Source organism: Nyctereutes procyonoides, unplaced genomic scaffold, assembly GCF_905146905.1.
Source record: "Nyctereutes procyonoides isolate TBG_1078 unplaced genomic scaffold, NYPRO_anot_genome, whole genome shotgun sequence".
Classification (NCBI taxonomy): domain Eukaryota; kingdom Metazoa; phylum Chordata; class Mammalia; order Carnivora; family Canidae; genus Nyctereutes; species Nyctereutes procyonoides.
Window position 1 is genome coordinate 16,512,590 of NW_026575048.1, and position 72,089 is coordinate 16,584,678.

Here is a 72,089-nt window from a genome sequence, read left to right on the forward strand (position 1 = left end):
ACTACAGAGCCAATCTTTCCTAATCTGAGAATTTACATATATTATGTTATTTAAATCTCAACCCTGCAACCCTAGAGGGCATTTGTTGTGTCTTCAAACTATTGTTTACCTCCTGCCTCAAGTATGACTCAGAGAAAATACAATTTTGTGTACCCCAGAGTTTAGGGATTCTCTGGATTTTAGGAAAGATATGGCAAATCATGACTGCTGGAAATGGACGTGGCTGCAGGCTATCCCCATTACTTAAGAATTCAGCCCTCTGGGGGCCAAAAGGAAAGTTATAATTCTGGAGAAAATGTGCTTGAATAGAGTAGGAGAAAGGATTTGGAGGATACTGCGAAGAAGAAAGCAATATAGTTGGGGAAGAGGGGGACGTGCAACCCAAATAAAAAGTACCAGATGACAAATCCTAGTAATTTTATGAAAACACAATTTTTCCAGAATGAATAATAAATTGTATGTTTCTCCTCCCACATGCAGATGGTATAAATGTTTTAATTACTGAGAAGGTGATGTAGCAATATTAAAGATAATGTTTGAATTAATAAATTACCTGTCATTTCATCATCCCAGTAAAGCAATTACTTTCATTTTTATGTGTATTATAGTCTATGTTAAAGAAACATGTCATTGTCTGCTTCTATTAAAACAGGGACATAAGCATTTTGATGTGGCAAAATAGTATGATTTTAATGAGTCTATCATATCCCATCAAGTAAATGTAAGTTAAATATTAGGTGTTTTGGCTATTCCTTCTTCTATTTTTAAACTATTATAACTTACTCTTCAACAGACCTGTTGATTTATAAAACAATTTGCTTCTGTTGAATGATTTCTTTAAGATAAATTCTCATTAAAACAGTGATTAGGTTAGAGGGAATAAATACCTTTATGGTTTTGTTATAGACTAGGCATTAATGTTTAATTTTTATTCAGTGTATTTTAAGTATTTTTCCTATTTTATTTTCTCTAACACAGATACTACATGTTCCTCACACCATTTCCAAGAAATGGCATTTCAAAGGCAAATGTGTTGTTGTCACAAAGAACTTGAGACTGAGCAGATACAAAGAAGAATCCAGAGAAGGTAGCACCTTTTAATATGTCTCTATTCTTGCTCCCACCACATTGTGTTCCTCTACTTATCGTTTTCCCTTCCCAACACACTGTTCCAGTATCCTGCACACTCTTGGGTATGAGGGTGATTGCAGAGGCTCAAAGTCAGCTCTGAGGATGTGAAAAAGACCAACTGGACAAAGTATATGTCACTGGCTGACTGAAGGAATGGATGCATGGGGCATAACCTTTTGTTCTTTGAATTTTCTTTTTTGAAGCTGTAATTTACCTAGAGGATTTTTTTATTATTTTTTATTTTATTTTATTTTATTTTATTTTATTTTATTTTATTTTATTTTTTTAACTTTATTTTATTTGAGAGACAGAAAGAGAAAGAGGGAAGAGGAAGAGGGAGAGGGAGAAACAGGCTTCCCACGGAGAAGGGAGCCCAACAGGGATTCCAGCACCCCAGGATCATGACCTGAGCTGAAGGTAGGTGCTTAATTAACTGAGCCATCTAGGCACCCCTACCTACAGGATTTTGTCACTTGTTCTATCATTCTCATGTTCTCCTTTGAAATTCTTCCTTTTGAATTTAAACGCAAATTAAGCAGTTTATGCAGCAGAGACTGTATTATCAATCTGTTTTCTCTTGTCCCTTATTTTCCGTACTTAGTCTTTTTACTAGTTGGCTGAGTGAATGTAAATAATTCAGTGAAGGAGTGAGAAAAGGTCCTCAAATATGATGGTGACACAAGTTGAAAAGAACCACGTCTCGCCTGGCAAAAGCAAAGGGACTGAGATGAGTGGGGATATGCTTCTATTGTGTTAAATTGCAGTTTCTGCAGCTGAGTGTTCACTCTCCTAATACACTTTATACAATGAGAATAAATCCGTAGGTCTTTGCTAAATACCATGTGATGCTCATCACTATACTAGATAGTTGAGTGAAATCTGTAAAGAGCTTTCTGCGATTGAGGCTTTAACTTTGTTACTTAAGTGCAGAGGGCATAGGATTGTAAGCTTCTGAGCCTAATGAGGTTGTCATTTATTTCCAAACTACCTGAAGAATCAGGGCTATGGTGCTCTGAATATAAGCTGTAATTCCTTCTTAGGTATAAAGCCTTGGCAGCCTTACCTTCCAGAAATAAGTCTCATTCTAGGAGGTTTTCTGGGTTTTTATGTTTTTGTTTTTTTGTTTTTTGTTTTTAAATATCAGTACTCTTCCACCCTGGCCAAAGTGATTAGGCACTGAGATTGTGGACATGGCCTCCAGATCATTAAACTACTAGTTTTGCAACATAAATAATCTGAATTCAATATATGTAATACCACAAGAGATAAACCACTGTGAAATCCCGTGCGTATGGTTGTTCAGATGCGACTCTGGGGGCAAGACACATCACATGGAAAGATATCTGCCTGAGGTGATTAGGCTGGAATTTAATTTTACTTATATGTGTGAACACTTTTAATAAGGCTCTGGAGGTATTATGAAGTTTGCAGAATCTTTATATTTGAAAAATGTTTTATTTTGCTTGATAACACGTAGAAAAGCCCTTATTGTGATTAGCATTTGAATAGGAGGATCATGTTAATACTCTTGTTATTAATATGACAGATTTTATTTTCCAAAGGTGACAACTGAACCCAGTTCTCAGATCAGTTAATCCATGTATTTATGTGAATTGAACTTTTCTACCTTGTAATTTGGTTCTGGAGTACATTGGATTTCCTCCTGCCCTGTGGGGTTCATGCATCAATTTAAATACCTAAGTTATTGGCCTACTTTTTTTTTTTTTTTTTTGCTAAATATGAAAACAGGGTTTTTTTTTTTCCCTCTCAGTTTTGATGTTTGTCTACATGTTTTATGCTGTTAACAGTCTGTATTGTCATTTGTGGGATCTTGAACTTCTGTGAAGTTGCATCTGCTTCTGAGACGCATGTTTCATTTGGGTCCCCATCCACTTTAAAGGTATTTGTAATGAGTGATGGTACTTGAGCACGCGCTGATGTCTTTTACATGGAAGTGGGAAGTAGAGGCATGGGGAGAAGGAAGAGGAAATGATTTTTTTTTTTTTACATACTCTTCTTTTTACTTCTCTGTATCGTTGGACCTCTCAAGTTCCCTCTCTGTAAACCTTTCACTGTTTCTTCTCCTTGCTAGGAGTTGCCCTGATTATTTTCATGGTCCTCAGCTTCCTTCTTGCACTAGTCCATGCTATGCTACTTCTATCAATTCCAGAGCAGTTTGGGGATGTCAAGTCTGTGGTTCCTGAGTCTGCATTTTGTTTTACTGCTCAGTGCACTTGACTCTCAGAGAAACCACCTTCCCTTGTAATATGTGACTACAAACTTCATTTAGAATCCACATGCATCCACATTTGAGTACAGCAAGACCATATAAACTTGACTGCAAGTTTATGTCAGAATACAGGGCTGGACAGAAATTCAGATTCTGAAAAATTCCAAGATCTCTCTCTCTCATTGCCAACCACTTTGTGCCTTGGCCATTTATCTAGGCCAGCTCCCACTTGAGTCCAACACACTTAACTAGCATCTCCTCTCCAGTAAGCTTCCAAGAGCCACACATTTGCTCCACCTGATTTTTCCAGTCTGTGTTTCAGCCTATCTTCTATTCATAGCAATATAGCTACTACCCCCAACTTCTCACACTCTTCTTTTCTGGGACTATTCTTTAAATCCCTTGTCTTCTCTTGGTTGTCCTGGATCTCATTCCATTCTTCAAAGTTCAGATCAAGTCCTACTTTCTCCAAACCAGGATTAGAAATCTCCCTAAACTTTCTGACATCTGGTTCCCAACTGCTATTTGGACACTTCTAGTAATACAAAACCACAACACTTCCAAGATAAAGTCATCTTACCTTTGTGTATCATATATGGACTATATTGTTAAGAACCAATTACACTATACCATGGTGTTCAGATATTTGCAAGATGAGGACAGACATAAGAGTAATTATGTGATAACAAATCTGGATTCTAATCCCTTTTCAGTCACTAACCAGTTGTATGACCTTGGAAAACTTAATTATCCTCTTTGCATTTCATTTTTTTCTGCAAAAGATAATACTATATGAGTGAATGGATTCCCATATAAAATTGCTATCAGAAAACTCCATTTTTAAAAAAAAATAGAATAATGACATTTCATTCTAACCAAATTTTGTATAAAAATTACAGTGTGTCCTCTAACTTTGATAAACATAATAAAATTAGTAGTGTTGATGCAAATTTTTAAAAAAGTGAATCAGTCTTAAGGAGGTATATATAAACTATATTTGAAAATCAGTCTCATTATTTTAGAAACTCATGATGTATTCATCCTTTAAATATATAGCACTTTTCCTATGATTCTGACAGCAAACCTCTTTTTCTCTCCTTACATGTTTTTATTTCAACAAATAGCTTCCTGCTGTGCCTATATATCAAATTAAAATACACCTAAATATAAAATTCGGAAGAAAACTTGTATTAGAAGAAATGGTGCAGATTTTATGAGTGTTATGTTGGCAGATTAGGGCTTTTCCAAAGGAAATGATGATGGCATGCCATCCATATCTCACAGAGAAGAACTATACTACTAGAATTCCTGTTACTTTGAATATTTCAGGATTTTCAAGTTGGTGGCTGCACACCCTGGCCTCTCTGAGGTTTGTTAAGTCTTCTTGAGAAGCAAGAATCAGGAGCGTTAGCGCAGGAATGATAGTTGAGTGAAGGAATAGAAAGTCTTTACTGTAAAGTTTTGATAAAGTAACCCTTCCAAAGAGCCAGCAGCCATTCTGCTGGGCATTTGGACAAGTAAGTGGATCTGGCTTTCAAATATCAGAAGGAAAAGAAATTCTTTCTTCTAGGTTGGTGTGAAGAGAGAGTTAAATGGCTCTGCTAGGGCAATAGAGGTAGGATCACAGCTTACTGCTGACAGTGAGTGCTAACGGGCTGCAACTTCTGTCCCATCACACTTCCAGCATCCACCCCATTGCTGACAAAGACGTTGACCCTTCATAGATTTCATTCACTAAAATAATGAGAGGCCAGAAGAAAATACATTTGCATAATGTAAAGAGTGCCTGTGTTACTGCCGAAGAAGAATGTCATGTATAATAAAAATGCTAAGCATTCTGTCCTCCCAACTAAATGCATAACCCTAGGGTCAGTCACAACCAAAGTACAAACCCTCAGAGCATAATTTGGATGCAGATCTGGTGGAGATTGCAGTCTTTACAGGCATCTCTGAAGCTCTCCTTGGTACACAGGAGGGCATACAATAGATACGGCGAAAAGTGTTTAGAGTTAGAAGGCAAATTCTATTTTTACACTTGCTTATTATGATCCTTAGCATAAGTCATTTATTCTTTCCAAGCCTCAGCTCCTAATGCATAAACTGGGGACAATGTTGTATGTGGACTGAATAATGAAACAATAAAACAATTTTAAATTACAATATGCAGATTTTAAAACTCATTAATGCCTAAGAATCAAATATTTTTATTGGGGTTTTAATTGGGGTTTTTGGAAAAACAGGCACAAAGAGAAGGGTTTAAACATGCAAGATTTTTACTAGTGGAAATGCTTATGTCAGGGAAAATATGGAGGGAGATGAGGGAAGCTAGGGAGAACTGACTACCTTGATGCAAGTGTGACTCTGAGTAAAGGAGGGAGGAAGGAAGTTTGGGTGAATGCGTCATAGATTGTTGTACAGTCTAAGGTTTGGTAAAGCCATTTGTGAGTCTTCAAGCTAAATATGCTATCAGGGGAGTCCCATGTCTCCTAGCAATGGGTGTGCCTTAGTATCTCTGCCAAACTCAGTCATTATTTGGAGAAGGCATGACTTTGGCACAAAGACCATGATGAATACCAAAATACAATAGTTGGGTTAGCTGTGCTCCCTATGGATGAGGGTCTGAGAGAATTCTCAAGGCTGTCATGTTTATTTTACACTCAAGGAAGTTTTCTTAGAAAGGGAGACATGGATGACAAGAAGGACCCAGGCATGAAGAGATGTGGAACACAGTTGTAGGCAGAGGGAACAGCTATTATAAAGGTTCCAAGACTAAAGGAGCTATCACCATGTTGAAAGAGGCTACTATGACTGGAACACAGCAAGAGAAGGGAGAGTTATAGGCAATGATGTCTGAGAAATAGCCAAATCAGATCATGTAGGACCTCATACGTATGAAGAGTTTCAATTGTTTTGCATAGGCTGTTGAACCCTCAGAGTGTTTTTTTTTTTCATTTAAAAGATTATAATCTTTTATTTGAGTATAGGTGATACACAGTGTTACATTATATACGACCATCGGTTTGTTCCCTATATTTATAGATCTGATTCTGCTTTTTATTTGCCTATTCATTTTTTGAGTATACTTCACACATAATATTACATTAGTTTCAGGTGTACAACTTAGTGATTTGACATATTTATGTATTATGCTATGTTCCCTGCAAGTACAGCTACCATCTGTTCCATTGCATTGTTATTAAAATACCGTTGACTATATTATTTATGCTCTGCTTTTCATACCCATGACTTATTCATTCCATAATGGAGGCCTGTATCTCCCTCTCTCCAACTCTTTTTCCCAGTCCCCCATCTGTGTCCCCTCTGACAAGCATCAGTTTGTTCACTGCAAGTGTAGTTCTGATTCTACTTTTTGTTTGTTTATTCATTTTTAAATATTCATTTATTAATGGAATCATATAGTATTTGGCTTTCTAAGTCTGATATATTTATTATAGCGTAATACCCTGCAGGTCCGTACACATTGTCTCGACTGGCATGATCTCATTTTTGTGGTTGTGTAATACTCCATTGTGTATATATACCTCTTTTTCCTTATCCTGTTGACTGGCATGTAGAGTGCTTCCATGACTTGGCTATTATAAATAATTCTGCAATAAAGATAGGGGTGCATATATCTTTCTGAGTTAGTGTTTTCATTTTCCCTAGTTAAATACCCAATAGTGGAATTATCGGATCATATGGTATTTCTATTTTTAAATTTTTGAGAAATCTCCCTACTGCATTCCACAGTAGCTATACTAAATTATATTCCCATCAACAGTGCACAAGAATTCCTTTCTCTCCAAATCTTCACCAATGCTTATTGTTTCTTGTCATTCTAGAGGTGATACCTCATTTATGGTTTGATTTGCATTTCCCTGATGATGAGTGATGTTAAAAATTTTCTTATGTACCCCTTCTCTTCTTTGGAAAAAGTGTCAGTTGAAGGCCTCTTCCCATTTTTTATTTGGATTGTTTGATTTTTTGGTGTTATGTAATTTCTTTAAATATTTTGTATAACAACCCCTTGTCAGACATAATCATTTGCAAGTATTTTGTCCCATTCAGGAGGATGTCTTTTTGTTTTGTTGATGGTTTCCTTTATGGGTAAAAGCTTTTATGTTGATGTAGTCCCAATAATTTTTTTTTTGTTTTTGTTACCTTTTTCATAAGAAATGAATCTAGAAAAATGTTGCTACAGCCAATCAGAGCAATCACTGCCAATGCTCTCTTTTAGGATTTTATGATTTCACATCTCACATTTAGGACCTTATTTCATTTTTTAAAAAATATTTAATTTCTTTTTTCATGAGAGACACAGAGAGACAGAGTGAGAGGCAGAGACACAAGCAGAGGGAGAAGCAGGCTCCATGCAGGGAGCTGGACTCGATCCGGGGTCTCCAGGATCACGCCCTGGTCTGAAGGCAATGCTAAACTGCTGAGCCACCCAGGCTGCCTGGACCTTACTTCATTTTGAACTTACTTTTGTATTATGGTGTAAGAAGTGGCCCAGTTTCATTCTTTTACATGTAGCTGTCCAACTTTCTCATTTACTAAAGTGACTTCCAAATTTTATATTCTTGTCTCTTTTGTCATAGATTAATTAACCATATATTCATCTTTTTTTTCTCCTATTCTGTCTGTTTTGTACCAATACCATACTGTTTTGATTACTACAGCTTTGTAGTATATCTTGAAATTTTGTATTGTGATACCTCCCAAGTTTGCTTTTCTTTCTCAAGATTGCTTTGGCTATTTGGGGTCTTTTGTGGTTTAATGCATATTTTAGATTCTTTTTCTAGTTTTTTAAAAAAGCTTTTGGTATTTTCATAGGGATTACATTAAATCTGTAGATAGTATTGGGTAATCAAATATTTTAACAATGTTTGTTCTCCCAATCCATGAGCATGAAGTATCTTTCCACTTGTTCATGTCAATCTTCAGTTTCTTTCATCAATGTTCTATAGTTTTCAGAGTCCAGGTCTTTCACCCTCTTGGTTAAATTTATTCCTAGGTATTTTATTCTTTGGGGTACATAATTAAATGGTGTTTTTATAAATTTTTTTCTGCTACTTCGTTATTAGTGTTACAGAAACATTACCAATTCTGGGTATTAATTTTGTATCCTGCCACTCTACTGAATTCATTTATTACTTCTAGTAGTTTTTTTTTTTTTTATGGAGTCTTTAGGGTTTTGTGTATGGTATCATGTCTGTGATTACTAATACGTTAACCTCTTTGCCAATATGAATATCTCTTATTCTTTGTCTTGTCTGAGTATTGTGGCCTAGATGTTGAGTACTGTATTAAAGTGGCAAGAGTGGACATCCTTGTCTTGTTCCTGATCATAGAGAAAATGTTTTGTTTTTCACCATTGAGTATGTTGTTACCTGCAAGTTTTTCCACCTATGGCCTTTATTATGTTGAAGTATGCTCCCTCTAACTCGACTGTGTTGAAAGTTTTTATCATGAAAGGATGCTGAATCTTGTCAAATGCCTTTTCTCCATCTACTGAGATGGTCATATGATTTTTATCTCTTTAATAGTGTATTGAAATGCAATGGGGTTCTGTGGTTTCATTGGTTTTCTCTATTTTTATTAGTTTCTTTGTCATTTATTTCTGTTTTGATTTTATTATTTCCTTTTTTACTTCTCACTTTGGGTTTTGTTTGTTTTTCTCTTTCTAGGTCCTTTAGGTGTAAGGTTAGATTGTTTATTTGAGCTTTTGCTTATTTCTTTAGGCAGGCCTATAGTGTATATGCTTCCTCTAGAACTGCTTTCATTCTGTTCCAAAGACTGGACTTGTACTTTCATTTTCATTTCTCACCATGTATTTTTAAATTTCTTCTTTGATTGCTTCACTCCCTCATTAGTTGTTTAGTATCACACTGTTTAGTCTCTATGTGATTGTGGTTTTCTATTTTTTTCTTGTGATCTATTCCAAGTTTTATACCATTCTGATCAGAAAATATGCATAGTATGCTTTCAGTCTTCTTAAATTTATTAAGGTTTGTTTATGGTCTAATATGTAATCGATCTATTCTGGAGAATGTTCCATGTACACTTGAAAATAATGTTGTTTTGGGGTGGGATATCCTGTGTATATCTGTTAGATCCATTTGGTCCAATGTGTCATTCAAAGACATTGTATTCTTATTGATTTTCTGTCTGGATGATTTATCTATTGATGCAAGTGGATATTAAAGGCCCCTTCTATTATTGTATTACCATCAGTTTCTCTCTTTATGTCCATTAATATTTGATTTATGTGTTTAGGTACTCCAGTGTTGGGTGCATTGATATTTATAATTATTAATCCCTTTCATTGAATTGATCCCTTTATTATTATGTAATGCCCTTGTTTGTCTCCTGTTACCATCTTTTTTTAAAAGTCTATTTTGTCTGATATAAATATTGCTACCTAGACATTTTTGTTTCTTTGTTTCCATTTGCATCATAAATGTTTTTCCATCCCTTCGCTTTCAGTCTGTATGTCTTTATTTTTTTTTATTAAAAATTTTTATTTATTTATTCATGAGAGACAAAGAGAGGGAGGCAGAGACACAGGCAGAGGGAGAAGCAGGCTCCATGCAGGGAGCCTGCCGTGGGACTCGATCCCAGGTCTCTAGGACCAGGCCCTGGGCTGAAGGTGGCACTAAACCCCTGAGCCACCTGGGCTACCTTGTATGTGTCTTTAGATGTGAGGTGAATCACTTACAGGGAGCATACAGATAATTCTCTCTCTCTCTCTCTCTCTCTCTCTCTTTTTTTTTTTTTTTACCATTCTGCCACCCTACATCTTTTGATTAGAGCACCTGGGCCATTTCGATTTACAACAATTATTGATAGGTATATACTATTTTAAAATTTATTTTCCAGTTGCTTTTTCTTGATCTTTTTTGTTTCTTTTTTTTTCTTGTGCCCTTGTGTGTGTGTGTGTGTGTGTGTGTGTGTGTGATGACTTTCTATAGCATTATGTTTGGATTTCTTTTTCTTTATTTTTTTTTGTGTCTATCATAGGTTTTGGGTTTGTGGTTACCATGAGGTTCATCTATAACATTCTAAGTAAATAGCAGTCTATATTAATTTGATGGTCATTTAAATTCAAACAAATTCTAAAAAAGAAAAAAAAAGCACATTTTTCCCTTTGTCTTTCCTTTTTATTCCTTTCTCCACATTTTACGTATATGCTGTCATATTTTACATCTTTGTATTCATAATTTTCTTATCTCTAATTATGGACATTTCTTTTGACATTTCTCATAAGGGTTGTTTAGTGGTGATAAAGTCCTTTATCTTTTGTTTGTCTGAGAAACTCTTATCTCACTTCAAATCTGAATGATACTCTTGCTGAGTGGCATATTGTTAGTTGCAGGTTTTTCTTTCAGCACTTTGAATAGATCATGCCACTTTCTTCCAGCCTGCAAAATTTCTATTGAAAAATCAACTCACAGCCTTATAAGTTTTCCTTTGTAGGTAACTTTTTGTTTCTGTTGCTGATTAATAATTCTCTCTTTATCTTTACCTTTGACATTTTAGTTTTTATTTGCTGTGTTGTGGATCTCCTTGGATTTCTCTCTCTCTCTTTCTTTTTTCTTTTCTTTTTTTTTTTTTTTTTTTTTGAACTCTTTATGCTTCATGGACTTGGATTTTTCTTCCCTAGATTAGGGAAGTTTTCAGTTATCATTTCTTCAAATAAATTTGAAGAATTTATTTCTTCAAATAAATTTACTTTCTATACATTTATTTTGCTCTTATGATGTGTTTGTTCATTTAATATTATCTAAGAGATCTCTTAATCTAGCCTCATTTTTTAATCCTTTTTCTTTTTGCTATTCCTCTTGTGTGCTTCCCATTACCCTGTCTTTCAGATTGTTGACATGTTATTCTGTATCCCCTAGTCTGCTATTGATTCCCTCTCCTATTTTTTTTTATTTTAATTATTGAATTCCTCGACTCTAACTGGTTCTTTTTAATATTTTCTGTCTATTGAAAGTCTCACTGAAATCTTTGACTGTTTTCTCCAGCCTGGTATCTTTATGATCATTATTTTGAATTCTTTATCAGGCATATTGCTTGTCTCTGTGACATTTCATTATTTTTCTGAGTTATTTTTCTTGTTATTTATTTTGGAACATATTCTTTTCTCCCCTTTTATTTGAATTTATGTGTTTGTTTCTTTGGATTAGTAGGATGGCTACTTCTCTTAAACTTGAAGGAGTGGTCTTGTGTATAGTATCTCTTATGTAGATTGTGTATGCTTGGCGATTTTTGTTGGTTGCCTGGAATTATGACTGTATATTGTAGTTACTCTTTTTAATTGTTGCCTTTTACATAAAGAAGAAAATAATAAAAATAGAAAATGAGAAGAGAAGGAAAAAATTAAAAAGAGCAAAGAAAAAAGGAAAACAGAAAAGAACAATACTAAAGAGAACAAAAATTAAACCAAAACTAGATAAATTAGAAAAATAAAAAAGATACAATAAAATTTTAATTAAAAACACAAAAACAAAATTCATATAATGCTCACTGCTTACTTTCTGTGCATCAGCACCACAGAAGCTGGTATGGGCTTGAGGACCCCTGGATCACTGAGGTTGCAAGTTCACTGTGAGCGAGACCCCATTCCAGTCTGGTCTGGTGGATGGGGAGTGTTCCAGCCATTTAGCTTCTAGCCATTTTAAACCGTGGCTGTTTTTCTGTGTCCCAGTGCAATGTGGGCTGGTGTGGGCTTATGGATTGTGGGCTCACTGGGGCCACAAGTTTAAGTAATGAGTTGGTTGATAATGAGTTGATTGACCCATTATGGTATCCAGACTCTGCTCCAGTCTAGGCTTCTAAGGTGGAGGAGGAATGTAAACTGAGCTGTTTTCCAGTGCCTCTGACCTGGGCAGTATTCCTACAGCTCCTTCAGTGATTTGCAGAGTTCTAGTGTTGTCTCTTTTTTATGGTAATTGCTCTTTTAAACCACATTTTTTATGTTCTCAAGAACAGAAGAATTTGTTCCTGGTCCCTCAGTGGTATCTTTCCCCACTGCTGTTGGTAGTGTCTGGTGAGTAGGGTAGGAGATCACTTTGTTACTGTGTCTCTGTCTCTCTTGGTGTTCTATCATTGGTTATTCAGTAGCTTTTCATTCAGTCCTTAGTTCTTCAGGAGGAATTGTTCTATTAATAGGTATAATTTGGTGTGTTCAATGGAAGAGGTGATTTCAGGGTCTTCCTACATTGACATCTTGGACCACAGCTTTTACTATGTGTGTGTGTGTGTGTGTGTGTGTGTGTGTATGTGTTTAGGCAGGTGAGGAGACTGATGGTAGCTATAATATTTTTAAAAATTACCCTTTCTGTTGTGTGTGGAGCAAGAGTAGGGGTAGGGGCTAGTTACAAGATCTAGTCAACGTAAGATAAGATGGGCCAGGACTTGGGCAATTATATTCAAAGTGGAAGGACTTAACTTATCTAGGAGATGTTTTAGAAATTGAGTCAACTTGACTTTCTGATAGTTTGGACTTCTGGTAGATATCCTTCAAAGGAAGAAAACATTATTTGAGGGTTATGCCTTATCTTTGGCTTTAGGAACTCTGTGGACAGGATTATATTTATTAAGAGTGGAAGAGTAAGGGAAAAACAGATTTCTAAGGTGGGGAAATCCAGTTTTATCAGTTGGACATGTTTAGTCAAAGATACTTATTAGACATAAACTCTAGATCTAATTACATTCTTAACATATATAAATGCTATGAGTTTGCAACTTAGGAGATGAGGTCCGGAGATATGATTTTGGAGATCACTGACATATACATGATATTTAATTCTTTGGTACTATATGAGATTACAAATAGAAAAAAGCACACAGGAAAGGTAAGGTGTTATAGGACCAACTCTTGAAGCAGTTCAACTTTGAGAATTCTGGAGGAGAGGGAAAAAAAAATAACAAAATAGACTGTGGGGTAGCCAGTGGAGTAGAAGACCAGAAGAATATGATGTTATGGACACCTAGATGAAAACCACTTTCAATAGTGAGGGAGAAATCAGTTGTAATGTCATTTTGAGGCTTAGAAGAGTAGAGAAGATGCTATTTAGTACTATAATATAAAAGTCCCTATTATCCTCCCAATATTGGCTTAATCGTTTAGTGATCGATCAAAGGCCATGCTGCTAATATATAATAAGGCAGGATTCACATGCAGCTCTGTTATGATATATATGATATAATATTATATATATATAGATATATCTATCTATCATCATCATCCATGCCTTCACTGTTGCTACAATCGATCACTCTATGCTAATTACACTGAAGTTTCAGTCTTATTTCCTCAACCACATTGGAAGCTTTTTAAAGAAGGCATGGTGGCATATACAGCTGCAGAATTCACTCTAACATCTAAGCATTTTGCTCAGGGAAGGTTCTTTTAGTTTGGAGGTTGTTTGTGGAAAAGTTACAGTATATGGTGAATCATGCTAGAAATGCAAGCAAAAAAGAGCCACAGTCAATAATTGCCATATCCACAGGACTACGTGGATAGTGCATCTCACTAGAGAGAAAAAATAAATAAATTTTCCATGCCTTTCTTGCTTCAAGTGAGTCTAGAGGCTACTTCTGAAACAAGTAGAAATTAATTGGAGAAATTTGGAATCTTTGAACCTCCTAAATCAATTCTTTATTCCCAAGTTTTCAAAAGTAAAATTTTGGAGTACAAATATAACTTAACTTTATGACAGAATATTATCTTTAGACACATTTGCTATTTCATGGTTCAGTTCATTTGACCCACAATTCTCATAAAATCAGTGTTTTATAACTGGTACTTATCAACCATGAAACTATAATTGTGATTCTTTAGTACCAATATATAGTGTATTTTATGTTTGAATTGTAGAAGTGGAGCATGTATTTATCAATAGAGTCCCCACTTAGCCACACTATGCTTACCACAGTTTCAGTTACCTTAGTCAACTGCAGTCTTGATTCAGCTGATCCTTGCTCTGTCCTATCAGGAAGTCAGTAGTAGTCTAATGCTTTATTACAGTGCCTATGTCCATCACATTACTTTATATCCTCATAAGGCATTTTATCATCGCACATCATCATCATCATCATCATCAGAAGGGTACGTACGGTACCATAAAATATTTTGAGAAAGAGACCATGTTTACATAAATTTTATCACAGTATATTGTTATAATTGTTTTATTTTATAATTAGCTGCTGTTACTGATCTCTTAATATGCCTAACTTACAAATTAAACTTTATCATAAGTATGCAAGTACAGAAAAAGCATGTATATGTAGGATTCAGTACTATCCAGTTTCAGGCATCCAATGGGGGTATTGGAAACCACTGTACAATGGTATAACTTTGAAGACGAATCATTTGATTTTCAATATATAGTATGCCAGTGGAACCCCAGGTGTAAATGCTGACCACAATTTTCTTTATTTTGCTACCATTTAGTATCTGAAACAGGTGTTAGTAGTTTGGAAATGAAGGATACATCATCTGTGTTGCCATAGTCCATTGATTCTAAGACAGCTAGGACCTAAGGGAGTTTGGCCTGGAGAAAACACTGGTGACATGCAAACTGTCAATAAATATTTGATGTGCTGTCATGTGAAACAGGAAGCAGGCTTGCTCTGTTTGGCTCCAGTAGGCAGAACTAAGAATAATATATGGGAATTACATGGAAGCAGATGTGGACTCAAGATTAGGAAGAGTTTTCTTTTTTTAAAGATTTCATTTGTTTGTTTATTCATTTATTTAAGACAGAGAGAGAGAGAGAGAGAGAGAGAGAGAGAGAGAGAGAGAAAGAGAAAGAGAGAGAGAGAGAGAGAGAGAGAGAGAGAGAGAGAGCAGGGGGTTGAGCAGAGGGAGAGGGACAAGCAGACTCCAGAGCCTGACATGGGCTCAATCCCACAACCCTAAAATCATAACCTGAGCCAAAAACAAAAGTCGGACCCTGAACTGACTGAGCCCCAGAAACAACTTTCTAATAATTGGAATTATTTAAAATTGAAGAGAAAAATCGCATGAAGCAGTCAATTCTCCATTGCTTGGAGTATTAAAGGAGAGAGTAGAGGATTCTTTTTCGAGGGTGTTATAGAAGAGTTCTTATTTTGTATGCATGCTTGGAATAAGTTATCTCCAATGCATCTACCATACCAGATCAAAGTTACTGAAGTCTTTTAAGGTTGTTTTTTTGTTTGTTTGTTTTCATTTTGTTGTTTTTTTGTTTGTAGTAGGATCCACAGGTGACACCCAGGCTCCACATGAACCACCCAGGTGTCCCTCTTTTAAACTTTAAAGTTGGAGCAATAGTATGAAGAGAAGGCACAACCTTGCCCTCTCATTTCCCATGCATACCTGCATCAGCATGTGTCAATATCTCCAAGTACTTTGAAAAGTATATGCCACAAACTGAATAATCAAGGTTAGAAGTCCACTCACATGACTTGAGATATCTTCAGAAGCTCATTATCCTTGGTAACATCTAATATTTTGGATCTTTCATATATTCATTTTTTTTTCTGTTCTTTGTCTCTCTCCTTTAATCCTACATACTACTTTTTTACTCTTCTCTCTCTCTCAAATCTTTCTAGCACTCTCTCTGGAGCCCATTTATTGCTCCATCCGTAGTCTTTTGTTTGACCTGCATTCTTCTAAAGTGAGGGATCCTTATTTCCCACAACACATTTGTCATGGGCTCTCTTTTTTTCCATAATTCTAATTCCAAATCTTTACTTTTCACTGTCCTGTTCAAAGCTTACTCTTTGCCAAAAGCTACCTTATGAATATTCTCAGGAATATTGCCTTCCAACCTCTTAATTCCACTCTATTCATTTTTACAGCTGGCTTACAGGCTTTCTCAAGTTCTGCCTTAATGTGGAGGACAGCCAATGTCCATTTAAACAGTGTATCCAACATTTGGCTGCTTATATTCTTGAAATTCTCAGCTCTAATGAACTTTACCTCTATTCCAATTCTGTTATCTATTCCTATGGTCAAAAATTGGACTTCTTTAGTTCCCAGAATTATAATTATTTTAAAGCATTTTATGTAAGGATAATATGCATACAGAAATGTGTATATATCACAGATGTATAGTCTGAGTTTTCTGAGCTAAACACACTGTATCAACAGGATGAGATTAAAAACATTAGCAGTACACCAGCTACCCATCTAGTCCCTACTTCTCTGAGAGTAAAACCTGTGTTTAATTAGTTTTCATAATTTTATGGTATGTCTAAATGGGATTATATATATTCCTTTGTGACCATATACTTTTATTGAACACTTTATAGGTTATATCAATATTATTGTATATAGTTCACTCTCATTGCTTTACAGCATTTCATTATGCTGCTTGAGGTTAGTTGGGTAGTTTCAACTGTTGCCTTTTTCAGAGAGTACAGATCTGAACATTTGGCATGATTTTGTCTTTGGTTTCTAGAAGTTTTACTATAGTGTGCCAACATGTGGGGGATTTTTTGTTTTTTGTTTTTGTTTTTGTTTTCATTTATTCTGCTTGGGTTTCTCAGAGCTTATTGAATCTCTGGGTTGATGTCTTTCGGTATTTTTGGAAAATTCTCAAATGATATAGCTTTAGATTTTGCTTTGCAATACATCTATAATTGAAATTACATAAGAAAAGGACAGCTAGGGCAAGAGTAATATCCAGTATAGCTTCCTATTTCTGTACCACCACTAAAAGCTTTGCTAATTACTCTTTCTCATCGTATTATCCCTTTTCTTGGCTCAATACATGCCTGAATTTAATAAATGCTCCTAGGAACAAAATGAATGGCAACTGGTAACAGCTTATTTCAAGATAGTTTCCATTCTGAAATTTTAGTTCATCTAGTTTTTTTGCTTTCACATACCATACACAGATGTCTTTAAATCATGATTTTTCATATTTACCCAAGCTCATAAAACAAGTATTTATGTTTTTAGATTATTTATTCTGTTAGCTGTTTCTTATATGACCCTTACCTGTAAAAGGGTATTGGAAATTCTTATTCAGAAAGCTTAACTAGGTTGACATTGTATACCAACAGATGTTTTAGTGAAGTTAATAAGCAAAGAGACCACAGACTGATACTTATTTAATTATTGATGGATTCATACATTCACTCATACAGTCATTTATTTACCAAATTAATCCTTACCAGAGACTAAGTTGTTAGGATATCTTGATGAACAGACTTGAAAAGAATCCTGGCTTCATGAAGTTTAAATTCAGATTAAATGAAGAAAATATTTTCACGTTTTGAACTATTCTAATCTGTGAATTGCTCTTCTTGTATCTTGAATATTTTGCTTTAGATATTTAGTTTTTTTCTAATGATTCATGAATTCTTTGTGAATTATCATTTCTCTATTATGTGTTAGAATTATGCTTAGAAAAATCTTCTCTATGCTAACGCTTAACTAAGTCAGGCACCTATTTACTCTTGGTAATTTTATGTTTAAATCTTATATATAAATACCTAGTTGTAATTATGAAAATGATCTATATCTCTCTCTCCCTACACAAATGGCTATTTATTCCAACGTAATGGTTTTTTTTTAACATTTTATTTATTTACTTATTTATGAGAGACACACAGAGAGAAAGAGAGAGAGAGAAGTAGAGACATAGGCAAAGAGAGAAGCAGGCTCTGTGCAGGGAGCCCAATGTGGACTTGATCCTGGGTCTCCAGGAATACACCCAGGGCTAAAGGCAGTTGCTAAACTGCTGAGCCATCCAGGTGTCCCCAACATAATGTTTTAACTGTATTATTTTTGCTCATTGATTTAAAATCCTTTATTATTGCCATATACTTAATTTTTTATTTATGTATTTATTTATTTAATATATATTTTTAAATTGAAGTTCGATTTGCCAACTTATAGTATAACACCCAGTGCTCATCCTGCCAGTGCCTCCTCAGCACCCATCACCCCCAGTCACACCATCCCTCTGCCCACCTCCCCTTCCACTTCCCCTGTTCGTTTCCCAGAGTTAGGAGTCTCTCATGTTTTGTCACCCTCTCTAATTTTTCCCACTCATTTTCCCTCCTTTCCCTTATAATCCTTTTCACTATTTCTTATATTCCTCATATGAGTGAAACAATATAATGATTGTCCTTCTCCAATTGACTTACTTCACTCAGTATAATACCCTCCAGTTCTATCCACATCGAAGCAAATGGTGGGTATTCGTCGTTTCTAATGGCTGAGTAATATTCCATTGTATAGATAGACCACAGCTTCTTTATCTATTTATCTTTTGATGGACATCGAGGCTCCTTCCACAGTTTGGCTATTGTGGATGTTGCTGCTATAAACATTGGGGTGCAGGTGTCTCAGCTTTTCACTGTATCTGTATCTTTGGGGTAAATCCCCAGTAGTGCAATTGCTGGGTCATAGGGTAGCTCTATTTTTAACTCTTTGAGGAACTCTCACACAGTTTTCCAGAGTGGCTGTAGCAGCTCACATTCCCACCAATGGTGCAAGAGGTTCCCTTTCTCCACATCCTCTCCAACATTTGTTGTTTTCTGTCTTGTTAATTTTCACCATTCTCACTGGTGTAAGGTGGTATCTCACTGTGGTTTTGATTTGTATTTCCTTGATGGCAAGTGATGCGGAGCATTTCCTCATGTGCTTGAGGACCATGTATATGTCTTCTTTGGTGAAATAATATTAAGATTTGTGTGGAATCAGAAAAGACCCCGAATAGCAAGGGGAATATTGAAAAAGAAAACTAAGCTGGAGGCATCACAATGCTGGATTTCAAGTTATACTATAAAGCTGTGATCATCAAGACAACACAGTACTGGCACAAAAACAGATACATAGATCAATGGAACAGAATAGAGAACCCAGAATTGGGCCCTCAACTCTATGGTCAACTAATATTTGACAAAGCAGGAAAGACTATCCACGGGAAAAAGGATAGTCTCTTCAATAAATGGTGCTGGGAAAATTGGACAGCCACGTGCAGAATAATGAAATTAGACCATTCTCTTACTATACACAAAGATAAACTCAAAATGGATAAAAGATCTAAATGTGAGACAATAATTAATCAAAATCCTAGAGAAGAACACAGGCAGCATGCTTTTTGAACTTGGCCTCAGCAACTTGCAAGATACATCAATGAAGGGAAGGGAAACAAAAGTAAAAATGAATTATTGGGACTTCATCAAGATATAAAGCTTCTGCACAGCAAAAAAAACAAAACAAAAAAAAAACAAAAAACAAAAAACAGTCAACAAAACTAAAAAACAACCTACAGAATGGGAGAAGATGTTTGCAAATGACATATTAGATAAAGGACTAGTATCCAAGATCTATAAAGGACTTATTAAACTCAATACCCAAGAAACAAACAATCCAATCATGAAATGGGCAAAAGACATGAACATTAATTTTGATATATATTTAGATGTTAAAGATGATATTCTTTTTATTTGCCCTTTTCTCATATATTTTAATTAATAGATTAATGGCATATTTTAATACTTGGAAGCATTAATATTTTGGGTCAGGTTATTTTTAAAAGTTGGATTTTTAATAATGATAATGCATTTTTTTTTTTTTAGAGAAAGAGAGTGAGAGAGAAGAGGCAGAGGAGAGGGAGAGAAAAATCTCAAGCAGGCTCCACACCCAGAGCATGGAGCCCAATACGGGGCTCAATCCTACAAATCTGAGATCATGACCTGAGCTAAAATCCAGAGTCAGATGCTTAATCAACTAAGCCAACCAGGTGCCCTAGGTATTGCATTTAAAAATTGAAATACAGTAGTTTCAGGTATATAACATAGTGATTTGGCAACTCTATTAATTATGTTATGCTCTCTCCAAGTGTAGCTACCATGTATCACCGTACAATGCTATTACAATGGTACTGAATTTTGACTCTGAATAATAGATGCAGAAAGAGATAATAAGGAGAATGGGGAGAAACAATATTCCAGGTGTCACTGGCTGAATATTTTTCAAGCAATGATTAAGGTAACAACATTAGCAATGGAATAAAGATGTGAAAGCATATGGAGTGTATGACTGGAGATAAGACTGCAAAAGTATGCTAATTTATAAAGAATCTTTTGGCCATTTGTCAGATAACTCATTGTTAGATACTATAATGAACTACCCTGAATCTTAGTGGTTGCATGCAAAAAAAAAATAGTTTAATCCTCACTCACAAAAAAGTCCACTGTGGGTCATTGGACTTGGCAATTCATACTTCTGCCTTTTTCTGATTCTATCCTCTTGCTCTGCTCAATTATGCTGAAAGAGAGAACATGGAGGAATACATGAACTATTTCAGGGATCAGAATGATTCAGTCCTCTCATTTTTGTTTTGTTTTTTGATTTCTGACTCTCAGATTTGCCTGGTTATGGAGAAGGTGCATTCTGGCTTACTCTTCTGCCGTGAGATATGTTCATTAAATTAGTATCTTCCTGTTCTGGGGAGGCCTGATTGTACATGTTGTCAGGGAAAAATAATGGGGTTTAATTTGGTGAGGGAATATCTGTAGGTCCATTCTGTCACAGTTCAAAGATCACATTTTATAATCAGTTTCATCAGTTTCATAGTCACCTTCTGTATTTTATTTTGTATTGGTTCCAAAGTCCAAAAAACGTGCTTTTTTTTTAAAGATTTTATTTATTTATTTATTTATTTATTTATTTATTTATTTATTTATTTATTTATGAGAGACAGGCAGAAAGAGAAAGAGAGAGAGAGGCAGAGACACAGACAGAGGGAGAAGCAGGCTTCATGCAGGGAACCTGATGTGGGACTCGATCCTGGGTCTCCAGAATCATGCCCTGAGCCAAAGGCAGATACTTAACTATTGAGCCACTCAGTCGTCCAAAACAAGTTTTATGGTAGGCAGAATTCTGAGGTAACCTCCAGACATTCTACTCACTCTCCTTGTGTACATGGCACAGTTTACCTTAGATAAGGAGATAAAGGGAATCATGTATCAAGAATATAGGTATCATTCAGGGATTGAGAGCAGCCCCCTGTTGGCAACCAGCAAGGTAAGGAACTGAGGTACTTCAAAAAAAAAATAATAATCTCAGGAGAGATGTTCTCCAAGAATCTCCAGTCATAGGAATATGGTGACCCTCTCACAGGACCCACTGTCCACAGCATACACGTGTGTGAACCATGCTTGTTGTGCCTACCCACTGTCCATTGTTAGCTTCTTAACAAAATTATGGGTCCTCTAGAAGTATTCCACAAATTTATTGAAAAAGATTTCCTTGAAGAAAAAGAATCAAAAGTCACAAAGTATTTACATCTGAAACGTAGAATTGGTGGAGGGATATTGATGGTGACAGGAAACTTTCACTCTTTCCTGAATACAATTTATTACATATCTTTAGGACTGAAACTAACAAACTAAATATATATGTACACACACATATATATGTCTATATATATAATCACAACATGTTATAATATATAATATTCAATATATAAAATACACATTATATTTATAAAAATTTATATATTTATAAATTATATATTATTATATATTTATAAATATTACTTATATATACTTATATAGTTAACATAGTATTTATTTTAAGGAAGGAAGGAAAGAAAGGAGGACATGTTGGTAATACAGAGCTATACTTAGGGACTTCAATAACCATTCGTCAATCATGATGGTGATGATAATGACAAGAATGATGAAGACCTTCATGACCTTCAATTTTACTTTGATTTGAATAGCATATGGGCTTGGCTCTTCACTGTCTGGACACTCATCTTTTCTCTTGGTTCTAACTAAGCTTTGCTCAGGCTTTTTTGTTAAATACCAATGAAATTCATAGATCTTTGCAACCTTAAGCTGTAAGAAAATTCAGTGCAAAAACCTGGCTTATGTAACTTTGAATTCAGACCTTGACAACTAGACAGGATTTATCTCATGCATATGTATTAATTTTAAGTGCTTTTCTGTAACAGTCATTTGACATTTAATATACCATAATTGTATTATTAAATTTAAATGCATATTTGCAATTCTAAAAGCATTACTGAACTTTATGGGTGAAAAATACATTCTCCTTCACCTTGGTTCCTTTTCATCCACCGTTCTCTAGCTTTATTCTCTGCTATCTTTACCTTCATCGGTGTCCCCTCTTCTTTCTTCAACCTCAGATTCTCAACTTCCTTTCTTATTCTACTTCTGCAATCCATGTTTGCTCACTCTTGCTCCACTTTCCTTCTTCTGGTGGAAATGTTCAGTGCTCCTATTCTTTGCAATCAATCCTTCACATGGAGACATCTCTCGAGCACCTGTGGGGGAATTTGGAGATGTTGCAGTGACTGCCATGCCTCATCTATAATCTTTCAGCACAGTCTAAGGGGCATTTCCAGACATTAGAGTGGCCTGTCACTAAAAAAATGGTGCCCCCCGTCGTAATGAGCTCCCAAACATAATCTTTTCAGGAAGGGAGTAGAAAGGATGCTGCATGTGGGAAGTTGAAGTTAAAAAATAAATGCCCTGAACAACTTTTGAGCTTCCTTCTTCAGAACTTAGTATTTTTCCTCTTTACTGCCTTTGCTCTAACAGCTAATTAATAAAGTGCTGCAGATGTCTAGCCTTTCACTGAAAATTCTTGGCTTTGACCTTTTATAATATAGGGTTTTGAGGGGATCTTAGACACCACTACCTTCCTTTTTTCCCATAAATAAAACTGAGGCTGAGAAGTTGAATCTTGGCTCCACTTTCAGCTTATTAGTGGCAGAGCTAACACAAGGACCCTGGCCTGTGATTCACATTTGAGTGCTCTCCACTCATCCCCTGAGCTTCAGCCACACACCTTGTACTGAGTTCCCTGAATGTAGCCTTCTATTTAATGGCTCTGATATCTCTATGCACTTGCACCTGCTCCTTGCTATGCAAAGAGGTGCAAATTTTCCAATTTTCCCCTTTAGTTAAGTCTTATTTATCTTCCAATATGATAGTCAAGTACTACCATCCCAGGAAATCTTTCTTCATCTTCCTCTATTACGCCTGTCTCTGTTTACCTAGATGCCATTCTCCTGTGTTCTAATACCATCTTGAATTTAATTCTGTTTGTACTTAATCATAATATTGAATTTTTCTATTTATTGACCATCACCCATATTAGGATATAAGCTTCTGGAGGTCAGGGTCTGTGCATTATTTGACTTTCCATTCTCAGGACCTGGCACAGAGTCTGCCAGAGAAGGATTTGAAGATTTTATTGACTTGAGAAAGTGAACCTGCTATTCTCACTACTACTCACAATCCTCCCCCCTTTTTTAGTATTGCCAAGCTTTTTGAGTAAAGAATATATTCTCCTTCATCTTATGCCTTATCATCTGCCAGTTCTTGTCCAGTTTTATTCTGTCTGAGGCCCTCACCCCACCTAGAATTTCCTCCTACTGCCAACCTAAGCTTCTCAGTTTCCTTTATTTTTCCTTTTCTTAGTGTTCTCTGTTCTCTCTCTGCGATTCACATTCACCCACTCTCAGCTGCAGCTTTCCTTTTTGGAAGGAACGGGAATTTCCATTCATTGTGGAAATGTCTGGTGCTTCTTATTGTAGTAAAAACATTTCCCTCAGTCAGTTCCTTGCACAGTCCTATCTATTGCTGACCATACATACAGGGCAGTTTCCTTCTCAAGAGGGATGTCATCTTTGACATTACTGATCATCAGGATAGCAAAGAGTTGATTTCAAGCAAAGCCCAGGCTCTGATTTTATTGATGCCCATTTTCCTCTGCAAAAACTATTCTGGGAAGATTCTCACAGAGTCTAACAGTTTAAACCAGTCATTATTTCTTTTCTGAACTGCTAAAATTCTTAACCTGTACACATAATGAACTTATGGTAAATATGCTTTCCTCCTTTCTAGAAATTTCCAGTGTTGATGTTCATCACAAAATAGTTTTCCCTAAACAGTCCACTACACAGACACATGTTACCCTAAGGACCAGTTTTAGGATGTTGCAGTGGCCATTTTACTCCTGCTTCTTTGTGTTCTCATCATAACCTGAGGGATCATGTTAGTTCTCTGTCATAGAAAAGATTCCATTTTCCATCCCAATGGTGCTCCCTCCTTAAGGGAGGATTACTGACTGGTACATATTGACTATACGCCTTGCTTCAGCTACAGAAATTTGAACAGAAATGTGTGTCACTTATGAGTAGCTATTTTCAAAGTTTTTTAGTATGATTCCTTTTCCTTCTACTACAAGACTGGAAAAATTCAAGATAGAGGTGTTTCTATTAACACGGCCCTGAGAGTGAAGATGATATAGAACTGAGCTTCACCTGACCCATTACAAACATGCAGCCTGAGCAGGAAATAACCTTTGTTGATGGAAATTGTTGCAACTGTGGTTAACCAACATATTATGGGGGGACCTAAACATTCAATCTATGGCACCAAGCCTATCTTGACACATACAGGTGGGAAGAATGCAAGAGTGAACTTTTAACTGATGTGACAGGTAGAAGCATTCATGCAGCCACTTCCATTCAATGTGTGGGATGTTCTGCAGTCATTGAAAGGATTTGACAATTCACCACAGCCATTCTGTCTGATATGTTGTTCATTGCCAGGGAAAGGTCTGGAGATAAAGCTGGACTCCTGTTTGTGCTGAACAACACTGATTCTCAGGAAGAAGACCAATAATGATTGAGATTAGTACACTGGAAAATAGTCCAGAAAACCTAATGAGTGAAATCTAATTTCCCAAGTCTAGTTTTCATAGGACACATCTTACAAAATTTGAAACATATTCTTCTAAGATAAATAAAAGAAGCTTGATATTACATAGCGTTTCTCTACTGTGTTGTCTAGATGAAAAAAAAACAACTATAAAATGTATAGAGCTTCAGTCAGGTTGTGAGAAGCTCATAGCTGGCAGACCTATAAACAGTGATTCAACAAAAACCAGCCAACCTAACCTGATACTGAGCTTCAGAGATTAAGGACAGTTAAAACAAGCTCACCTTGGGTGCCCCAACTTAGATGGCACCTGCTCCACAGGTGGACTTCAAGTTGAAACTCTGGTGGCAATTACTCTCCTCTTAAAATAGCAAAAGATTTTGTCATTCAATTGGTAGCAGGTTTTCTTTTTGCCTTTACACTTGCCACATGAAAGCTGCCTTTATGTGAGTGTCACCAGCCTGTCTTTTTATAAATCACTGCTGCCTTGCCAAATAGATATGTGCGTCGGTAAGACTGTCCTTTTTTGCATAAGTCTCATAAATCAACATCACTGAACAATTCCCAGCATAGGTAGTCTTTTAAATTTAAAATTGGGAAACATAAAAAAGGAGAATGTGGTATAGAAAGAAAAATATCTTGTAAGAAATTCTGTGTGTTTGTTTGAGAGAGTAAGAGAAAGGAAGAGAGACTGAGCCAGGGAGAAAGTTTCCCCGTTCAGATGCTATGACTTATGAGACAGAAGGCACAGCAACGCTTGGAGGAGAAATACAGAGATAGCGTTTTCCTTTGTAGCTTGGTAAAGGTTTGCATTTTGTGAGCCCTGGAAGGGCTTTGATGCTACCTCAAGTATCACTGAACTCACAGGTCCACACTAAAAAGCATGTTCTTCAGAAAAAAAACATGGCTAGTGTGATGTCCAAATAAACTGACAAATAGATTAATGTCAATAGAAAAAAATACTAAAAACAGTGCTTATTGAATGCATACTCTGTGCTGGATATTTTATAAATACTGTACCTATAAAAACACATTCAATCTCCACAAGAAACCTCTAAGATAAGCACCATAGTTACTGTCATATTATTAAAAAGAAAACTGAGGCATAGAGACACTAACTTGAGTGGAGTCACAAAGCTAAAAAGTGTCAGGGCAGGATTTGAACATGGACAGTGTGACTCCAGGGTCTATGCTTCTCTAGCAGCAAAGCTACATTATAACTACAGATACCCTCAAGTTGAGAAATTAATTCAATGAACAGGGCCCTGCCTTTCATTGATGATCAGTGGGGATATCCTTAGAATATGGGCACAGATTTTAAAGCCTTGACCTGGCTTTAAAGTGCTTTTCAAAATAGGTTCTATCTGGTGTGTAAATAAGACCATGACAAATAGGGATACATAAGGTAGCGCAAGTTCAGCCTAATAATTGCTGAGATCTATGGCTGTGCCCAGAATGTCCTCTATCACCTATTTGGTGCATGATACATGGGGAAATCACTTAGTTTACTCATCCGAAAACAAGGTAGCAATACTGGTCTCATAGGGTTTGTTGGTAAAATTATATATTCACAGATTTTAGTAGACATCTATAAATGACAGTCATTATTAAATTTTAGCCTCATTGCCTATAGTCGCATCCTTTGATAATGGATTTCATGCTCCGAGATTAGGTTTGTAGAACTTTACTGAAAGCTCATAGTGATGCCATGGATGAAGCATTGACAAATATCCCACTCAAGAATTGATAATGAAGAGGACTTGTGTCAAAGACCATTTAAAGAAAGAAACCTCTTCTCCTCTTTGATTCTTTAGAATAATAACATTTTGAGTCAAACTAGCAATGTATAGCTCAGAAAAAGATAAAGTTTTTAGTAATTGGGACAATGAGGTAGAAACTAAGATACCTTAATGGGACAGAACAAATTCAGGATATGAGTTATATTTGAAAGTATCCTAAGAAAGCTAAAATCAGACATATCCTACAGATTACACCAGCGTAGTTTAAAGAACAGCAAGGCTGTCTCCAGTGACTGTTACTTTCTTTCCACTTCTCCCTGCTAATTCAATAACATTCCTAAGAACAAATACCTTACTGTTACATCCTTCAAATCAGAATTTTCTGGGAGATGGGAAGAATGGGCACATTTAAAAGATCCTCCATGCTAATTCTGAAATATAACATTTCCAGCTTGATAACACTGTGTTTTAAGAGCCTTTACCCATACGCACAAATGCATGAGGAATAAATTTGAAGTCTAAGATGGTTTTCAAAGCCACACACAGACAAGTATTCCCATGACTTTATTTACCTCATATGCTAATTTATCTAACTAAAGGTATCTAAATATATTGAAACATATTTTAGAATTTACTAGAAATATTTGTCCTCTTTAATTAACTATTACGATTTTGTTTATCAACTATAAATAATTAGATATCACATATATATTGTATATACATCATTTTATAAATTTATTTGTAAACATTTTTATATAGTTATATATAAATAATATATAAATTTATATATAAATTTCTTTTGCTTTGGCTTCCAGGAAGCTAAATGCAATGCTTTGTTAATATATTAGGTCATATTTTTGGTATATTAATATCTTTCTCCATTTTTGTTATTCTAACTATCTATGCTTATTCTTTAACAAGGTCTTTTTTGTAAGACATCCAAGTTGTTATTAGAAGTAGGTTATATATAAATTTACCAAAAAGAGAAATATTTATTCTCTACAGAAGCATAAACTGGATTCACATCTCAGATTCTTCTTTCCCAAGGTCTTGCAAGTAAATGTGCCTGGAGGTTCGTTACTACTCATCTTGTGATAATAATATACAGCAAATATTAATCCAGAAGGTCCCTGTGTCGTACTAACAAGGATTTTTCAAGGTGGTCTGTTTGAAAGGTCTTGGGTTTTATGTGCTATGTCATAGCTTTTCACAAACAGGTCTGAAGGTAATCATTTCTGAGAAAAGATGAAAGGGACCCAACACGTGGGGCCTGAGAAATAATGACAAGTCTGGAGAACAGGCTGGATAAAAGGAGGGTAAAGGGTATTGTTAGCGTGCCACATGGAGGCTTTGGTTCAATCAGAACATACTGAAAAAAAATGATGAAAAACCACACAAAGAGCAGACTGTGCTTTGCTTCTCTCATGTGCCTTGATAAGCAGTGGGCAAGGAGATGAAGGTCCCTGTTCCCCAGAGATTGCGTTGCACAGGATAAGTACATCTCCCTTCCTTGCTCACTTTCCTTTCTCTCTCCTCAGCTCCTCTTCATTCCTTTTTCACATTCCCCATGACATTATTAGGCTTTCCTTTGTGTATACCTTTGAGATTTCTATTTCATCTCAGTCAGATTACATCCACATTTGTAGCTAAAAGTTGCTGTGGTTTGTTTTGTGATTTCACGGAGTAGAATTTGGTCTATGGTTTGCATACTTCAAAAGCAGCCTCATGTGTTTCCACTTCTCTTCTCCTGGTACACCTGAAAGGATCCCTCCCTTCCCACCTGAGATGCTCAGACCTGTATCTGAACCTCTGCCCCAGGCTCAGGCTTAGGTACCCTGAGCATGCATGGCAGGTACATACCAGCATTCCATGATTTACCTGGAAAATACAGTCCGCCATGCCTCTCTGGAGGGAACCCTGGCAGCCCTTCCCTCAGTTTCTGGGACATTTTAGGCAGCTCTCCATCACTGGGAAACAGCAGATGGGATGGATAAAGACAATTCTGCAGGCAGTGCTGCGAGATGGGCTTCCTCAGTGGTCTTTCCAGCTGGAGGCAGAGAAGCCAGAAAGCATTCATTCTCAGCCTAGTTCTGTCGCCTCAAGAGCTACAGATGGCTTCCCCGAGCACCTGAAGTCTGTGCTGCTTCCCCAGATAGAATAAACTACAAGCTGCAGAAACTCTTTTGTCTTTCCACAGTGCAACTCAGAACCTAGTTTCATTCTGCCTTGAGAGGGAGAACAAGGAGAGGACACAGAATAGGAAGAGCCAGAAGGTGGGGAAATTAATGTTTAATGTTTGAAACTCCCTGGGACTGGCCAGCTGCTCAAATGGTACATCAGGGGATATTTATAACCCTGCTTCCTGTGGGCACATAAACAGAACTTGAAAATGGTCCAGGTCTCTTCTTCCGGAAAGATGTGGGTTGACCAGTTGAGTCTGAATTGATTGCATGATTATTACATGTTACTAAATGTGGCAGCTTTTCTTGTCCTTTCCCTTGTTTTTTTTTTTCTTTTTCCTTACTTTTTTTTTTTTTTTTGACTCTTACTTCATTGTTCATTCTGTGAACATCAGCCAGCGGCACAGAGAGACACTGCCATTGAATTGTTTCTGCTACTGTTTACTGAGTCTTCCATTTGTTTAAAATTTTAGCTGACTGTTGGAGGCTGAGAGATGTGACATGGTAAAGGGTTTAGGAAAAAGAGTAACCCTGGAAGAGAGGCCAGAAAGGCAGACAGAAATGATCTTTGGGGGGGCACCTGGGTGGCTCAGTTGGTTAAGCGACTGCCTTCAGCTCAGGTCATGATCCCAAGATCCTGAGATGGAGTCCTGTGTCCTGTTCCTTGCTCAGCAGGGAGCCTGCTTCTCCTTCTTCCTCTGTTTGCTACTCCCCCTGTTCATGCTCTTGCTCCATTAAATAAATAAATAAATAAATAAATAAATAAATAAATAAATAAATAAATTTGAATAAAAAGAAATGATCTTTGGTTTTGCAGAGCTACCAAGAGAAAGCCACCAGTGGTTACTTTGTGTTGAGCCCAGGAATATTCCACTGTAAATTCAAGATTATCACTTACTGCCTAGTATCAAGGAAATTATGTATAAAAACTAAATATTTTTCTTTTTGACATATGATTTGCATCTTTATTCTTATTCTTCTACCCAAAACCACATTATAAGCCCCGTGATCTTCTTTTCCACATTTTACACTGTTTCATAAGCCTGCTAACTACAGACAGGCCCCAGCCAGAATCTATCTGGCCAGGGAGGAACCATTTCAGACAAGGCTTGGCCTTGTGCCTTTCACTGCTTTTCAATCACTTGGGCTAAGGACAAGAAAAGGGATCAGTACTAATAATGATAAGTTCAAGACCACCTCTAGCTGGTAGACTGGTGGATACACTGAAGTAACAGTACATTTCTTAAAGATGATCTGCTTTCTTCAACACAAATAAGGAGGCTGACTGCTCATTCCTGCCATGACTCACACAATGCCAGGAGATTCTATTCACTCTAGTTGGTGGCCAGGCTAAAGAAAAACGCAGGGCAAGCCAGATAACTGGTAAGTATGGAGGGTCCTGACATTGGAACAGCCATTGTACAATAAAATATCTTTATATTAACGGCCTTGGAAATGGTCAGAATACTTTTATTTGTTGATTAATTTCATTTTCTTTTCAAAACCTGAGGAATGACAAGGGAAACCTATCCCAGAATCTTTTGGTTTTCTATCTAATGCCTGGAGGGTAAAAGCTGTTTTGTCCAGCAACTCAAGATGTGGCTGAAATCTTCCTTGTTGTGTGGGTTTGTTCAAGGGCCTTTGGAATGTGCAAAACAGAGCACTGTATAGTTTTTGAGTCCAGGAAACCAGACAGACATATGCATAAATAACAAAACAAATTGTGTTAAGGAATGACATTATGCAATTTGATTCCTGCTACATATGCCATGGGTTCAATACCTAAAATATCATGTAATTTAATGTTTTCAGTAACAATCCATTTGTCATGGACATTAACAAACTGATGCACAAAGATAAGTAATTTACTAAGAAGGTTAGTGAAGGATGATTCCTAAATTTAAGTCCAGGTCTAATTGACCACAGATTTTTTAATACCCAATTTCCTCCAAATAATGTCTAATACTTGAACAGCACTATATCACTTGTAAAACATGTTCACACACTCCACTGTATTGGATCCTTATCATCTTTATATATAAAATGTTATTGATGAGGGAATTAACACAAAGTTAACTGATTTTCCTAGATCACAAGGCTAGCAACTAATTGAGTCAGGACTTAATCCAATTTCCCTTTTTAAATTTCTTTCTTTTCTTTTCTTTCTTTCTTTTCTTTTCTTTCTTTCTTTCTTTCTTTCTTTCTTTCTTTCTTTCTTCTTTCTTTCTTCTTCTTCTTCTTTCTTTCTTTCTTTCTCTCTCTCTTTCTTTCTTTCTTGTTTCTTTCTTTCTTTTTCTTTCTTCTTCTTTCTTCTTCTTTCTTTCTTTCTTTCTTTCTTTCTTTCTTTCTTTCTTTCTTTCTTTCTTCTTTCTTTTTACTATGTTACAATGCCCTCCTGATAACTAATATCAACAGCATTGTTTATGGATCAATTACATTCTCCCAGGCATAATTCAAGGCATTTTCCTTGGCTTCTCCCACTTAACCCTCCCAACAAAACTGGCTAAGGCAAGTACCATTATAGCTCTAATTTGATAGACAAGAAATCTAAAGAATCTTCTCCAAGGTTACATAGCTAGTAAGGGATAAGGCTCCGCTTTCATCTCAGATACTCTGACCCTGGTTGCAGAATCCAAACTACACTGTCTCTCAACTTGCTGCCTGCTCCCCACCTTTTCCTCTATGCTATATAATATACTCAAGGTGCACAGTTCTATGGGAGGATAGAAGAAGGAATTATTGATTCCAGCTAAAGAGATCTCCAGAAGCTTTGTGAATGAAGTGACATTTGAGCTAGGCCTTAAGAGATTAAGTATCTAAGGAACAGATAGGCTTAGTGACTTGTTTAAAATTTCATAAGTTCTTCAAATACAAGTTTTCTTATACTTAGATTCAGACTTTTTTCAAAAATTTATAATATATCCATCTAGTTCTTTTCTTTTCCCATGCACTGTATGTCTCTTTCCTTGAGCTATAAACAAAGAAATATGCACAATTTGGAAGGGCAAGAGTCTCAGACTCTCCAAAGATTGTGTATAAAAATATATTAGTGTCATTCTATGGAGTCAAATACAAATGGTACGAATAGAAAGCATATATTTATGCCCACACTGACTAAAATCCTCTTGCTAATAAATACAGCTTAGATTTGCTACATTGGTATGTGGAATATAAAACCAGTGCATTTATCTAAAAATGAGAAATGCCCTAGCGAGGGTTCCATTCATGAAGTGATATAAAGCAGAAATAAAGCTTGACTCTATAGTCAAATTTTTAAAAGCTATATTTCCATACAGTTTTCAAACACATGTAAAAGTCTTTTTTCATGTAAAATAAATACAAGTCCTGAGTAGTTTTAATTAGCGATCTTGGAGACACGTTGCACCTGTTCCAATTCATCTGCAGAGATGAAAACCCTTCACCTTTTTCATTTACTGACAAGTTAATAGACATTTCCAACCCATGGAAGCACATGGAGTTTTGCAGCTTTCTTGTGACAGGTGAATAATAAAGCCTCCCAAGAACGTGGCAACTGTACATAGAAAATCCCCAGTGAGTGTAAATTCCTGAGCAGTGACATTACATCCCCCATTGTTCTGCAGGCCTGTGCATGTATAGCTGATGCATCACTATTAACAGATTCATTGAGGTATAATTTACATAGCACAGTCCTCCTATCTAAAGTGTACAACTCAATAATGTTTAATATATTTACAAAGTGGTGCAACTACACTCTACAATCTAATTTTGGAGCATTTCCATAACCCCAGAAAGAATCCTTACACCCATTTACAGTTATTCCCTATTCACTCCTTTGCCTCAGTCAGTGATGTTCCATTTTTACTCAATTTTGGTTTAGGAGATACTGTCTCCCATATGCTTGCTGTTTTGTGAATTGGGCCAGTGAATAACTGAATAGCACTTGTATGCATTGGAGAACACAATATAGCATGGCTATTATATGGCTGTATGTGTATGAGCACCTTTGTTCATGTGCCCATGCACAGAGGCTAAAGGAAATGCAAAAAATCATGAAGAGAAGCAAAGATCGGAAGTCAGCTTATACTTTGATAGCAAAAGCTATCAGCAGAGGTATTCAAAATGGGTATAACAAGATTTTACTTTTTACTGAGAAAAGTAAATTGTAATGAGAAAAGAACAAAAATACAGTTACATGGATTCTCATTATTCAGGGGTCCTGTATTTGCAGTTCACCCACTTGCTAAAATGGAATGCCCATCAGCGAGCAAACTGAGAGGGTATGCAGATTCTTTGGAGTCTGGTGAGTATTCATGTTCATATTTGTTTAAGGGCTATAGGTAAGACTGTTGACAAGGATGTGTGCTTGTGGGGCACAGGTAGCCAGCACTGGATCCAGGCTGACTGCATGGTGATTGTATAGGATGGACCTTCTAGGTTACCTACCTCCCAGTTTTTATGAAGGGACAGAAGTGAGTTGTGACTAATCTGGGTGGTAGAGACCAGACGTGGTAGAGTAGTTACAAGGTAATGGATGGGTTTGGTTTGCTTTATAAGGGAAGTGTTACTATTTTGTACAGAAGCTGCTAATGTGGGCAGCCTCTGACACAATATATTCCAAAATGCAAGTTCATCTTTTGAAATGGCTTTTATAGCTTAGGCTTTGTATGTACTGCTCTACTTGTGACAGTTGCATTCCTTTTATTTTGTATCTAGAAGCAAAGCCTACAATAAAACTTTGAAACAAAACAAAACAAAAATATTATCTGTAACCCCCAAATCAATACGTCATGGTTTGCAGTCTTTTGCAGATAGAATAGTGAAAAATATGAGTCACTTAGCTCCCCTCCCCTATGTTCTTAGCTGAGATCCATCAAGGCAACACTATGACTCTTGTTTCAGCTTTAGAGATGACCAGAGGATAGAGCAGGTCAGGGGCACTGCACTGTGGTGCAAGCTGTGGGTCCAATTGATGGGGTTTGAATCTGTCACTGCTTCTCATTAGTGAAGCAGTCCCAGGCAAGTCACTTAAAATGTCTAAACTTCATTTATTCTTTTGTAAAATAAAGAAAATAGAATCCACCAGAATCAATCGTTTAAGATTTAAGATTATAATACATGAGATACCTATATCTACACCTTTCCATTTCCTTTAGGGGCACCGGTTCAGTATTCACTAATTCAGTGTTCCTGGGGAATTTTATAGACATACAGTGAACAATGAGAGTCAACTGCATATTCTAAATAATATTGATTATGAGAGTGAGGAAGGATAAACTTTTCTCATAAAGTTTCCATGGCCTAGAAAATAACTACAAGTGTCTTCAAATTTCCTTCATTTTTATTACTCTGCTCTTATATGTAGAGGTCATTCCCAAGATTTAAAAGTAAGATAGAGAAGAAATCTTTGGAAAGCATCCAGTTCAGAATTTGTTTTGCCACAATAGGAATCTGACTTACAGGCCTTGAACTCAGGGCTTTGTTATTCCTACGTGACAAGGGATTTGAATGTGAGATGCTGGCATTTACTTAGCTGCTCAGGGTAGTACCATGTCTTGTCCTATCCTTCCATTCCATCATCCTCAGTGACAGCTCTTATCCTCTTTTATTGTTTCTTTGTTTCCTCATAGATACAAGATAGCTGTGCAAGTGCCAGACCTCATGAAAAAGGAGGGGAGAGAGGGCACCCAACTATATTCATAGTATCTGTCCTCTTCTGTCAGGATTTGGAAAGGGACATTTTCCCAGAAATGAATTCTAGTGAGTTCTCCATTGATCTCATTGGTCAGTGTCATATGATCATGTGCCAAATGGCCTTTTAAGATTACTTTAGATTAATTTTAGTCTATAGTCTGAGCTGGACATGTTGCTATTCCAAGCAAAATCAAGGTTTCATTAGCCAAAACAAAGAAGTAGTGGATACCTGATATCCTGGAGACTAAATGGAATTAAACACCATTTCTGGCTGTGTGTGTGTAGACAGAGAATGAGCTTGAGTTTCTGATGTTGTATCTGTCTTGGTAGGTAGCTCAGGTGCAGAGTTATGCACTGACTTTAACCTTGGGCCATGGAATGAAAAACTGGCTTTACATGATTAGGATTCAATTTATTTATCCCACTACAACACAGGGTGCCTTTTTTATGACTATTCTGTGAAGGATTTTATTCTCTGGAAAATGTAAGTCTATTGTATGGATACAACTTGAAGAATTATTTTTGCAAGTTGAGTATCTTGTTAAAAATAAGAGACATTTTCAAATAAAAATGTCAGTCAGAGGATGAGAAATTGAAAATCTTCATTCAGTTTCCCAAGTGTATTTATAACTCTTGAGCCAAAGTAGGATATAAAGGCTGGCCTATGACAATGTAAAAGTCTCGGAAACCAGAATTTCCCAGCTAGATTTCTGAGAAGTACTCTGACATTGTTCTAGGCCCTTTTTAAAATCTATTTGATATGTAATTAAAATAACATGTTTAATTTTTAAAGTTAATCCTGTTAATTTAATACATAAATATAATACATATATGTATTTGATGAACTACTAATATTTTTGTTAGTACTCAAAAATATTAATATAAAAACACTTAATGAGTAGATTTCTAGTTAAAATCTTAATATTCATGCTATCAATGACTAATAGAGTCTCTTCCAAGATCCTGTAAAAATTACAACAGAATTATATAATTTAGAAAAATCTTATAAGCCTCTGGGATTTGGGGACAAAAGAGAACTTGGGCCAAAATATGCAATTATATGAGACTATAAATTTAACTTGGGAAAATGGTCTGCCACCTGAACTAAAACATTCATCCAGCCAGGAAAATGGCAGCAAAAGCTTTTGACTCATTGCAGTGTCTCATCCTTGCTTGAGGTCAGAGAACATTATTTAAGTAGAAAACTAAGCAGCTACTCCTCCTCATCTCCATCACATCTTCACATCATGGTGACTATTTCTTGGACCAAAAAAGACCCCAAAAAACAAAAAAAAAAAAACACCACAAATCATTGTGCAGAATAATGTGGTGGGTAGTATCTGAGGTCAGCAGAACCTGAATTATACCTTAGCTCCACTACTTACTAGCTTAAGCACTTTTTAGGCTAAGTATTAATTTTATCGTCTGCAAAATGAGGATAGTAACAGTACTTATTTCAAAGAACTGTGATGCTTGAAGCAGTACACATGGCAGAGTTAGCCCAAGATTACATATATAATTAGTATTTAATAGCTATTCTTATTTATCATCTCTCAAATATTATTATGGTTATTCCTGCCACCATCTCATACACACATAAGGAGGGAAGAAAGATGAGAAAGAGGAAAAGAGAGAAGAGGCAGAGGAAGGGTGAGGAAGTAGAGATTATATCATTTGCAATTGGATTGAGGGTACACAGGATATTGTGGTCTGAAAAGTAGGGCATGCATTGTTATATGCATATTATCCTGTTTCCCCTTGTTAAGAATGCAAAGCAGGAGCTATTCCTAGAAAAATCTTTTTTAAAATTTTTATTATTTTAATTTTTTAATATTTTATGTATTTATTTACTTATTTGAGGAGTGGGAGAGAGGAGCAGTTGGAGAGGGACAAACCAATTCCATGCTGAGCAAAGAGTCCAATGCAGGGCTCAATCTTATGACCCCAAGAACACAACCCAAGCCACAGTCAAGAGTTGGATGCCTAACTGACTGAGACTTTCAGATAACCCTAGAAAAATTGTATTTAATGCTATGGTTGCTCTCTTGGATTTATTACACATGCATGAAGAGTTATAGATTAAACATTTTTCCTTACTACATTGTGGTAGGAAGCAGATCTTGTAGCTTAAGAAAAGTCCACCATAGAAATGTTAGCTAGGCAAAAAACAAATCAACAAACAGGTGATTAAAGCATCAAAACAAGAAAAAGGGCCCATAGGTAAAACACTCAGTGAAGACTGATACAAAGAAAAAGCAAGATATAAAAATATTATAAGCTGTAAGGAAGTGGTTTTCAACTGAGAGTAATTTTACATCTGTCTCCCCACCACAGAATATTTGGCAATGTCTGGTGACATTTTCCATAGTCACAACTTGAAGAATACTCCTATTAGCCCGTGGTAGGAATGCTGCTAAATGGGGATCCCTGGGTGGCTCAGCGGTTTAGCGCCTGCCTTCAGCCCAGGGCCTGACCCTGGAGTCCCCCGATCAAGTCCCACATTGGGCTCCCTGCATGGAGTCTGCTTCTCCCTCTGCCTGTGTCTCTGCATCTGTCTGTCTGTCTCTCTCTCTCTGTGCCTCTCATGAATAAATAGATAAAATCTCAAAAAAAGAAAAAAAAACACCTTGATTAGTAGAAATCAAAGGAGTTGATCATCAGAAGTGACCCCTCAAGAAACTGAATTATGCAGCAGATGAGATTGAAAGGCTCACCACTAATTCAAAAGAGAAATAGAAAACAGCTACAAAGAATATGTTACACATAGAAGAGGTAAGATCCAATCTTTTGGATTTTTAAATTTTAAAAAATGGGTATATAGAGAGAATAAAATGAAGAAAGAAGGAGGCATATATAATAGACAAAAAAATTACCCAAATGGGCAGCCCCAGCGGCTCAGCAGTTTGGCACCGTGTTCAGCCCAGGGCGTGATCCTGGAGACCAGGGATCGAGTCCCACGTTGGGCTCCCTGCATGGAGCCTGCTTCTCCCTCCTCCCTGCCTCTCTCTCTCTCATGAATAAATAAATAAAATTAAAAAAAAATACCCAAATGGAAAGATCAATTTTGTCTAGTTAAAAAAGACTTCTTCCTGTTTGTAACAAAAGTGATTAAAAAAAAAAAAAAGATTTGAGTGTTAAACAAGGATAGCTTCATTAAACAACCCAAGTTGGCCTCAGCTTTCTCCTGCCCAATGTAAAATGGCAAAAAAAACAAGCCAGCACCTCAGAGACAAATGAACAAGCAGAAATCTATGGAGCAATGTCCATAGGAATTTAAGGAAAAAGGTTTTAGTGAAATAAATATGTACCCAATAAGTAACCATTCTTAGACTTGCAAGGAAAAAACATGTTTTCAACTAAAAAAATACTAATAACCCCAGACAGGAAAGACAAAAAGTAAAACTAATAACTAGTATAGCCATGATATAAAAAAGTAAAAAGTCTAGATAAAATACATTTGTAATTATTTAAATTTTGGCAACAAAGTAGAGTTCAAATATTAAACTTATTGAAAGGTAAATGGTATAGTCATCCTTTATGACAGTGATCATATCTAAAACCTCAAAATGAAAAGTGAAGGTGACTTACCTGAAATGACAAATACAAAAGGCAGTATTTAATTCATGACTTTTATAATTTTGGAAATTAATATTAGGAATGAGTTTTTTGCAAATCAAATTACCTTTACAGTTTTATTTTAAAAATGTCTCATTCTTTAATAATCATTAGGAATTTTAAAAAAATAACAGTATATGTAGAAGAGAAAGAACATATAGCATAAGTGTAATTTCTTAAAATCATACAATATGACAATATTAAGACAAAGTTCATCAATGTATTTTTAACTTTCAGATTACACTAGATGGATTAGTTTTCCATTGAAAAACAATTATAATTCCATAATTAAGCTAAATATCTATGGAGGAGCAATATTTCCTCAAATATATAAAATTATGAAAGAAGGCTAAATTGACAGAAACATCCAGGTTTTTAATGGACAAGTAGTTTAAAAGATATGTATTTATAAAAATTAGAAGATAATAAAATATTTTCAAAATTTGCCACTTTAAACAGAACATAATCATTAATAAAGTACAATTTAAATTACTTAATTAAAGAAATATGTACCCTACAAATACAGGGTGTATCTTCTTAAGATCTGAAGAAATAGTTATTTTAAAGATCACAGACCACAAATTAAGCATAAAGTAGTATAAAAGTAAACATACAAGACTCTCTGAATCGAAGCCATTGAAGCATAATACTGGAAGGTAATAATAAAAATTTAAAGACCAAAACAAAATAAAAACATAGATTTATTATCGATAAATGAGAGAGAGAAAACCTGAAGCAACCATACAATTATTTTTATCAAAATTTGTAGAATGTATCCAAAGTTCTGCTCAGAGACAAATGTATGGCCCTAGATGATTTTGGTATTCATTAAGAAACATCAATAAGCTAAACTTTCAATGTCTATAAAATAACACCAGTCTAAGGACATCAGAAAAAATTTTAAAAATATCAAAATTTGTTGATTGGATTATATTCAAAAGACATTTGAAAAATAAATTTGATGAATTTGCTCCTTGGAATAATAAAGAATATAATGAATTAAATAGAAAAGTAGCTTGTTTTAATTAAGAAAAAAATAAAACCCACAAATATATGTCATTACAATGAAAAGGATTTCAACAGAGTAGTCATTAAAGAGTAAGGAATTTTTATTTAAAAAACTACAACTGAGATGCCTGCATGCCTCAATTGTTTTGACAGCTGACTCTTGATTTGGGCTCAGGTCATGATCTCAGGGTCTGGGATTGAGCCCCACATCAGGCTCTGTACTCAACAGGGTGTCTGCTTAAGGATTCCATCTCTTTCTTTTCGGCCTCTCCCCCAGCTTGTGTTCTCTCTCTCCAGAATAAACAAATACATCTTAAAAATAAATAAAAAGCTATACTAACAAATTCAAAAATCTTAATGAAAGAGATACTTTCACAGGTCATTTTAAACTGATGAATAGTGATTCAAGAAATCTTAGAAAACAAAAAAAAATGTCTAATATCTACTGGAAAGAAAAAATAAAGGCTTAGGGTCTGAGTTTTGCTATAGATTTCATTTAGATTATTAATAAAGGAATTCCAATGTCAAGTCAAATATTCTACCACTTGGAAAAATACAGAAAGATTATCAAATTATTCTGTGGTGCAATAAGGAAGGAAGGAAGGAAACCATGAATAATATAACCCATAACTGTAGACCAATAAAATTTTAGAATGCAGTTGCAAAAATTCTAACTAAAATACAGACAAATAAAATATTAGTGGAAGAATTTATAACCAATAAGTAGAATTTATTTCATTATTGATATTAGGAAATTATTTATTAAAGATAAGTATAAATAAATAAATTTGTTCAATGTGATCTCTATTTTAACAAACAAAATATGAATTATCAATTATTACATTTAATATGGTTACTGGAAAATACTAGAAAAAGCACTTTTACCTAAATGAGGATTATGACAAAGTTCCTTATGGCTATCTCACATCATTTTAAAACATTGGCAAAGATAAGAAGACATAAAACACAAATGAAATTTGTAGCTATTGGTAATAAGAGAAATATCAATATTTATGAGCCGCTTCTGTGGAAACACAAAATAATTCACGGAAATGCTATTCAAGATACAAAGTAGTTCAAAACCTTTATAATGCACGAGAAATAACAAATTGGTAGATGCCATCAAAAAATATGCTATTCATGAGAGCAAACAAACATAGACTACATGGAACACCTTCCTAAAAGAGATGGAGAACTTATGGAAATTAAATGAAAAACTAAAACTATGAGGCATAAAAAGATGAGATATATTATGTTTCTGGAAAGGAATATCAAATATTGTAAAAGTATAATGTCTCCTTAAATCAATTTGTAGTTTTAAAATAATTCTGATAAAGATTCAAATTAGGTTGTTTCATTCTTTCTAGCAAAAGCAGGGGAGGCATGAAAAAGTCATTTGAAAGTTTAATTATAAGAAAACACAGATAATGTTGAAACAGAAAGTCACAATGAGTGGCAAAAAATTACCCAGGTTTTAATGGCTATACAGTTATAAGATTACAACTAAAGGTTAGTTATATTGGTGTAAAAATACATGCTAATTTAATAGACTAGTTAGCCTTAAAATACACTACATAATTTGTTAGAGTGTAATGATGATAAAGCAACACACACCAATGGGGAATTAATTAATTATTCAGAATATGGTATCAGGAGAATAGTTAAATATATAATAAAAAGTTAGATTTTACTGCAATTAATATATATGCCATATTTTGTCAAAGATTTGATATAGAAAATAAAGATATCCTTCAAAAAATTAGCTAGAGTTAACTGTACATGTGTGTATAGAAGATAGATTTTCAAAGCATAAGTCAGCCAAAAGATATTCAAGACATGTCGTTTGCTAAAACATAAGATGCAAAATAAATATATTTTGTTAATGTAAAATAAAAGATGTGTCCTATTACCTGTATATGTAGATAATTAGATACACAGATCATGTCTGCAATGATACAGAAAGGATAATAAAAAGATTTTAGCAGACAGTAAAGATCAAAATAAACTTCTGCTTTTTGTTTTTCAATATTGTACAGTGAAGATCAATTTTGTTTAATTAAAACCAATTTAGAAGATAAATGAATAAATTCATTAATGACATCAAAGATCATTCCATATATAATTTATAGACCAAAAACAAAAATAAATTAATGAAGCAAATAGTAAACTAAGACATTATTGCAACATACTAGTTCCACTTTGTAAATAATTCTTAAAAAAAAAGATTTTATTTATTTATTCATGAGAGACACAGAGCAAGAGAGAGAGAGGCAGAGACACAGGCAGAGGGAGAAGCAGTCTCCATGCAGGGAGCCTGACGTGGGACTCGATATCAGGTCTCCAGGATCAGGCCCTGGGCTGAAGCAGGCACTAAACTGCTGAGCCACCCAGGCTACCCCACTTTGTAAATCTCAAACAATTTTTTAAAACAACACAATATAGAAATGAGCACTCCCAGGACAAAACAGCAGAACACAAACCCGCACGCATTAGAGACAATCCTAAAAGTTCCAGGTCCTGGAGAACAGGACACTACATGGCAGGGCATTATAAGACAACTTCTTCATAAGGTCATTAGCCCCAAGAACAGGAGATATAGCTGACTTTCCTAAAATACAGAAAGAGGCACATATACTTAAACAAAATGAGAAGGCAGAGAAATTTGTTTCAAATGAAAAAAACAAACAAACAAATAAACAAACAGGACAAGGCCAAGGCCAGATATCTAAGATAAACAGATATAAGTAGCATACCTGATGGAGTATTTAAAACAGTGATCCTAAGGATACTTACTGGACTTGGGAAATAGTGGAAGAGGTCACCAAGACCCTTAACATAGAGATGAAAAGAACCAATCAGAGATGAAGAATGCAATAATAGATTAAACATGCTTGATGCAGTCAACAGCAATCTGGAAAAAAGGAGAATACATTAATGAACTAGAAGACAGAACAATGGAAACTAATCAAGCTGAACAAGAAAGAAAAGGGAATTATGCAAAATGAGAATAGACATAGGGAACTCAGTGACTTTATGGAATGTAATAACATTCACATTATAGGAGTCACAAAAGAAGAAGAGAGAGAAAGGGGGCAGAAAATTTATTCAAAGAAATAATAGCTGAAAATTTCTCTAATCTAGGGAAGGAAACAGATACCCATATCTAAGAGACACAAAAAAACACTGACAAAACCAACAAAGGCAGATACACAACAAGATACGTTGTAATTAAATTGGCAAAAATAAAATCTTAAAAGCAGCAAGACCAAAAAAAAAAAATAAATAAATAAATAAAACAATTTAAAAAAGTAACATGTAAAGGAAACCACATAAGGCCATCAGGGGAATTTTCAGCAGAACCTGTCTAAGCCAGAAGAGAGAAGAATGATATACACAAAGTGCTCAATGGGAAAAAAACTACAGCCAAAAATACTCTATCCACAAGGTTATCATTTAGAATAGGAGTGATGAAGGCTTTCTTAGGCAAATAAAAGTAAAGAAGTTCATGACCACTAAATTAGTCCTGCAAGAAATATTAAAGGGGCCTAATTGAGTAGAAAGGAGAAACCAAAAGTAACAATATGAAGGAAGGCAACATAAAAGAGGTAAAAATGAATAAATCTGTAATAAAAAAAAAGTTAGCCAAGGAATTCACAAAATAAAAGGATGTAGAATATGGCACCATATACTTAAAACATAGGAGAAGAATAAAGAATGGGTTCAAACTTAAATGACCATCAACTTAATATAAACTACTAGATGTGCAAAACGTTATAAAAAAACCTTAATAATAATTACAAACACCTTTAATAAATATGCAAAGAATAAAGAGAATAAATTCAAGTATATCACTAAAGCAAACCAGTAAACCGTGAAAAAAAAAAAAGGCAAGAAAGGATCAGAGAAATCTTCAGAAACAACCATAAAACAAGTAATAAAATGGCAATAAATACATGCTTATCAGTAATTACTTTGAATGTAAATGGACTAAATATTCCTTCAAAAGACATAGGGTGAGAGACTGGATAAAACAAATAAATAAACAAACAAAAACATAGAAAAATAAGACTCATCTATATGCTGTCTACAAGTAACTAATTTTGTACATGAGGACACCTGAGTATCAAAAGTAAAGGGGTGGAGAAACACTTATCATGCAAGTGGATGTGAAAAGAAAGCCAGAGTAATAATGTTTATATCAGACAAACTAGACTTTAAAATGGACTATAAAAAGAGACAAAGAAGGGCATTATCTCATAAAGGGGACAATCCAACAAGAAGATATTACACTTATAATAAATATTTATGCACCCAACATGATAGCACCAAAATATATAAGCAATTAATTAAAAACAAATTGATAATAACACAGTACTAGTAGGGGACTTTGATACCCACTTATATCAATGGATAGATAATCCAAATAGGAAACAGTGGTCTTAAATGATACACTGGACCAGGTGGATTTAACCTATATATTCAGAACTTTCCAACCTAAAACAGCAGAATATATAGTCTTTTCAAGTGCACATGGAACATTCTCCAGAATAGATCACATATTATGCCACAAAACAAGCCTCAACAAATTTAAGAAGATGAAAACCATAACATGCATCTTTTATTTCTTTTTATTTCCAAACCATCTATCTTTTCTGATCACAATATTATAAAACTAGAAAACTAGAAGTTAACCAAAAGAAGAAATCTAGAAAGGCCACGAATAAATGGAGGTTGAATTACATGCTACTAAACAATGAATAGGTCAATCAAGAAATCCAACAAAGAAATTAAAAAGCACATGGAAACAAATGAAAATGAAAACACAATGATTCAAAACCTTTGAGATGCAGCGAAAGCCATTCTAAGAGGGAAGATTATAGCAATACAGGCTTATGTCAAGAAGGAAGAAAAATCTCAGATAAAAAAACCTAGACATACACCAAAGAAGATGGAAAAACAACAACAAATGAAGACTAAAGCCAGCAGAAGGAAGGAAATAAAAAAGATTAGAGCAGAAATAAAATATATAGGGCAGCCTGTTGCAGTCTAGGCTGCCTTCAGTCCAGGGTGTGATCCTGGAGACCCCGGATCGAGTCCCACATCGGGCTCCCCACAGGGAACCTGCTTCTCCCTCGGCCTGTATCTCTACCTCTCTATGTGTGTGTCTCTCATGAATAAATAAAATCTTAAAAAAAAAGGACACAAGTAAATAAAATCACAAATGATAGAGGAGAAATAATAAACAACAGAGAAATACAAACAATTATAGAGTAGAAAGGAGAAACCAAAAGTAACAATATGAAGGAATATTATGAAAAACTATATGCCAACCAATTGGCCAATCTAGAAGAAATGGATAAATTCCTAGAAACATAATCTAACAAAACTGAAACAAGAAGAAATTGAAAATATGAATATGGCAATAACCATCAAAGAAATGGAATCAGTAATAAAAAGCAAAGCAAAACAAACATCTCCCAACAAACAAAAGTCCAGGATCAGATCGCTTCACTAGTGAAGTCTTTCAAACATTTAAAGGAAAGTTAATGCCTATTCTTTTCAAACTATTCCAAAAAATTAGAAAAGAAAGGAGATTTCCAAAGTCATTCTATGAAACCAGCATTTTTTTTAATTTTAATTTATTTATGATAGTCACACAGAGAGAGAGAGGCAGAGACACAGGCAGAGGGAGAAGCAGGCTCCATGCACCGGAAGCCCGATGTGGGATTCGATCCCGGGTCTCCAGGATCTCGCCCTGGGCCAAAGGCAGGCGCCAAACCGCTGCGCCACCCAGGGATCCCTATGAAACCAGCATTACCCTGACATTGGTAAAGATACCACAAAGAGGGGCACCTGGGTGGCTCAGTCTGTTAAGTTTGCCTCTGGCTTAGGTCATGATGCCAGGGTCCTGGGATCAAGCCCAGTGTGAGGCTCCCTGCTCACCAAGGGGGGCCTGTTTCTCCCTCTCCCTCTGTCCTTCCCATCTGCTTGTGTGCTCTCACTGTCAAATAAATAAACAAAAAATCTTAAAAACCAAAAGATACCACAAAGAAATAGTACTACACGCTAGTATCTCTGATGAACATAGATGCAAAACTTCTCAGCAAAATACTAGCAAACAGAATCCAACAATACATTTAAAAACTCATTCACCATAGTCACGTGGGATTTATTCCTGGGTTGCAAGCATAGTTGAAATTTCAAAATTCAAAGTGATATATCACATGAGTAAGAGAAATAATAACAGCCATATAATCATTTAATAGATACAGAAAAAGCATTTGAAAAAATGCAGCATATATTCATGATAAAAATCCTCAACAAAGTAGGTTTAGAGGGAATATACCTCAACATAATAAAGACCAGATGTGAAAAACCCACAGTTGACATCAGCCTTAATAGAGAAAAACCGAGAGCATTTACCCTAAGATCAGGAATGGTCAGGGTCAAGGATGTCCACTTTCACCACTTTTATTCAGCATAGGGCTAGAAGTCCTAGCTGAAGCAATCAGAACACAAAAAAGAAATAAAATGTATCCAGATTAGTAAGGAAGAAGGAAAACTCCTACTAATTGCAGATGACATGATACTAAATATAGAAAAACTGAAGAGTTCACCAAAAATCTGTTAGAACTGATAAATGAATTCAGTAAAGTTTCAAGATATAAAATCAGCATACAGAAATCTCTTGCATTTCTATACACCAATAATGGGTCAGCAGAAAGAGAAATCGAGGAATCTATCTCACATACAATTGCACCAAAAATAATAAGATACCTAGGAATAAACCTAACCAAGAGGTGAAAGTCTCATACACTGCAAACTATAAAATACCGATGAAAGAAATTGAAGATGACACAAAGAAATGAAAGAACATTCCATCCCAAGGATTGGAATAACAGATATTGTTAAAATATCTATACTACCCAAAGCAATATACATATTTAACGCAATCCCTATCAAAACACCAACAGTATTTTTCACAGAACTAGAACAAACAATTCTAAAATTTGTATGGAACCAGAAAAGACCCCAAATAGCCAAAGGAACGTTGAAAAAGAAAAGCAAAGCTGGCAGGATCACAATTCTGGATTTCAAGTTATATTGCAAAGCTATAGTGATCAAACAGTAGAGTAGTGGCACAAAAATAGACACATTGATCAATGACACTGAATAGAAATCCTAGAAATGAACCCACAATTAAATGGTGAATTAATTTTCAACAAAGCAGGAAAGAGTATCAATGGGAGAAAGATAGTATTTTCTCATGAATGAAATTGGACCACTTTTTTACACCATACACAAAAATAAATTCAAAATAGATTAAAGACCTAAATGTGAGAACTAGAAGCCATAAGAATCCTAGAAGGACACACAGGTAGTAACTTCTCTGATGTTAGCTATGGCACCTTTTTTCTACAACTAACTCCTCAGTCAAGGAAACAAAAACAAAAGATAAACAATTGGGACTACATCAAAATTAAAACCTTCTGGACAGTAAAGGAAAGAGTCAGCAAAACTAAAAGGCAATCTACCTAATGGGAGAAGATATTTGCAAATGACATATCTGATAAAGGGTTGGTTTCCAAAATATATAAAGAACTTATAAAATTCAACACCCCCGAATTGAATAATCCAATTAAAATTGGGCAGAAGACGTGAACAGACATTTCTCCAAAGACACAGAACATCAACAGACACATGAAAAGATGCTCATCATTTCTTAGCTACAATAAGACATGACCTCACACCTGTTAGAATGGCTAAAGTCAACAATATAAGAAACAACAGGTGTTGGCAAGTATGTGGAGAAAAAGGAATCCTCATGCACTGTTGGTGGGAATGCAAATGGGCAGCTACTGTGTTTTTGAGGTATAGATGTTCCTCAAAAACTTAAAAATAGAACTACCCTGAGATCCAGCAGTTACACTACTGGATATTTACCCAAAGAAAACAAAAACACTAATTGAAAGGGATATATGCACCGCTACGTTTAATGCACCATAATTTACAATAGCCAAATTATGGAAGCCGCCCAAGTGTCTATCAGTTGATGAATGGATAAGGATATGTGGTGCATATATAGACCCAAAGGAATATTATTCAGGCATGGAAAAGAAAGAAATCTTGACATTTGCAACAACCTGGATGGAGCTAGAGAGTATAATGCTAAGCAAAGTAGGTCAGTCAGAGGAAGATGAATGCCATGATTTCACTCCTACGTGGAATAAGAAACAAAACCAATGAGCATTGGGAAAAGAAGAAAGAGACAAACCAAGAAAAAGACAGAGAACTGATGGCAACCAGAGGTGAAGTGGGTGGGGGTATGGGTTAAATAGGTGATGAGGATTAAGGAGTGCACTTGTAGTGATTAACACTAGATGATGTTTGGAGTTGTTCGATCACTTTATTGTACATCTGAAACTGATAAGACTATGTTAACTAAGTGGAATTAAAATAAAAATTTTAAAAGTGACCACTCAACATGAACAATTTACAGAGGCCAGAAAATGTGTTGAAAAGACCAGCCTCACAAATAATCAGTGTTGCAAATTAAAGTAATATGGATTTTTTCATTCACCATATTAAAATAGATTTTTTTAATAAAATTCAATAGTAGAGAGAATGAATTCTATGAGCAGTTTCATACACTCCTAATGGGAGTGTAAATATGGGTTACTTTACTATAAAATAATTTTCAAAATTTGCCAAGAACCTTAATGGATAGTTATCCTTTAACAATATCGCTTTTGGTAATCTATGTAAAACAGAGAGAAGCAGAAACATAGGGATAGAGAAAGGTATAGATACTCAAACAGGAGTTTGTGCAAAATAATGATTATTGCATCAAAATTTATCATAGTGTAAAAAATGAAAAAATTTCTAACAAAAACTACAGAATATCTGCATGAGGGACTGATAAACACTAAAATTCATGCTGTAGATGACTGTCCACCTTCATCATCATAGGAGGAAAAGTAGAATACAAAACTGTCAAGCATTTTATTTAACACACACATTAAGAAAAAAACTTGTAGGACATAGTACAAAATATTCAAAGTGTGCTTGAGTATGTGTATGAATATATATATAAGAATATATATAAGGAGACCTAGTTCCTTCTCTCTCTCTCTCCATATATATATATGAATATTATGGAAATGGAATTATATGGAATATTAAGGAGATGAATATTATGGAGAAATGTAGATACATAGAGATATATAAAATTCAAAATATATAATTGAAGTTTTTGCGCATTCTTTTCATTAACCTTTTCAGCTTTTACACGTTTTTTTTTCTTTTTAGTGAGAATCCACTGTTTCATAGTCAGAAAAACAAGCATTAAAATAAACAAAAAACTATGAATGCCCTTTCCTCAGTGAGTGTCTGCCTTTTCACTGACAGCGCTGCATCCACTAAACATTCAAACAAGCATCTTCTGTGACAGACTCCGGAGGCGTTTAACAGGCATTTTTATGAGCATTTAATGACCAAATATTTATAAATTCTCACAACACCTCTGTGAAATAGGTAAGAGAGCACATCATTCCTTCAAAAGCAAGCCCTGTTTGAAGTCCCTCCTTCACCAATGTTGTCAAGATTGTCAAATCTCCCCCATGCTGTAAGTGGCAATAGCAATGATTATTCTTTCTTCCTAGTAATAATAATAGTAAAATGCCATAATAACCAGGAATAAATTTATCCAAAGGAGAAATTGATGCCTGTTTTTGTCATCTAAGTTTTTTTATAGAACCAACAGAAAGTCTCCACAGATTCCCAGAATCCATCTCTACCAATTCATTGATGCAGGGAATATCAGACACTATGTTGTTTTATTATTGAAGTAAGTATATATTAAGTACCTACTTTCTAGGTACTGAGGATACAGCAGTAAACAAACAAACAAACAAACAAACAAAAAACCCTAGCAGCAAAACCAGTTTCTGACTTCAAAGAGTTTACAATTAAGTTTATTGAAGCCTACCACGTCCTCCTCCTTCCTTTCCCCAGATTTCCAAAAAGCCAATGATGCAATAATGTCCTAAAGACTTAGTTCCTTCCAAGTTCCTAGAACAGTCTAGATGTGAAATAGGACTAATGTGAATAAACACATATGTATTGCTGAAAATTAAAACACACTCTTAAGCAATCCTGTAATGCTTCGTTTCTATTTCTACCTCATCTTGGCATACCACTGCTTCTGAGTCTCCATGCTGTCAGTTAAACCCTAGACCTGATGGTGTCCAATATGGCAGCCACTAGCTATACACAGTCATTTAAATTAAAATTATAATTAAAAGTTTAGTTTTCAGTCACACTAGCCATAATTCAAGTACTCAATAACCACATGGCTAGTGGCCATGAATACACCATTGTGAAAGGACTATTGGGTGGCTCCACTCTATAGTTTTACCAGGATTTTCATTGTTTTTTTTTTTTTTAAAGATTTGTATTTATTTATTTGAGAGCTAGCAAGTGCTCATTTCACACGTGGCGGGGAGGGGCAGATGGATAGAATCTCAAGCACACTCCCACTGAGCACAGAGTCCAACAGGGGTATGGGTGCTCAGTCTCACCACCTATGAGATCATGACTTGAGCTGAAGCCAAGAGTCTAGACTCAACTGACTGAGCTACCCAGGCACCCAATTTGCATTGTTTTTTAATAGAAATTTTCCTAACACCCACCCTGTGTGTCCAGATATTGTTGCCTACTCTTTATACTCAGATCTAAACTCTTTCCTAAGTATCCTTGCCTGCTGCTCATTAATGGAGTATCAGATGCAAGTGACTAGAGTTATGAGACTTATAGTCTATACTTTCACTATGTTGTTCCCACCCTGTAGTTCAAACAGCTACTAACTTCTGGACTGTGGCTAAGTCCACCATGCACCAGGACCTTTGAAGCAGTCTGGACCACTCTTTACTTCAGACTCTTACTATCATTTAGTAGTAACTGACTCACGTCAAGCCTGTCCTGAATCTCTCATTTCTTCTAAACATAGGACTGCCTCATCCTTAGACCTGACACTATCTATAACTTTCCTGGTTCTGACTTTATTTCTCATCACTGTACAATTTATATTCTTTATATAAGGAAGTTTCCTTTGGCTTCCTTAAAAAAAAAAAAATTAGCCTGGTCCTCGAGACTACAGCATTCAGTTTAGCAGGCATTAATATTGATCTGCAAGAAGTACCTGAATTTAATGAATTTTCACAACCTTGGCTTGCCCACCTTGCTACATTTCTAGAGTCAACGTTCTTTGGCCCAGTTAGTTTCCATTGTCCTCCAGTTATTTGGTAAGAAGGTCTTTTTCAAGATTTTCCCTATCTCTTCTCTTCCAATCTCAGGAACTGCTAACATATATGCCTTGCACCTAAGTCTTGAATCATTCATCCAGCAACATCAAAAGTTCATATTTCTTGACCACAGTTTCGATATGATGCACTGTGCTATAATAAAAGGATATACAGAGAAGAATGAAACAACTCCTTTCCTTAAGGAGATAACTGTACAATTATGACATGAAATTTTTTGGCACAGGAGAAAGACTTTCTTTCTGCCTTAAGAAATCATGGTCAAAATATATGTAGATCTTTGGAGAAGAGACTCCATGCTGACAAATTTACTTCTGCCATAAAGATGAAGATTGGTTCAGAAATGGCAAGTAGGAGACTATATATATATGTATATATATGTAAACCTTTGCAAAATTTATTATTTTGTGAGATATTCTAGTCTTCATATACTTATACTATTTTCAAAAAAAATCTTACAAAAATGATGACTAGGGAAAGGAATACTTGCAAATTTTCTCATTTCCTTAGTAGTTTGGATTGCTCTAATAAACTGGAAACATTCTCTAATTTTCTCCTCAAACTGAAACATTCACCTTACCATTTCAACTTTAGAGATGTTTAGACTATTTCTTTGACTCCTGCTAAGTCTTGGATAGTGTGTAGCTACTCTTTCTTTGTTCAGTGCACCTTCTTAGTGAGTTTTATGTTTTTGGACTGGTCTATTTTTAGAATATCTTCCTTCATTTATTCAACAAATATTTTTCATTGTCCAGATTGTGTTAGACTCTGTTCTGAGTTTTAGAGGTACAGTGGTGATTGTTCATGTTACTTTACAGATAAACAAATGAATACTAAAGTATCTGTCTCTGAAAAGTGTTAAGAAAAATAAAGCAGAGGAAACAGAGAATAACATTTGCTCTTAGGGTATTTAGGGAACATTTTGAGGAGGTGACATCTGAGTAGAGACCCAAATGACATAAAATCATAAACCATATTGGTATCTTTGGAAGTGTTTCCCACAAAAAGAAAACTCATCGAAAATCCCTGAGCAGAAGACAGACATGCACTGATTTTTGTTTTAAAGGGGTTTCTCTGGCTTCTATGTGAATAATAGACCTGTATGCAAAAGCAAGATAGAAGCAAAGACACCATCAAGAGATTATGCATCCTTAACTACGAGATTCAAAGGTATTGCAAGTCCCAAATGTCCATTACTCATGAATCATCTTGGCCCCTAAGTAGAATGTGTTTTTCTTATCTCTGTTGTACAATTTATTCTCAGGAATTTTATGTATTTCATGGGTCTGTTTTGTCAATGTTAAGCCTTAAATCTCAATTATATTTTGTGGAGGGAATAGCAAAAAATAGTTCAATTTGATAGTGTTTAGCCTTCAATTATTAAATCATAGCAGTGCTTACTGGAAATGGCTTTGGTTGCTATAGCCTGTTGTTTGTATTTTTAAATGAAAAAGATAAGTCCAGTAAGGCCTTCCTCCTGTTGCCAAGAATAAAAGCCCAGCTTTATGAAAGCTCATCAAGACTGACTTGCCACTGATCCAGCTTTGAGGCATTTGGGGGAGCTTATTTTTTTTTTTTTTATTTTAATCCAAAGACTGCCTAAAGACATTTACCCTTTCCAACTAAAAGCCTTGGGTAAGGCCATACAAATTATATTCATGCCAACTTTCCTAATGAGAGCAGCATATGCTTTCTTAATTTAAATGGCAGAATGGTAAACACAGACAAAACACGTTACCATTAGCAACTATATCAAAATTAGTAAATTTAGGTTATACTTTAAAAATTATACATGTATATATATCATATTTTAATAATCATTTACCCAGTATGAAGTTTCAATGTGGTTTGGTGGGAAGATCTAAAAATAGATATTTTTGTATAAAAATCAGTTGCAGTAAATTAGCTGTAAGATTAGAAATCTTAAAACAGAGCTGGTAATAAAACAAAAGTATAATTTGATTCTGCTTTGTAAGATGTTATCTCACTTTCTATGTCATGAAGTCCTGACGATATAATGACAATAAAACTGACCTTAGTTCCTTTAATTTTATATTGACACATTGGTTTGACTTTAATTAATATAGGCTTTGACTTACAGATTATGAAAAAGATTTAGCTCTCTGTAGAAGCATTATTAAAGAGTTTTAAGTATAATGTTGACAAATCATTCATTGTATCTTATATTACATCCCCTTATATGTCACTCCCTATGAAGATTTTAGCACTTTTGTTTGTATGTTTATTTTGACTCATGAGAGACAGTAATAAAGTTGAAGATTGTATGCTTAAGGAACAGGTATATTTGTGGGAAATCTTCTACTTGACATTTCAAAACTGTGAACATTATTTCTTTATGTGATCCATTTACTGTAATAAATATAACTTAATAATTAAATATTTATCAAAATATATTTTGCTACCTTATATATAGACAAATGTGAGTTTTCTTATTAAAACCACTCTTTTGAAATGCATTCTTTGAGTGGGATAAATGGAGATTAATGATGTTTGAGGTTAAAAAAATGATGTTTGAATAGTTTATGATCTTAAATAGTTAATGTATGCTTCTTTGTGGCTTGAAACTGGTCTAGTTTAAGGGGAAGCATATTGCCCTGGAACTTTGCTATTGGCACAGTGCTTGCCTTAGATACTTCTTTGGGTCATTTTCTCATTAACTTTGGGTATGTAGCAAACAAATTACAGTTGAGTTTTATTTTTGCCATTTAGAATTGAGGTCAGATAACATGAATCCTTAAACATACCTCTAGATGAACTTTGCACTAAATACTTGGCTATGGAAAATAATTTTCAGAATTCTGATTCTTAATTCACAATAACATGATCAGTTCAGAAAAAGTGTTACTATATCATGATGAAATTGATTCCGCTGATTTTATTTTTCCAGAATTTGGAAAACATTATGTTAGGCAAAGCACATATGTAAAACTAGATGTGTTCAAGGAGATAAAAGAATCCAGCATCTATTGAGCATCTGCTATATGGCATGCATTGAGCTAGTTGGTTACGGTAGCAGTAAATATTTATCAGGCATGGTACAATTCATTTGTTATGGATCTTCCCATTGCTATATAATCAACATTTCATAATATATTAACGTGATGCCACAATATCCAAAAGCAAAGCTATTTCAATTTTAAGGAGGGAGTTGTAAGAGAGGATATCATTAAAATAAGGCATAAATCAGAGCCAAGGTACTTGGCAGGATAGTGGATTTTGTCTGTTTGTCTTCTGAGAAACATTTTTCTGTGCTTATGAACCAATATGGAGCAATACCCTAGTGTTTTTCACACTCCATGATGCTCCATTTATGCTCCATTTCCCTTAAGGAAAGTGAACTTAGGAAGTTTATTTCTCCCTAGGTTACATGCCCTGCCCCAATGACTCAGTAAAACTACCCCTCTCATCCTGGCCAAAGAGAACTTTAAAGGTACCATGTGCCCTAGAGAAGATGAATGGCAGGGGTTTCTAAGGCATCTGCGATCAACTTATACTACTCAATATGTTTCCTTCTTATTGGCCTATGAAAAACAATGCCAATCAACTCCTCTCATAGTGGAAACATTACTTCTATTTTTTAAAATTAATTTTTAAATTTTATTTAAATTCAATTAATTAACATATACTGTATTATTGGTTTCAGAGACAGAGGTCAGGGATTCATCAGTTTTATATAACACCCAGTGCTCATTACATCAAGTGTCCTCTTTAATGTCCATCACTCAGTTATCCCATCCCTCCACCCACCTTCCCTCCAGCAACCCTCAGTTTGTTGCCTATGATTAACAGTCTGTTATGGTTTGTCTACCTCTCTAATTTTATCTTGTTTTATTTTTTCCTCTCTTCCTCTATGATCCTCTGTTTTGTTACTTCTGGATGAATAGTAAGGAGGCAGAGTAAAGACTGAGCTTCTGTTCTGGCCCCAGAACAGAATGTACTCTATATAGTGCATTTAGCTTGACAAAGTAAATATCAAAATAAACTCAATAAACTAGTTTGTGTTTTAGCAAGACATTATATTTACAGTTGCATTCTTTTAAAAACCTCTTCAAATTCAAAAGAGCAAGTGTCACGTCTTCCATTTTTTGCAGATGAAGAAATTGAAAATCAGAGATTATGAATGAATTTCCAAAATCACAGCTACTAAGTAGCAGGTATCAAGTATCAGGATATACTTTACTCATTTCCACTTAATCAGTCAATGGTATGTGGGAGTTCTTGAGACCTTCTCCTTGGCACTCCATTTTCACATGGTATGGTCTGAACCTGCTAAGTTACCGTTTGTATTTGTGGTACTCATATTGCTGGAGAAGGTAGAGAATCTCTGCTCTGCAGGCCTTTTAACTAACTCATAAGGAATAATTTCTGAGCCACATAGCACTACATCTGCCACAAGGAGAGGTTATAGAGGCAAGGATGCAAATTAGAGATTTAAAGACTATCCAAATGCTGACATTCACATTTTTAGAGTACATGCAGAAAAGAGAAGACTTGATTATGGAACTAGTCTGCCATTTCGCATGATCCAGGGAACTAGGAACATGTTTACCCTCAATCACTGAGAGAAAGACCAGTCTAGAGGGTACAGTGTGTTTCCAAAGTGCCCACGAGTAGTAAACTGAGACAAAAGAGCAATAAAGAGAAAGTAAATTTAGGATAATTAGAAAAAGTCGACACAGCCTTTAAAAGATAGTACAAAAGAATAACTTGAACCAGAAAGTGATGGATGTTCTAGGAACCACAAGCCATATGAAAAGGACACAGTAGCCAGCTTATATGGACTTGCATTGATCAAATCTAGGACAGTTTGAGCCTCAAAATAAATAATGATAGTAACGAATGGATTATAATCTAATAAATAAAACAAGAATCATGGGTCCATAGAATGATATAAATAAATGAATAAACACATAAATAAATGAAGAAGGGGAAAGTCTCCCTTATGTGGAATTCTACCTTATAGGAGAAGTAATGGAGGTAAAAAATTAGTAATGAATGCTAAAATTAACAAGTGAAAGTTTGATGAAAGAGTAGTTACATCATTTCAACCATAAATTACTTAGTATATCTTTATAAATTACATTAATTACAAAGGGAAAATCTAATCAATGGGGAAGGCCAACAATTTGACCAAGTGATTCAAAACTAATACCATCAATATATCAATACAGGGATGAATCAATAGCATGTGTCTCTTGCAATGCCACACTGAGAGAGAAATAAAATTGAACGTATAATACATCTGCTAAAATGTGTAACTTGAATCTAAATAAGAGCAAATATCAGACAACTAAAATAAAGGGCAATTCTAAAAAACAATCAACATGTGTGTTTCAAAATTGCCCAGTTAAAGAAAGAAAAACATAAATAAATAAATAAATAAATAAATAAATAAATAAGGGAGGGAGGATTGAGTAACTATTCCCAATTAAAGGAGAGCAAAAAAGCAAGACAACTAAAAGCACATATGATTTTGGATTTGACCTTGACCTGGGAAAAAGAATTAAAGGAGAGTCATGGAAAACTGATGATAATTAAATGTGGGCTAGAAGTCAGAAAATAGTATTGCATTAATTCTTTTTTTTTTTTTTAAATTTTTATTTATTTATGATAGTCACACAGAGAGAGAGAGAGAGAGGCAGAGACACAGGCAGAGGGAGAAGCAGGCTCCATGCACCGGGAGCCCGACGTGGGATTCGATCCCGGGTCTCCAGGATCGCGCCCTGGGCCAAAGGCAGGCGCCAAACCGCTGCGCCACCCAGGGATCCCAGTATTGCATTAATTCTTAATCTTATGATTTTGCTACCTGTACTATGATTATTTAAGAGTAATTTATAGATAATTTTTAATTTGCTCTTAGAAAATACACCCTAGGGATGCCTGGGTGGCTCAGCAGTTGAGTGTCTCCCTTCGGCCCAGGGCGTGATCCTGGAGTCCCAGAATTGAGTCCCACATCTGGGTCCTTGTATGGAGCCTGCTTCTCCCTCTGTCTGTGTCTCTGCCTCTCTCTCTCTGCATCTCTCATGAATAAATAAAATCTTTAAAAATATATACACCCTAAAGTATATAGGAACAAATGGTTATGAAGTTCTTGAACTTATGCTCAAATGAGTCAGAAAAGAAATATGCATAGATTCACATACATGGGACAGAGGGAGAAAAAATGATAAAACAAATGGGTCAGAATACAAATGAAAGACTAGAGGAAGATGGTGGTGGCAGAGGAAGACCCTAGGCTAGTCTTGTCCCACAAATACAATTAGATAGCTATTAAATCATCCTATACCCCAGAAATCAACCTGAAGACTGACAGAACAAACTCCACAGCTAAAAGGAGAGAAGAGGCCACACTGAAGTAGGTAGGAAGTGTGGAGATGTGGTTTAGGGGCTCAGTGGATCAGGTGCTGCAGAGAGGAGGGAGCCATGGTCTCTGGAAAGGGTGAGAAAGAAGGGAACACACCAGGGAATGCACATGGAGAGCATTTCCCCAAGATCGTTGTCAACAAGAGGGGCTGAATTTTTTTTTTTTTTTTTTTTTTTTTTTGCCTTTCTTTAACTGGGCTAGGATAGAGCCTGGAGGGCACTGCACTGCTCCTGAAGAGAAGGCAGACAAGCAACTTGGAGGCAGACACTGTGGAAATAGTTATCTGAAGAATGCTTGGGGCACATAGAGAGTAGATTATTCACTCTTCTCATAGCACATCCCTGAGAGGCAGCATTCATGGAAACACCTCACCTGGAACAAGAGAGCTGGCTGGCACCATTTCCGTTTCCTGAGCCTCATCATAAACACAGAGCCACCTATGGGAAGTAGCATAGCATGGACACTGGCTACCAAACCTGCTTACACCAAGTGCTGGTCCCCTGTCTTCTGGTGGGACTGCTTTTTTCAATAGAGCTTGTCTCAGGCCCAATATGGCAGGCCCCTCCCCCAGAATACCAGCAAAAATTCCCACATATCCCAACCAGAGTGTTCTGTGGGGTTTCAGTTCTGTTGGAGTTGGTGTCAGATCTCATTTCATAAGCAGACCAGAGCACATCTAGTTAAAACTCATCACCTTCAGGCAAGGCACCAAAAACAGCCTAGCATGCAAGGAGAACCTCTGCAGACAACTGGCCTAAAGGATAAACCAGCCAAAATACAACACCAGAATGCATGTAGCATACAGCAGAGACACTTCCTGAAGTGCCAGGCCCTGGGTACCACTTAGCCTCTTCTTTATAAGGCTATAAATTTCAGGAGCAGGAGACATAACTGGCTTTGCTTCTTCTTTTTTAAAAAAGATTTGTTTATTTATTTATTTGAGAGAGAAAGGGTCAGAGAGCACATGAAGAAGGGGAGACAGAAGCAGACTTCCCACTGAGCAGGGAGCCTGAACAGAGCTTGATCCCAGGACCCTGAGATCATGACCTGAGCCAAAGGCAGATGCTTACCCAACTGAGGCACCCAGGTGCCCCCCAAAACTGGCTTTTCTAACACACAGCAGAAGGCAGAAACTTAGACAAAATATCAAGACAAAGGAATTTATCACAAATAAAGAAAACAAAATAAAGCCAAGTCCAGATATCTAAGCAAAAGAGATATAAGGGATATGCCTAATGGAGAATTTAAAGCAATAATCATAAGGATACTCACTGGACTTGAGGAAAGAATAGAAGACATCAGTGAGACCCTTACCATGGAGAAAGGAGAATTTCAAAAGAACCAAAGATGAAGAATGCAAAAACAAAACAAACAAACAAAAAAAAAACAAAAAACAAACAAACAAACAAACAAACAAAAAATCCAAGATTGAAAACAGGCTTGATGCAATGAGCAGAGGCTGGAAGAACCAGAGGATCAATTTGGTGACCTAGAAGACAAAATAATAGAAAATAATGAAGCTGAACAAAAGAGAGAAAGGAATATATGCAACACAAGAATAGACTTAGAGATCTCTGTGACTCCAACATAATAACATTCATATGAATGGAGTCACAGAAGAAGATGAGAGAGAAAGGGTGCAGAAAATTTATTTTAAGAAATATGGCAGAAAATTTCCCTAAACTGGAGAAACAGACATCTAGATCCAGGAAGTACAAGGAACTCCCATCAAAATTAACAAAAGCAGGCCAACACCAAGAATATTGTAACTAAATTTGCAAGGTATAGTGATTTTAAATAAAATCTTAAAAGAAGCAAGACAAAAGAAGTTCTTAACTTACAAGGGAAAACCCATAAGGCTAGCTGGAGATTTTCTCAACAGAAACTTGGCAACCCAGAAGAAAGTGGCATGATTATATTCAACGTGCTGAATGGGAAAAATCTGCAGCCAAGAATATTCTATCCAGCAGGGCTATCATTCAGCATAGAAGAAGAGATAAAGAGTTTCCCAGAAAAACGAAACTAAAGGAATTCATGACCACTTAATAAGCCCTTAAAGAAGTATTAAAAGGGAACATTTGAGTATAAAGGAGAGACCAAAAGTAACAAAGACAAGAAAAGGCGAGAGAAAAATCTCCAGAAACAACCACAAACCAAGTAAACCAAGTAGGCAATAAATACATATCTATCAATAATTACTTTAAATGTAAATGGAGTAAATGCTCCTTCAAAAGATGTAGGGTGACAGAATGGATTAAAAAAAGAAGAAGAAAAAACAAAAACCATCTATATGCTGCCTACAAGCAATTCATTTTGGACCTGAAGACACCTGGGTATCAAAAGTGAGGGGGTGGAGAAACACTTATGATGCAAGTGGATGTCAAAAAGAAAGCCACAGCAGTAATATTTATATCAGACAAACTAAACTTTAAAATGGACTATAAAAAGAGACAAAGAAGGACATTATGTAATCATAAAGGGGACAATCCAACAAGAAGATATAACACTTGTAAATATTTATGCACCCAACATGATAGCACCAAAATATCAAAAATATTTAATTAAAAACCAATTGAGAATAACATAATAATAGTAGGGGACTTTGGCATCGCACTTATATAAATGGACAGATCATCTAAACAGGAAATAAAGAAGGAAACGGTGTCCTTGAATGACACAGTAGACGAGTTGGAGTTAACATATTTAGAACATTCCAACTTAAAACAGCAGAATACACATTCTTTGTGGAACTTTCTCCAGAATAGATCACATATTAGGTTACAGACAGGCCTCAACAAGACAAAAAGGTTAAATCATACCATGCTTCTTTCCTCACCACAGTGCCATGAAACCAGAAATCAACCACAAGAAAAAATTTGGAAATACCACAAATATGTGGAGGTAAAACAACTTGCTGCTAAATAATATGTGGGTCATCCAGGAAGTCAAAGAAGAAATTTAAAAATACATGAAAAGATATGGAAATGAAAACATAATCATCCAAAACTTTTGGGATGCAGCAAAAGTGGTCTTAATAAGGATGTGTATTACAAAACAGGCCTGTCCCAAGAAGTAAGAACAATTTCAAACTCGTATTCTAACTAGAACTAGAAAAAGAACAAGTGAAGGCTAAAACCAGCAGAAGGAAGGAAGTCATAGATATTAGAGCAGAAATAAATGACACAGAAACTAAATAACAACAGAACAGATCAATGAAACCAAGGGTTGATTCTTTGAAAAAATTAATAAAATAGATAAACCTCTAGCTAGACTTATAAAAAATAAGAGAGAAAGGACCCAAATAAATATAATCACAAATGAAGGAAGAAAAATAACAACAAACAGCACAGAAATACAAAAAAAAATTATAAGAGAACAGATTGAAAAACTATATTCTGACAAATGGTACAACCTGGAAGAAATGGATAAATTCCTAGGAACAGACAACTTACCAAAACTAAAGCAGTAAGAAATTGAAAACTTGAACAGATTGATAACCAGCAAAGAAATTGAATCAGTAATCAAAAAACGTCTAGCAAACAAAAATCCAGGGCCAAATGGCTTCATTGGCAAAATCTACCAAACATTTAAATAAAAGTTACTGTTTATTCTTCTCAAACTATTTCAAAAAATAGAAAAAGAAGGAAAACTTCCGAAGTCATTCTATGTGAGGCTGATACTGAAGTCAGATAAAGACACTGCAAAGAAAGAGAACTTACATGCGAATATCCCTGATGAACGTGGATGCAAAATTTCTCAACAAAATGCTAGCAAACTGAATCTGACAATGCATTAAAAAACTTATTACCACAGTCAAGTGGGATTTATTCCTGGGTTGCAAATATGGTTCAGTTTTCACAAGTCAATCAACATGATACATCACATTAGTAAAATAAAGCACAAGAACCGTATGATCAGTTTAATAGATGCAGAACAAGCATTTGAAAAAGTAAAACATCCATTCATGATAAAAACACTCAACAAAGTAGGCTTAGAGGGAACATACTTCAACATAATAAAGGCTATATATATATATATTTCAATAGGAAAAGCTAGAGGTTTTCCTCTAAGTCAGGAACAAGACAAAGATGTCCAATCTTGGGGATCCCTGGGTGGCTCAGGAGTTTAGTGCCTGCCTTTGACGCAAGGCATTATCCTGGAGACCCAGGATCCAGTCCCACGTCAGGCTCCCTGCATGGAGCCTGCTTCTCCCTCTGCCTGTGTCTCTGCATCTCTCTCTCTCTCTCTCTCTCTCTCTCTCTCTCTCTGTGTGTGTCTCATGAATAATAAATAAAAATCATCAAAAAAAAAAGATGTCCAGTCTCACTATTATTATTTAACACAGTACTAGAAGTCCTAGCCACAGTCATCAGACAGCAAAAAGACAACAAATTGGCAAGGAAGAAGTAAAATTTTCACTATTAACTGATGATATGATACTATATATACAAAACCCCCAAAAAAATTCACCAAAAAACTGCTAGAACTGATAAAGGAAATCAGTAAAATCACAGGATACAGAGTCAATATACAAAAATATGTAGCATTTCTATACAACAATGATGAAGGAGTAGAAAGAGGAATTAAGGAATCAATCCCATTTACAGTTGTACCAAAACCAGTGAGATACCTGGGATTAAATCTAACCAAAGAGGTGAAGGATCTGTACTCTGAAAACCATAAAACACTGATGAAAGAAATTGAAGATGACACAAAGAAATGGAAAGAAATTCCATACCCATGGATTGGAAGAACAAATATCATTAAAATATCTATACTACACAAAGAAATCTACAGTTAATGCAATCCCTATCATAATGCCAACAGCATTTTTCACAGAGCTATCCTAAAATTTGTATGGAACCACAAAGACCCCAAGTGGCCAAAGTAACCTTGAAAAAGAAAAGCAAAGCTGGAAGGATCACAATTCCAGACTCCAAGTTATATTACAAAGCTGTATATTACAAAACAGTATGGTACTGGCACAAAAACAGACACAAAGAACAATGGAACAGAATAGAAAAACCAGTAAGGAGCCCAGAATTATATGGCCAATTAATCTTTGACAAAGCAGGAAAGAGTATTCAATGGGAAAAAGACAATATCTTCAAAAAATGGTGCTGGGAAAACTGTATAGCAACATGCAAAATAATAAAAGTGGGCCACTTCCTTACAGCATATAAAAATAAGTTCAAAATGAATTAAACTTAAATGTAAGACTTGAAACCATAACTATTCAAGAAGAGAGCCCAAGCAGTAACCTCTCTAATATCAGCCTTAGCCATTTCTTACTAGATATCTCTCCTGAGGCAAGAGAAACAGAAGCCAAAATAATAAACTATCGGGGCTTCCTGAAGATGAAAATCTTCTGCACAGGAAAAAAACAAAAATCAAACAAAAAACCAAACCAAACCAAAACAAAAAACACCACTACCACCAATAACAAAGACAACAATATAACTAAAGGACAGCCTACCGAATGGGAGAAGATATTTACAAATGACATATCCAATAAAGGGTTAGTATCCAATATATATAAAGAATTTATAAAACTCAACGTACCAAAAATGAATAATCCAATTTAAAAATGGGCAGAGGGATGCCTGGGTGGCTCAGCCGTGTGATCCCTGAGTCCCAGGATCGAGTCCCACATCCGGCTCCCTGCTTAGAGCCTGCTTCTCCCTCTGCCTATGTCTTTGCCTCTCTCTGTGTGTCTCTCATGGATAAATAAATAAAATATTTTAAAATAAATTAATTAATTAATAAAATAAAAATGGGCAGAAAACATGAATAGACCTTTTTCCAAAGAAGACATCCAGATGGCCAAAAGACACATGAAAAGATGCTCAACGTCAGTGACCTTTAGGGCAATGCAAATCAAAACTACAGTGAGATATCACCTCAAACCTGTCAGAATGCCTAAAATCAACAATACAAGAGACAATATGTTTTGGAGAAGATGAAGAGAAAATGGAAGTCTCTCTCACTGTTGATAGGAATACAAACTGGTACACCTACTCTAGAAAACAGTATGGAGGTTCCTCAAAAATTTGAAACTAGAAATACCCCGAGATCTAGTAATTGTACTACTTAGGTATTTACCCAAAGGATACAAAAATACTGACTCAAAGGGATACATGCACCTGATGTTCATAGAATAGCCAAATTTTGGAATCATCCTGTGTCTATCAACTGATGAATGGATAAAGAAGATGGATATTACTTAGCCGTAGAAAATGAATTTGCGATGACATGGATAGAGTGAGAGAGTATTACGCTATGTGAAATAAGTCTGTCAGGGAAAGACAAATGCCATATGATTTCACTCATATGTGGAATTTAAAAAACAAAACAAATGAGCAATGGGGAAAAAAGAAACACAAACCGAGAAACAGACTGTTAACTATAAAGAATAAACTGATGAGGGATCCCTGGGTGGCGCAGCGGTTTAGCGACTGCCTTTGGCCCAGGGCGCGATCCTGGAGACCCGGGATCGAATCCCACATCGGGCTCCCGGTGCATGGAGCCTGCTTCTCCCTCTGCCTATGTCTCTGCCTCTCTCTCTCTCTCACTGTGTGCCTATCATAAATAAATAAAATAAAATAAAATTAAAAAAAAAAAAAGAATAAACTGATGATTACCAGAAGGGAGGTTTGTGGGGGCCTGGGTGAAATAGTTGATGGAAATTAAGGAGTCCATTTGTGATGAGCACTGGATGATGTACGGAAGTGCCTAATCACTCTATTGTACACTTGAAACTAATATAACACTATTTGTTAACCAAATGGAATTTAAATAAAAACTGAAAGAAAAAAGAAAACTCTGAATGAGAAATCTGAGTAAGAATTATACATACGTTCCTTATGCTATTCTTGTAACTTTTCTATGAGTTAGAAAATATATCAAAATTTAAAAATTACTGGCTCAGCAGTTTAGTGCCACCTTCAGCCCAGGGTGTGATCCTGGAGACCCGGGATCGAGTCCCACGTCCGGCTCCCTGTATGGAGCCTGCTTCTCCCTCTGCCTGTGTCTCTGACTTTCTCTCTGTGTCTCTCATGACTAAATAAATAAAATCTTTAAAAGAAAAAAACTTAAAAATGACCAAAATCGGGAACATCATGGTTCTGACTATATTCCATCACAATAAGGCATGAAGAACTCCACCTATGCTGGAGTTAAAGCACTTCTGATAGGAAATAAGCACTTAAGCGATGTATATAACCCTTGTTCAGTTTGGTCAGGCTGACAGAGAAGTTTGTGTTATGACAGTTTGTAGAAGTACAGTTTATAATGAGCGACCATACTCATGCCCCAATACCTAGAATCCTCAAAATGGATTTTCTTCAGTTGTAAAATAGGAACACAATAACTAATTTGCAATGGACTTTTGTAGGCTGTGTATAATAATGGATATGCAGCAATTGGGACTGCGCCTAACACACAGAAAATGCCCAGTAGATATTCCTCATGTAATATCCACCTCCATTGGCTTGCCTAGATTTTCTTTTGATGCCAAGTGTAAAATTTCTCTAATTCCACTTCAAGGACATCCAGCCTTGACCCTGTGGAAGCCTATTCCTGAGACTCAGGCTACCGTTTCATGACCCATAAGAAACTGCTTCTATTATAACCCTGAAGGGAAGAAACATAACACTTGAGAATTAGGATAATAATGAACACTTTTCTTTCCATTTCAGAATTATTCAAATGTATAGTCAATGGATCCCAGTGGAAGCATATTTCTCTCTTTAATTTCTGCCTGAAGACTTTGTACCACGTTTCTCCCTTAGAACAAACATGGGAAAGTGTTCTGGGAAAAGGAGTATTTTAGTGAATCAATAAGTAGAATGTTTTCTTTAAAAGGACTACAAATTCTTTCCATGTTTTTTTTCCTTAGAAACATGGGTGCACATGTTTAGAATCTAATCAGCCAAATTAATAGACTCCAGTGGCAAAGAAGTGAATTGAGAACTAGGATTTTGGCATTTTTATATTACTTCCATAATGGGCATTTCTGTTGCTTGATGATGTTTTAATTTTATTCTCCAAATGTAGTGAGTACCACTACTGTGCTAAAAGCTAAGGGGGAGGGTACCTCAAGAAGTAGGAAAATACTCTTTACCCCTAATCATATTGTGCATAAGATGTACTATGCATTCATAAATCATGAAAAATGCAATTTGATTTAAAAAAAAGCAAAATGAATGTCTCCTACTACATGCTATAGATCATCGGAAAGGTGAGTGAGCCAAAAGGTGCCACAAACAGAATTCTGGGATCTGAGAGGACAGGGAAAACATGAAGATTAGAGTTTTCAGACACACACTGTTCCTATTACCTATATACCCAGACTCCAGGCGCCTGGGTCCTTCACCTAAGTCACTTCTACTTGTTCTAAGTATTGAAATTATATCTGTACTAATCAAATGATTTGTTCAAGTAACTCTGGGTGTAAATTTATTATGGGGTACTAATCTCTGAGTGTTGAGTATGTTGGCAAGCCTGCTGTTTAAACATCATCGCTTAAAATCATGCACAAAAATGCCCCTTTATGAAAGCTGCCTTGTAGAATCTGCTACTTATACCAATCAGTTCTAACCACTAGTCAATCAAGTAGCAAGCATGGGGGAAATAAAACTCAATCATGCGTTTAATAAATATTTGCGGAATCAAATTAGCAGTTTTAGGGATGGCAGCATGTAACATGGAAATAGGACTGGGCTTCTAGCCAGGAAAGTACTTAAATTCTAACTCTCCTGTATCCACAATATGAGGCCTTGTTTATTCATCTGTAAAATGGGAGCAGTAATGCTGCCAGAATCAGTCTCACAGATCTATTACGAAGTAAAATTAAATGCACAGAAATTTATTTTCTGAATAGAAAAGGGATGTGTCTGTGTGTCAGAATAAGTCTTTTATTTTCAGTAAAACCATATTAGTCATGCTTTTCATGATTCAATCATTGCTTATTTTGTATCTTTACTATATGTATTTTAGGTTACCTGATATTTGTGACCAATGCAAACATGGGGATAAAATACATAAGAAACAACACTACTATTTTTCAGAAAAGACCCAGGCTTACTTCCAACTCCTCTCAGAGGGTCATTTAAGGCTGAGGGCAGGAAAGACCACAGAGAAAAGAGTTTCAAAGTATAAGGTGTCCCTGGAGCAATGCTTATAGAGTTCATAAAGCTAAAATACCATCCAATAAAAAAAAATAATAAGATTTCTTGGAGGCCTTGTCTGTATAACATTATAAAAGCTACCACCATTTGGGTCAAATGGAACCAGTTGTCCTACTCTGGTTATTACTGCCTGAGCCAAAGTCAATTGTGTTTGGACTAGCTACAAAACAAAACAAAACAAAAGGCTCATTTCTTTTAAATGAAAGACTACTACAATGTAAGCTCAAAGAAGGTGGGGTGTTATTTAAAAAACAATGACACCTCACTACCTAGGAAAGTGTCAGGCACATAATAGGTTCTTGGATTAATACAAAAAAGAGTTCTGGTGAAAACTTCTGTTCAGTGGGGTGCTTCATACTAAAGAGTGACTGATCCATAAAGAACCTCTCTCTTTGAAGGTGTGCCTGTTAAATGACTCATGATAAAACACTCAGTGCACGCAATTTCTCGCTTGGTACCCTAAATGATTTTTTTTTAAGTCTCATGATATGAGCTATTCCTTGGTATCCATGCAGGAACCCCCTTACTAATGTAACCAGGGAGGATTCGTCCTTGCAAACTTTAAGAGCCCAATTATTACAGAGAGAAAAACAAACCTTCCCCTGGGTCTCAGAATAAAAGATATTTTGTTCTACCTAAAGCCAGGAAGTTTTTCAATACCTTTCCTACTATTGCAACAGAAAACATTTTGTAAAAACCCATGTACAAGCAATTTGTGGAGAGCATTAGCAGAATGTTTGCACTGGAAGCGTTAGGCCTTGACTGAGTTTTCTCTCTTATACACAATAGCAAATAACATCAGAAATGGCCAGAATTGAAATATTGTCAGTGGGGTCTTTTATGGAACCTAAAAGGGTCTTTATTTTAAACACTGAGTTTTATAGTATCAATGCTCTGTAACAAAGAAAGAGAAAAGGAGATGGGAAGGAGAAGGAGAAGAAGGAAAGGAAGAACTCTGATAAAAAGAAGTGATCTTCCAACTAGAGAAATACAGAATCAGGGCTAGGAAAAAGAAGTCCAGACCTAAATCACTTAATTATGGAACATTGGTATTATAGTTAACACAAGAATCATAATGCAGATATTTCTGGATATCACTTGTAATGTGAAATTGTCTGTATGCTCCCAAGTCATATGTTTGGCAAACAGTATATAATTTGCATTTAGTAGTTTGTGCCCAACCATTTTCAACTAAAGTTTTGTTGTCTTAAGTTGACATTTAAGTTCTAATTTAAGGACAGACATAAGATTGAATATAGCCAGCCAACAATTATGTATATGAAAATATTGAGCAGCCTAGGGATCAGTCCCCTTTAAAGAGTGGCATCCAGATTGGACCTCTTCCTACTTGAGAGGGCAGCGAGTTCCACAGACAAAATATATTCTTTCTTTTTTTTTTTTTTAAGATTTATTTATTTATTTATTTATTTATTTATTTATTTATTTATTCATGATAGACATAGAGAGAGAGAGAGAGGCAGAGACACAGGAGGAGGGAGAAGCAGGCTCCATGCTGGGAGCCCGACACGGGACTTGATCCGGGGACTCCAGGATCACGTCCTGGGCCAAAGGCAGGCACTAAACCGCTGAGCCAAGACAAAATATATTCTTTCTATTCTGGATATTCATGATCCTCTAAGTTCTCACATCTCTTTCTCCCTAGGGCTTCCCTTAGCTATTCTGGAAATTGTAACCATGTAACCATGTAATATGCTGAATTCCCATAGACTTTATTGTCTACAGTATTTTTTTGTTGCTGTTACTTTATGAGAACTTATATTACTATTAACACATTACCTTTTTGTCTTCCAAAGAAGGAGGGTGTTTTGTGTTGTGGGGAGGGAGGAGGACATCCCTCATTTAATATTTGACAGAGCAGGACTTAGAAGTCACTGGATGAATGTAAAGAGGAGTAAATGCCTATCCAGCTGGTACTATGTTTAGGAATATGTTTTCTCTGACTGTATACAAGTAGGAGGAAGGTGACAGAGGAATAGCCAAGGAGTCAAGGAGTTTCCCTCTGAAATTGCATCAAGAGGTCTGGTACAAAAGAAGTGCCTTTAAAACTACGCTTGGAATTGAAAGGGTCTTCTAGGGAGCAAAATGAGAACCATTCTACCTCACTTGATGAAGATTAAGAGCTTGGTGAAATGAGATAGAAGATTCTTTCTCTCTCTCTCTCTGAATACCAGACGAAGTTGAAATGGCAGAGATGCATACAATCACTTACGAGTAGCCGCTGCACATTGGAGAACTTTCTAGAGATATATGAAGACTCAGTGCAGTAGGTTGCTCTGCATGAGCTATCTCAACCAGTTAATGGTCATATCTGGAAATATCAGCTTAAAACATTAGCCTAAATGAACAGAATTGCCAGGCCATGGTTCTAAGGGAACACCTGTTCAGTTACTCATGATGGAGTAAGGCTGCTTTGATGTAGCTTTGCTCTGATTTTGAAGGTGAAGTATTGAATTCTGCTGGAAAATATCATGTAAAGAATGGCCACTCTAAGATAATTAAATTCGTGTTTTTTTCCTTCTTACATTGAATTGCTAGGTTTGGGATGATGGATACCTATCGTGATGAGGAATTTAACCTAGAACCATATAATTTTCTATTTTGTTAAGGATACACTTAGAAATAATCCTGAGAATCCAACAGAGCTCATAAGCATTTCAGAATGCTTTTACATTTAATTTATATTCTTCTAAATTGTTGGATACTCTACGTACCAAGCTGTTCAACTGAAGTACAGGAAAGTAGAGGAGGGGAGGGGAGAGGAGGGGATGAGAGGAGAGGGAAGAGAGAGAAGAGGAGAGGAGAGGGGAGGGGAGGGGCGGGAAGGGGAGAGAAAGGAAAGGAGAGAAGCTAGGCTGATTTTTTATTAAGGAGTATATATATTTTTTCCCTAACCATGTTCCTATCAGAGTATATGATACTTGCAAAAAATAACAACTAATTATGTGGTCTCCGTTATAAATTTCCTACCATTATTTCGGATGAATATCCCTTGTTATCTTCAAAAGGTTATACAGCATTTGAAATTCAAAAGGAAGGTGTTACCTGCTATCTTGCATAAATCTCTAACAATTGCAAATGGAATATATTATCGTCAGATCCAATTGCTTATATCCAATCTTGCCTCATCCCAGCATTTGTAAAGGTAAATGCATGGTAACTTGCTTCCTATTTTCTTGGAATTCAAAATTGTGCATATAAATGAGAGTATCCATGATTGTCTTTTTTCCATTACTGCAGTCATACAAGTACATTACATTGAATGGTGAGAAGGGCTGAAAAACTCTATTAACTTGAACTGAAATATAACAGCAGATTCTTTTAAAATATAAGTGAGGGAAAACAAATATCAACTTTATTCCCACCGTTCAACATAAAGACTACAAATATGCATGATACTTGTTTGAATGCTCCTCGATTCTGTGAGGTCAATCTACTGATTGGTTACTTTATACTGAGATCTCTTTGTTTAAGGTTTTCCAATGTACAAAGCCAATGGGACTATGGTCTTAATATGATTAGCAATATTGATTAGTAGATTGGAATTACCTAACTCAATTTAATAAGAACTTATTATCTACCCTTTACTCATTCTTACACTAGGTTCTTGGGGGACAGGAAGTTAAGCAGGACCTTATCCCTGTCAGATGCACAGTTGATATGCTGAGAGAATGAATAACTTTCAGGATGAATATCCTTTGTGTTGCAGCAAGTATAATCACAAGGGGAGCTGGACAGTTGCATTATTAAGTTTGATTCAGAATCAGAATCACCAGAGGATATTTAAAACACTAGTGATTGGTAGCCCCTTTCCAGACATAACTACCCAGAATATCTTTGAGTATAACCCAAGGGTATATACTTTTCAAATACTCCCTGGATGATAATGATGATCAGTCAGTTTGGGAGCCACCAGACCAGATGACCTTTAAGTTCTCTGAAAACTTAGAAGTCAAGGATTCTAAAATTAAATTTGGGAAGTTATAAATGGAGAAACAATGTGGGGGCAGAAAAGTGAATACATATTCAGGCTTATCATGAATGAAACATGAAGAAGCATTCTTCCCAACTCAATTTCAACCAAGTCACTGATAATCTGTGTTTCAGTAATATGCTTGTTACCCACAAGAGGGCTCCCTGGGGGGAAAAAAAACCACTTTAACCAAAATATTATAAAGTTTGGTCTATTTAGAACTACTTCAATGATGTACTTATTCATTGAAAAATACACTTGCAATGTTTTCTGAACAGCTTTTAAGCCCTATGTAAAGGAGCTTATGCTGATGTACTAAGAAGACTATTTACTCAGTCTATAATTTTTTAAGCTTAAAGCCAGGGATTATTCTTAGAATAGAATATATGGTAACCTATAATGATGGTAAACAATAAAGACATCACCTTCATAGCCATCTTCATTTTCTAGTTTTTCTCTATAACATCAGTTTATATACAGCTCATCTATTGGTTTTTACATTTATAGCCTAGCATATTCTAATGCCTAACCAACATATAGAAAGCACCTATACAAAAATGGTAAATTACTAACTTGTCCTCAGTGACCTTGCTGATGTTTAAGTATCCAGATCTGACATGGTCCATTCCTTGGGACATCTGTCATTGTTAATCTATTGGAAATGCAAAGAGGCAGGTCATCTGAGCCTGTCTCAGGGACCCTCAATGGACAGATCATTTATGATTCAAAGTTACAATAGTTTTTCCCTACCCCTTCTTTCACTTGGCAGCTCTCCAATCATCTTTTATTCCACAAAAGTCCCTGGGTCTGTGTTAGCCTCTGGACAGCATTTAATTGCATTTCACTGGAGACATTCCGTTTCTGCAATCAGGGGGTTCCTCAGAGCAGCCCCAATGATGCCTACTTATGTTCCCACTCTGACCCTGCTTATCTAAGAAGTGGTTCCTTATCCTTTATGGGCAGCAGTTAAATGCCATATTCTGGGTGGAAGTGTCTGCACAACTAGTGCCATCCAGCAGTGAAGCCCTGTAGGTATGTTCCCTATGCAGTCCTTTGTCATAAACCTGGCTATACCTATTAGATTTCCACATCACATTTTATTTTTTATTTTTTAAATATTTTTCTTTATTGATTCACATTTTAATTAGTGGCCCTGAACTTCCTATGTTCATTGGGTTGAAATGGCGTTGTTATGGGTTGACGATTTGTTTTTGGAATAATCTGAATGGAGAAGAGCTACTTCATTGACCATAGCTGCCTACTCCCCACATCATGTGGTTACCTGTAGCAGAAGTGGCACTGACATATTCACTGTAGCTAATTCTGATATCATTTGCAGGAGCAAAGAAGATAATCCCCTGACTTCTGAGAGCTCACATATCAGACGACAGATTAAATATGAGAATTGTATTACCTGAATGGGGAAAGAAAGTAACTGAACTGTACAAACTCATTTAGAAGTGTATGGATTCTGTGTTGCAATATATATTGATTGGCTATTGTGGGACTTAAAACCTTAATCTGTTTTGCTAACATAACAGCATGCAAAACTGTTGGGCATATAATTTACTGCCTATACATAACACAGTACAAGGGAATGGCACTACCTATCTCAATTTTACAATCATTTGTTGCGCACCTGTTCTGGGTCAGGTCTCAGAAACGATTTACCAGGGGATTCACAGGTGAGTAGAATCCCCTTGGGCACTCTAACTGCCCTTGAGGTATTCAGAGTAGACTGGAGGAGAACAAGGTTTATATAAGGAAATCAATGTGGACAGAGCAACATCAACAACTGACTGTATTCAGAAGAGCCCTACGGCCAGAGGTTGAGGTTTCTTCAAGCTTCAGGCCTGAGACTTCTATGATGGGGGATGGGGTAAGATTGGAATTCAAGGAACTATATGGGCAGAG